The 67,278-nt window shown below is 46.4% G+C and overlaps 1 protein-coding gene across 1 annotated transcript; it reads right to left on the bottom strand.

The window, feature by feature from the left end:
• Nucleotides 1-6,665: 6,665 nt before the first annotated feature.
• Nucleotides 6,666-33,810, bottom strand: Bnc1 (basonuclin zinc finger protein 1). The gene is made up of 5 exons (XM_050154135.1): nucleotides 33,373-33,810; nucleotides 18,719-18,818; nucleotides 17,260-17,495; nucleotides 13,307-15,156; nucleotides 6,666-8,902 (listed from the first exon to the last, which is right to left on the bottom strand). The coding sequence occupies exons 1-5, from the start codon at nucleotides 33,466-33,468 to the stop codon at nucleotides 8,218-8,220; spliced, it is 2,967 nt and encodes a 988-aa protein (XP_050010092.1). The 5' UTR covers nucleotides 33,469-33,810; the 3' UTR covers nucleotides 6,666-8,217.
• Between the last annotated feature and the right edge of the window lie 33,468 nt (nucleotides 33,811-67,278).

The raw sequence follows: 67,278 nt of genomic DNA, 5'->3' as shown, positions 1-67,278 counted from the left end.
TATTAAAAAAGCACCTAAAAGAGCCAATGTTGGAGAATATAATGCAGATACCTCTAAGTCCAGCCCTTGGAGGTGGAGGCAAGGGATCAAGAGTTGAAGGACAACCTGAGCTACAAGAAAAACTGTCTCAACAACAATAACCACAAAGGAAAACCAAAACCCCAACAACAACAAAAACCTCAATCACCCCAACCCACCTAAGGAGAAAATACCCCCCCCCAGTAAAGTCCCACTAAGATGGAAACAGAGTGACCTCTATCTGAAGGAAGCAGAGTGAACTCTTAGGTGGCAGCTACCTTTTACATCCTCTTGTCCTTCAATAATGCCGCTTCTGAGGTTCCCCCCGAACACCCCAACATGTAATCTGGAGCCACCGTGTCACAGATGGGGAAATGGGGACTCCAGAGTTGATGTTTAAGGGTCAGGGAACAAGAGGTTCCTGCCAAGCATATTTCTCCTCGTTGTGGAGTCTACTTTCGTTCCCAAAAGGCAAACACCAAACACTGGTGGCTAGAGCCCTGGGTTAAAGTTTTATTTAAGGTGTTTAACTCCTGGAAGAGGGAGCAAGATCATGCAGGGGACACGTCCGCCTCTGAGCGGCCCTCAGACTTGGAGGGCATGGATGGCAGCCCCCGGGGGAACTTTCCAGTCTCATTCAGGAATCTGGAGGACTCCAGTGTAGTTCATTGAGTGCGTAGTGCCCATTGTAATAGCCTGTAAATTCCAGCAGAGGGCACTCCTCCCTCATAATCTAAACCGCTAACTGTGTTGCTTGGAAAGCCACGCTATTTCTTTGCAAAACATTTTTTCTTGACCTCCCTTATTCCTGACCCTCTGTAGAGACAAAGTGCCATCATTATGACTAACGAAAACTCATGACTTAGACTCAGGAAGGTAGATTTTGAATGTTTTCTCTCATTTGTGGATCCTAGATTTTATATACACTCCCCCCATACATACTTCACATAAATAAACATGAAAGTAGATATTAGATACATCACATGATGTTATACATACATATAAGAAAACAGAGGTGAGATGGGGAAGGAAAGGCCCTAGTGAGGAGGGAGGGAGTGTGCAGAGGGAAACTACTGTCCAAGTATATGATATACATTTAAACATGTCTTTACGAAATGTACCACCGTGTAGAATGACTATATACCAATACAGAACCAAAACAAAACTTGTCAAAGACACAGATATTTTTGGTAAAAGTGTCAGGTGACCAGTAGGAGTCCTTTCTCTGAAGTTCCCCTGAAGCTTGCCCCTTGGCAAAACTGGCTTAATTGATAGCTCTCAGAAGAAGTCGTGGGTGAGAGGTGGAAGATGTAGGGATCCAAGCGACCTCTCAGGACGACACAGGTGGTGTCCAGAAACTCAGAGACACGCTTTTCTCCCGCCGTCACCAATGCCAGGCATCTGGACCCAGGGCTCATCTCCCTTCATGGAGAGATCCGTGTCCACACGGTTGCTCCCACAGGTCTCCAACTCCTCTGTGGATGTCTCATGATCTGTGTGGTGCGAGGACAGGCAAAGGGAGGCAGCCTGAGTCAGGCACCCGTCAGGCAGTCCTTCTGAAGGAGATGAATGACTTAAGCACCCCCTTTTCACACCGACCTTGCCTGATGCCCCTCCGCATATCCCAGGATGCCTGTATGAATGATGCCCAATGTATTTACTGATGATGACATCATGCCATGATCGGTATCTGGGAGACCGATAGCTCTCAGCTGGGAGCTGCTCCGTCACTGCCCCCATCAGGGAATATTTGTCAACATATGGGGCCATTTTAGCAGTCACAGTGTTGTAGGGAGCTACTGGCCTCTAGCGGGTTGAGGTCAGGGAAGCAGCTGGACACCACAGTGCACAGAACAGGTAACAAAATGACATGATCTGAAATGTCAGTAGTGCTGAGTTTGTGAAATGTGGTCTAGACTTCAGACTAGATTCTTTTTTTTTTTAATTTAAAAGTTTTTTTTTTTCATTTTATATACCAACTACGGTTCTTCCTCCCTTCCCTCCTCCTGCTCCCCCAAATTTCCCCCCATCCAAGCCCCCATCCACTCCTCCGAAAGGATAAGGCCTCCTATGGGGAGTCAACAAAGTCTGGCATATCAAGTTGAGACAGGACCAAGGCCCTCTCCCTGTATCAAGGCTGAGCAAGGTGTCCTTCTATAGGGAATGGCTCCAAAAGGCCAGTTCATGCTGTGGGATAAATCCTGTTTGAACACTTGGCCGAGATGGGGAGTTTGACTGGAGTGTCTATGATCAGATCTGTGATGAAGAGCCAAGGTGCAAGTTTTGTCTGGGAGCTAAAATTTTGTTGCTTTGAGAGTCTGTCTTCAGAATGAGGTTTGTGCTTTTCTGGTATTCAGAAGTTAACGGAGCGAGTCGTGGCTGAGACAACTTTCCCTCAAGTGTCGGGTGGAGTCTCAGTTATTTAATGTGAATAGAAGTGGAAGGTTGTCCTCAGAAGACTGGAGGCTCGGGGCGCCACAGGGGACTGGCACTTAAGTTACATGTATGTAGGAACGGGCATGGGTTTCTGTGTTTGGGTATGTGCATGTGAGCGCGCGTGCCCTTGGGAGTCACAAGAGGGCATCAGATCCACCAGGGCTGCAGTTACACAAGCTTGTGAGCTGCCAGACATGCGTGCTGGAAACCAAACTCGGGTCCTCTGCACGAGCAGTGTCTCAGTTACTTTCTTATTGCTGTGACAAAACACCACGACCACAGTAACATTAAAAAAAAAAAAAACATTTAATTAAGTCACGAATGGACCATAAAAGTGTTAGTCTAACTATCAAATGAATAAACTAATTTTAAAAATCAAAAAAAGGCATTTAATTTGGCTTATGGTTTTAGAGGGCTAGAGTCCGTGATGGCGTGCAAAGGCAGGAGCACAGGAACAGTGGAGAGCACGTGTCTTGATCCATAAGCAGGAAGGAGAGAGAGCCAACTTGAAATGTTGTGAGTCTTTTGCAACCTCAAAGTCAGTGACATTCCTTTCCTAACCAGGCCACGCCTCCTAATCCTTCCCAAACTTCCCACCTTCTGGGGACCAAGTATTCAAATACGGGAGCCTATGGAGGCCATTCTCATTCAAACCAACACAAGGAGTAAGAGCCCTTAATCTCTTTTTAAAGAAAAGTCGTGTGTGTGTGTGTGTGTGTGTGTGTGTGTGTGTGGGGTGGGGGGGTCGTCATAACCCTCACCCTTAGTTATCTGCAGACGGATATCCTGAGAAATTATAGCAAATAAAATACAAAATATAATTGTCTTCTAACAATTCAGCTTATTTGATGGACTTTAAACTTTATAAGGATAGGGACCATGCCTAGCAAACTTACCACTATGTATCCCTTAGCAGTTCTTGGGTTCTTGATCTTTCTCTGTTCATGGACGCCAACCTGAAGGCCACAGTCAAGCTTGGCCACAATCAAGGTGAGCGACTACCGACCAAAGGACGGCCACCCAGGTGGTGGACACAGGGTAAGGGGAATCTGTGCACCAAGCCTGAGGCCATGGTGCTGCAGGTGTAGAAGATAGGAACGGAGGAATCCAGAGGCTTCCTACAAATGATTGCTGGGCTGCATCTCCAGGAAGACTATGGATCGCTGGGCCAGAGCTGGAAAGGCAATTCCTGCAGAGAAGGTGTCGCATGCAAGGCCACGAGAGGCTGAGCACAGACAGAGCCACCTGCAGAGGTCAAGCCGCTGAGCGTGGCTACGGTCTGAGATGACAGGCTTGGCCTCGCTGGAGTCTGCTTGAGGATGGGGGGTGAGGGGTACGGCTAAAGGTGGGGACGCAGTCAGATGCGCGTGACTGTGGAGCTCCCTGCAAGTGCTCTGTAGAGGCCGGATTTGAGCAAAGAGGAGTAGACTGTACTGAGATGGTCTTAGAGGGAAAGGAGGAAAGGGCGGTCGTGATGAACAAGATTCATTAAGGGTGTGAAGAGGAGATCTGAGCGTGTGGGGAAGGTAGCTGTATTAGGATCTGGTGGTTGTGGGCTACAGGGAGCGAGGTGAAAACAAAGTGCCAGTGTGTGACACCACAGGTCACATTTATTGGATGCTTATGTGCCGGGCACTGACTTGTGCTACATACCCACTGCCATTAGAGTCTTATCATGACTCCTGAAGTGGAGAACGTTTTTTATGCTCGTGGTATCGACGAGGAAACTATGACTCGCCGAAGTAGTTCCTTCATCAAAGTTACCTGGTTAGAATGTAGAGTAGCCAAGGCTTGACCCTGGACAGGGACTTGAAGAGCCACATCCCTGACTGGAGATGCTGTTCCCCCCAGGTGGTCAGTTTCCATTGATGATGTTAGATACATCTTCTCCAAGGTGAGGAAGTATTCAGAGGATAACGGCTGAGTCGAGGAGGAGGGAAGTGCTCTTGAGCTGAGTTCAGGGTAAGCTGAGCTGGAAAGGCTGTGGATTATTCGGTGACATCCCATGGGCATGTAATGTACTGCCTGGGAGGGCATTTCTGGAGGGGAGGACTTAGAAGGTACTAGCTACGGACAGGAGTCAGTTGTGGAGATGCTACAACCTAGGGGAAGAGGAGACAAAGTTCAACTGAGAACTGAGAGACACCAAAGAACCAATCATGTCCTTTGAATGCAGCCACCAGGAAGTCCCTGGGAACCCTGGTGTGAGTTGGGTCTTGACTAGGCTGAAGGGAGAAGCGTGACTGACAAGGAGAAGTGCAACAATCCGAGTTCCCTGGATGCAGGAGAGAATACCAAGAGGAAGGACGAGAGTGCAGAGGGCTTGGTTTTCTTTCCTGCACAGATGGGAGAGATCTGCAAGTGTTCGAAGGGAACAGATGCAAGCGAGCCGGGCATGGCGGTGGGCTGGCATCCGCAAGGCTGGGGCAGGAGGATCTCTAGCTCAAGACAGCAGGGATGTGTGGGGAGAACTTGTCTTTTCAAACAGAGGAATTAGCAGAAAGAGTAAATTTGACACTGAATGGGGCAGAGAGAAGCAAACAGGATTCCATCCTCGAAGGTGGGAGGAATGGGGTAGAAGCCTGGAGGGTGAGTTGAGAGTCGCATCCTGCAGAGAGGAGGAACACTTCTGTGGAGTCTAGAGAAAAGTGTAGGTTTAACTCACTTTAAACAGGACACAGGGCCATCAGAAAGGAGACAATTGGCTGAGGGCTCCAACCACTGTGTTCTGAAGCTCACAGCTGCATTTACACCCAAGCACCCATGGCTGCCTAGACTGTGTAGTGGGTACTTTCACGTGATCTCCCCCCCCCTTCAGAACGTACACCATGGTAGAACTGCACCATGTATGTTGTCCGTCCTGCTTTCCCTCACCCCTTTTCTGTCTCAAAGAAGTTCCTCGTGAGATAAAGTCCCCCTGTCCCTTAACTCCGTTTCATGGAGGATTCAGACCTACAGAGTCCTGTAAGTGGGAAAACCAATGAGACCCAGACGGGTGGAACTGGGGAAATCTGGATCCTTCCGTCATCGGTGATTTTAGAGTGACTGAGGTGGCAATGAGTTGTGGCAGGAAAACGGGTGGTGAAGGGTCCTTCTCAGGGATTTGCAGGTCAGCCTGGTGGCGCACCAAACGCAAGCTGCACTTCTGCGGGTCTAGGCAGATGTGACCCTTCAAGAGGGATGTGACTATGGGCATGGAGACAAGGCTGGACAAATGGGAGTCCTGTTTAGTTATCTGAAGAAAGAAGTCAAGTCAGCTGGAATTCGATCCTGTGGATGATGTTTTAGAAGAGCTACTGCAGGGGAGAGAGAGAGGGAGAAGGAGGGAGAGATAGAGCACGCGCAAAAGTGGATGGAGACGTTGACAGAGGTAGAAAAACCCTGCAGGTCTTTGTGAGCCTTGGGATGCTGCTGGGTTTCCTATTATCTGATAGGGGAAGCCACTGGAGGTGGGGTTGAGTTTGGGCACTGCATGATCTAATTTACAACTGGTCAAGATCATTGTAGCCGCTGTAGGGTGTAAGACTAGAAACAAAGGAACAGTTAGGATGTCATTGTTGCCATCCAGGAAAAATGAAATGGCTTAGCATGGAACTAGTAGATAGTTCCCCTCCAATGACATCTTTTACTCAGTAAAATATGAAGGGCATCGAAGATGGGAGGGAGGCTGGATGGACAGTACTTTATGGGCTGTCACTCGCTGCTTTTCAGAAGTTAGCATTTACCAGGAAACTCAACAGTCTGCAAACTGGGATTATGTCTATGTCGTTCTCAACTCGACCGAATGGCCGTGTAGCTTCCTGCACTGACAGAGTTGCCAGATACTTTAATTATAACAGTTTAACTGGGAAACTGGATTCATGAGGGTGGGCAAAAAGTGAAGAAATTAAGTTACATTACAGAAAAGGCTTAACCATTCCATGATGTTCTATTTTTGGTATCAGCTAGGCATATCTCGGACAGCACTGGATTTATGAAACACCACAGTCTGTATTTTTTTTTAAAGATCAACACTCAGCTCACCCTCTCAATGAATGACCTACTCCATCTCCGTGACCTCTGCACTGCAATCTGTTTTCGTGTAATAATGTCTTGTCATCTGTAGACTTTCAGCTCACTCAGAACGACAGTGTCTCTGTTTGCATGTATGAGAAAATCTACTCGTAAAAAGACAAACATAGAAACAAAACCAGTTATAAATATTTGCCCTTTAAACAAAAGGTATGCCATATATTTTTATTAAATCATAGAAAACGTTGCATACAAATTTTTCCATTTTGGAGAAACTAGAATGTCAAACATCTCAGTAACAAAGAAGCTCAAAGGATGCAATCTCTCCTTAAGCAGAGACAACTTTTAAGTAATCTTTTTTTTTTTAGTTGAAATAATTACTAACAGGCTGTTGGCCTTTTCTGTCTTTAAGCCAGGGGAATAATACCTCTATAACCATCAGTTTCCTTTAAGGATTTTTTAAATTAAGTCAACATGAGTCAGACAGTTAACTTGAACTCTGAATACAAAATCCACTTCTTTAAAAGCTGCATAGCCCTTTAGAATATTGCAAATGCTGAATTCCAAGAGATGGTCTCATTTCACAGGGCTGCTCACACATCCTTTCAATAGTGGCAAACACGTTTAACAGTGTGGAACAGACCTCGGAATAAGTTAAATATTAAAGACACAGAACATGGCGGTAAGGTCCCTACTTTTCTTTCTACCAAATAAATTTCAAAGTTCATCCTAACCATATACATTTACCAACGGGTGAAGAGCGAGGGATCCAGTGATACTGAGAAGACCCGACAGCTATCAGAACCATGTTCTCTAAATAGCTTGGTGGATATATACAAACGTGTCAGTCCGAATCTCACTGGCGCTCACTCCACGGGGGCCAACAGACTGCAGTTCGCCGCCCGAAGCCAGGCTGCGGTTCTGAAGTGTAAGCTGTCACTTGTTCTAGTTCTGAACAGATTCAGAGGTGACACGGACATGTCTGGACTCACACCAAATAGTTACATAATATAAACACAAGTTAAATATTATCAAAATAACTTTAAATTAAACTGAAGACCACTATTCTTAAGTGCACAAAATATTTTCCCTCTAGCTTCTTAAAGGCGTGTTACAGATCAAGAATGGACAAAGGGCATATTAGGGGCCAGCCAGCTTCCTTGGAGAACTCCCTGGAATCACATCCGAGACTGTGAGGGTAGCAATTACTGACTCCCAATGGAGGGATGGTTTCTGAATGTCATTTCCCTAAACTCAAGTCTGGGTTTTGGATTCATCAAAAAAAAAAAAAAAAAAAAGGGAGGGGGGAGAAACCTGAAAATGACATTTTTAGGGCTGGTTGTCATGCCCATGATGACAGTGTTGTATTCAAGGAAACTTCTTCCCTGACACCCTTAATACTGCAGGCCTCACGTGAAGCTGTGCCCAGTTCCTGATCCCTACTCCCTCCAGTTGGTCTGTAGACCTACAGGTCTCCTAGGGAACATGTAAACAAATCTGGGGGAATCTGCCTTTCCGTGTTTTCCTGGTGTCGGCAGAAAGCCTCATGGGCTAAGAAAAATATTAACAGGCAGGGCTACCCCAGTGTCAACTTCTCACAGGCTTGCCTTGTGCTTTTCCTGCTGCAGAAGACCGTAGGGTCAAGTCACTTTGCCTGGCTTCTGAGAAATGGTACTGAACAGTCCAGCTACCTTATTCTTTGGATGCTTTTCTTCCTGAAATCAGAGCAGACCCCTGCCAGTCTTTGGCTTGTTACTGGAGGTGGCTGGGCGAGGCGGCCAGGCTCTTGTGCAGGTTGGGGTTCTGACTGTGTCTGTTTCGGCTGCGGACCGATGAGAACATGGTGTTGCAGCCAGGCACTTTGCACTTATGGAGCTGGCGGAGGTGCACGGTTTTGTAATGGGCTCGAAAGGTCCCTTTGTTACTGTATATCTTCTGGCAGAGATGGCAGGTGATGGGCAGCCCGGAGGGCAGACTAGCAAGGCTCTGATCAGCCTTCTCCATCAGGACGCAGATGGGGTACTCGTCTTCCCCGGGCACAAGGCTCTGCCCTTCACAGTTCCCATCGCTGTCCTCCAGAAGGGCAGCACCTTCCTCGCTCACCCCGTCGGAGTCCCAGGAAGAATGACTGCTGCTCTCTGACTTCATGCTTGAGGTAGTGCTCAAATCCAGGATGGTGCCCTCGCTTGGGGGGCCGGAGTTGTAACTCTCCAGACGGGCACTGTGCACTTGGGATATCGGGTAAACCAGACCGCCCATGCCACTTGATCCCTTGAAGATGACAGATGTCTGTGAGGCTTGCGGTGTGAAAGCCACATCCTGGTAGGCCTCCTTGGCCACGTCTTGCAGAAGGTAGGCAGCACGGATATGGTCCTCACTACTCTCCAGTGCTTCCTCACTCAATACTTTCTGGTGGAGGCTCAGGTTCGAGCTGTGTCTACAAGAGGGACAGGACAGAGGTGAGCTGGATTGCTGTCTCGGAGCCATTACTCTGAGTACAAAGACTCAGCAGACACTAGGAGAAACTTGTGGAGTGGTGGGGGGTGATAGTCAGGGTTAGCATCCTGTGAGCTGTGCTGTGTGGTCAGCAGAGACTAGACCACTGCTGTGGCTACTCGTCAGAAGCCAGCGTTCCCCAGGAAAGCCAACAGTCTGGAGCTTCAATTTCCACCACCTGATTAACATGTAACACCCTTCATCTCATCCACAGAGGAGGTGGAGACAACGTCAGTGAGGACAATTTAATGGGAATACTAGCTTCAGGGGAGCCCGAGAAAAGCATCAGTCACAGATGAAATGATGAAAGATTACCATCTCCAAAGCACCCCATCTAATACAGTATCCAACGCCCGACACACTGCCACTGTCATATATAGAAAAGATAGCATCTGGGGTATATTGAATTAAACATGCAATTAAAACTTACATTCCCTGGTTCCTTTTGTCCTCTGGATATGGTTAGTCAAACACTAAAGATTCCTAATGTGGGGGCTGGAGAAATGGCTCAGAGGTTAAGAGCATTGCCCCCTCTTCCAAAGGTCCTGAGTTCAATTCCCAGCAACCACATGGTGGCTCACAGCCATCTATAATGAGACCTGGCGCCCCCTTCTGGCTTGCGGGCACACATGGAAGGAATGCTGTACACATAATAAATAAATATTAAAAAAAAAAGATTCCTGGGTGGTCCTTGGACTTCCCACAGGGCAGAGAAACTTGACTGCTCTTTGGGCTAACAAGGGAGGGGGACTTGATTGGGGGAGGGGGAGGGAAATGAGAGGCGGTGGCGGGGAAGAGTCAGAAATCTTTAATAAATAAACAAAAATTTAAAAAAAAAGATTCCCAATGTGGCTTCCCCTCATCTTTCTATTGGATAGGGCTGGTCTTGAGCAAGAGTTCATGTTTCCCTCCGGAAGTCCTACAGGTACAGTTGGCAACCTCACCAGCTGGAAATCGTGCTGTGTGTGTGTGTGTGTGTGTGTGTGTGCGCGCGCGCGCACGCGCGCGCGTGCGTCTAGTGCAGGTCGTAGCTGCAGTGTCTCATGATGAACCAGACAGGAGTTTTGCAAATGCAGCAGTGTGAACACACCGCCAATCTTGCACCCAATGATTTTCTCCTAGCAGGCAGACAGTGAGCATCCATTATGACATATGCTGTTTATCCCCACGTTATCATGGATGAAACTGGTAAGATCAATGCTGCTCTTACTTAGGGATCCCTTGGTAACTTCTGACAAGACAAAAAAATTCCCTTATACCAAAGAGTAGGCTCTTACAGGTGACAGGAGAATGATCCCAAGTAAGAAAAATGTCTCTACCAATTATAGATCAGAATTATGCCACAGTCAAGAAAGCACCCTCTCTAAATAAACGAATTAAATTTCCTATTTTAAATCTCTCAAGGTATGTGTACGAGGGAGTCTTAATTGTATTTAATGAAATGTATGTATTTTACTATGTAGTTTCCTTTACCCCGGATGTTCGTGTTGTGGACACGATGAGAATTATAGTCAGAGATCACCCACTTTGCAAGCCGCCCTTCTCAGCTACCGCTCTGCCCTGTGATTATGCCAATGTTCCGCACTGAAAGGGCTGGCATGTGCCGGCAGAAAACCAGACAGCAGATGGACGTATTAATTCCGGTACACGCAAGCAGCTGAGAAAGTCAGACATGTACTGGAACCTGGAGCATGAGGGCTCTACTACAGTGTGAATCTCTGGGTCTCCCGTCCAGCTCCTGACTGTCCAGTGGACACTAACAGCTGTCTCTTCCCTCCTCAGGCCTCAGATGGTTAGCCCCTGCTAAGGTGTGGTCCCCTATGACCAGGAGATAGTAGGAATACACAGACTCTCTGGACCAGGAGCCAATCTGTGCCCCCTGCCTTATCTTCCCTTGGCTTCCAGTTCCCACTTCCAGCTCTTCCCTCTCACTCCAACTTAGTGGAGACCAGTGGCTCTCAGGTGAACCAGTCTAGTCCCCAGCGTCATTCCAGCAGCTCCCAAAGCTAGTTCATAACCAACGTTATCAATTCAGGGGGGTTTCCAGAATGGATATAATGTGATATTGCAATAGGCTTAGTGCAGAAGCAGATGTGAGAACCCAGCTGTTTTCTACTAAACCAAGTATTAGAGATTTGCAAAAATATAAAATAAAGCCATTTATTTCACTATATTTACTTTGGAAAAGTAAAAGCCATTTCCCATTAACGTGTTATATTAACATAAAATGTGTGTATTCTTCTCTTGAAGAGGTATATTTTTCCAGTTTTACTTCCTAATACAGTAGACAATGATTTCTACAACTTAAAATAGAGAAAAATACTTTCAGGTCCTTAGCTGAGATTTAAAAAGATGTTATGGGCCTAATACATTTAATATTTGCTGGCTTGGACAGACCCCTTCATCCAGGGACCTTCGTTACCATAGCAAGGAGCCTAGGATAGTGCCGTAGTGTGTGTCATTCTGCTCTGCAACCCACTGCAGCAACCTTTACAGTCACCCACAATCCCTTTTACTGTCTTCTCCACCAGACTGGTGACTTGTGTGTGCAAGGATTGTGTACCCCAGCACCTATCACAGAAGAGTTGCTGATTAAATAAACATTTAAGATGTACTCTCCTCTCTTTCCCCACCCCCCTCTCTCTCTGATCCTAGGAACTGCTGCTGGCAGGAACTGTGGCTCAAAGAGGGGACGTTAGCTGCTTTACCAAACAAAATAAAGCAGCTTTCAACTGTGACTTAGCTGAAGCGGTGGACAAGTCCAGGTCCTGCTCAAAGTGGTGTTTTTAAAGATATAGATAAATGGATCTGGGGACTATTGGAATAAAATGTGAAATAAAGTGTTAAAACATTTAGAATACAAGATGGTATCCTGTTATAGATGAGACTTCTATATACGTACAGGTCAGAACATAAGGAAACATTGACTGTATGGAAATTAAGCATCATTTGAAAAGAACTGTCAATCTACAATCTAGTATGTGTTATAATTTAGTAGGTCCTGTAGGCTGCTCCGGTCTCATAAACAGCAAAGATAATCTATCTGATATGACTACCTCTTTTTATAACAACATCTTATTCATAAGCAAACCCTCCTCTTCTTGGAGGATGAAGGAGAAGGACTGGTTCATTAATTAGGGGTACCCTAGTGGTTTGGTTTAAACATCCTAGCAACAGAAGGCAGGAATTTTAACTAATATCTCCTGTGCTTTCTTCTCTTTATTAAAGACAATGAGCGTGTTCTTATGAGCCCTAGCGAGGAATGTGTGTGGGAGTCTTTACATTTTCACCCTCTTAACAAATGAGGCGTCACAGCTTGGACGAAGTTGTTGGTGGTGCTAACCTACTTCAACCCAAGCTTGTTGGAACAATTGCAGTTTTCACATCCTCCGAGCCATTTATCACTCTGCATTTCAGCAGACAGCTGACCCTTTCAGCAAACCTCTTAGATCACCTTTGCTGGGCTTGCTCTTCCTTTCAGAGGCCGGGAAGAGGGTGACCTCAAGCATCATCAGTGGCCCAGGTACACACACAAAGAAAAGCACAGTGCTGTGCTCCAGGGAGATAAGCCCTGTGAGTGTGCGCTCTGAGACAAGTCTGCGTGCTTTATGATAACCCAGCAACTTTCGAACGGATACAGTAGCCCCCCACCAAAGGGAGCTGCCAATCACTTTTATTCTTTAATAGGTTAGCACCTTGAAAGGTTTCTAATCAAGCAGTGATTCTTTCTGCAAATGTTGCTAGAGGACTAGAAGCGAGAGAACGGGTCTCACGCGAGAGACGTCTTCATTTTATGAAATGGAAATGAGGCTAGTTTTGAGAAATTATGCGACACTGAGGGCCCTTCCTCTGTTCTGGCTACACCGTCACCCTTTACACAGCCGCTAACGCCGGAACCAGCTCACCAGTCTTCATCCCACACACCTGGGCAAAGATACGTTTCTCAATTTGGGATCTCTCAGACTTCAGAAAGATAGGATGCTACATGTGCTGGAATATATCAGAATATCTACTAATAAATTAATATCAATACAGTCGCTAGTAATTGAATTTGACCAAAGCTGCATAGCCCCTTCAAAGAGGTAAGAGTGGAAATCTACCACAGAAAGCACCATGTCTTTCCAGGTCAAGTTTTGTGGCTAAATGCTTTTAGATTTTTGGAACTGAAAATGCATATAGTTCCCACACCCTCTGGGAATGTGCTAGAAATGCATACTCTCAGGCTTGACCCCTGTCCTACAACAGCGGATTCTAGAAGTGTTTTCCTGACCTGTCAGGTGACTCGGACACATGCTAAGTTTTAAACCACTGTCTGAAAAGAGAGAGCTGCTGACAGACACCTTACCTGTCTCTGCTCCTGCGGGATGGGAAGGCAGCGCCGCACCCCTCCACTGTGCACGCATGTGTCTCTTTGGCGTGTGTATTCTTATGGTGTGTCTTCATACTGCAAGCATTTTTAAAGGTCTTCTTGCAGATGTCACACTGAAAGCGATTTTCTTCCTTCTGCCTCACTAGTGCATGCTCACCCAGGTGTTCCAGCTCCTTAGATTCTTCCAGAAAAGGAAAAGTCAGCCCCCTGTTGGACAAAGCACTAAAGAGTCCTCCAGCCAGTAAGCGCTGCTGCAATTCCATGTAGTCAGGAAAGGGAATCTGTGGCCCTAGTCCAGGTGTGAAATGGCGCTCATGGCCACCATCCTCCACCTCTCTTGGCATGACTGAAGTCAATGCTAACTTCTGCTCCGCCTCTCTCTCTGGGTGTGTGGTCTGCTCAAGGGTTCTGCCGATAGTTCCGTGAGACTCAATCACAGATTCAAGATGGCAGGGTCTTTCTCCTTGTGCTAAAGTCTTCTCTGAGCTTAACTGTGTGTGCTGCTCCTCGGGTACTCGGTCTGACTGAGGACTGCTGGCCTCTGGCTCATCTTCGCTGACTACCTGCAGGGGCGTGTCATCATCTGAGCTGAGACTATGTCTCTTCTCAGCAATGTCCACAGCTTCTTTCTCGATTTTGATAGGCATGCTGGACTTCCTAGATTTCTTCTTAGGAAGTGCATCGAATGGCATGTCCGTGGAAACCAGCTGCTCTGGGATGGAGGAGGACAGCAGAGGGAGAGAGGGCAGCACACCGGGTGTGTTTGCCAGCTCGGCCGGAGTAGCTGGGCTGCGGTAGAAGGGAAGGACCGGCTGCACGGTCCGCAGGTTAGGGAAGAGCACACCATTCTGCCCAAGGCTCGAGAACGCTGGCTGGCCTTTGGAGTTCTCCACCGAACTGGGGTAGCCTGGGAGGGGCCCGCAGTCTGAGATCACCGTGAAACCCGGGCGCTTGTACGTCTCAGAGCTCGCCAGGTTCAGGCTGTTCCTGAGATCTTTGTCCCGGTTGTTTCTGTTCATGGGCATGTGCAGGCGAGGGTTGGGGTTGGCGCTGTGTCGGTTCCGGCTCCGCAGGGAGCTGAACACCATGTTACACCCTTCGATAGTGCACTTATGCTTGATCTTGAGGTGGACGGCGTTGTAGTGAATCTTCAGAGTGCCTTTGTCGTAGAAGGTCTTCTCGCAGGCGGTGCAGAACACCCGGCCCTTCTTAGCGCTAATGCTGTTCCTCTCGGGCTTTCCTTTGGCCTCGGGGGACAGCTGTGTCCTTTCAAGCTTAGTGGCAATGCTGTACGAGCTGGAGTCACTTAAGTGCGCACTGTCTTCTTTCGGGGTAGCAACATCTGGACACTTCAGACACTGTTCCTTTTCAACCTGAAATGGTGTGGACGTGAGGAAGCTGCTGTCTGAGAAGGGCCCGTGCAGCTCCTGTTTGGGGTCCTGGCTCTGGTCCTGCCCCTGCTCCAGCATGTACTGTTCGGGCAGTGACCCTATCAGAGCAGGAGGCAGAGGGTTGAAGAACTGGAAAGGCAGCATGAACGTCATGTTGCTGATAAGGTTCTCGAAAGGGTGCAGGCTGCTGGGGTTTCCTTTGTCCACTGGAGTGGGGAGGCCAGCGCTCCTGTGGGTGCAGCTCTCGATGAACGCCCTGATGTCTACGTTGGCGGTGGAGGGCGGTATGATGATGGACTGCTCTTCCTTCTCCTGGATGGCCATGAGCTCCACTATGGACTTGGTCTCTCCAAAGCGAAGGAACTGCTGCAAGGTGGCCACTTCCTCCTCACTGGTCATGATGCTCCAGTGATCCAGCACCTTCCCCGAGGCATCCTAGATACAAACCAGATTATAAAAGAGTGTCCACTTGGCTACTGCTCACTCTGCTCCCTGGGAAGCTGCCATCTGACGGAGCCTCCACCAGACTACAACAGGGGAACATTTCCTGTGGATCAACACGGGACTTGCTGCATTCAATCCCTGCCTATCTCACTCTCCTAGGCCTGAAATTGTGAATATCATAAACTATACCAATATAAACAGTGGTCCTACTGTTAGCCTAGAAGAATGAAGTAAAGCATTCAAACCCAAGTCAGGGAAATATGGAAATCATTTTTCATCTTATTTCAACCCAGCTGATGGTCATGTATGATTCTTGTCATACCTGAGGCATGATGACTTTCCTCACTAAAATAAAAAAATGCATCATTTGAATGACAGTAGTATCTCCATCTAAAGACTACAAACGGGGCGGTGAAGTCTGGATATAGCCCAAGTATTCATTTGCTGCAAACTTAATAATCTGCTAAACACCTACCATCAAAAACCAGATGAGCACGTATTGATCTACTGCGCGTATTCATAAAGCAGAGCTGTGATTATGCAGGAGTGTTGGAGATCTTTCAAACTCTAGCAAGGCCTAACTTTTCCCAAAACTACAATAAATATTTTATCACAGAACATGTATTTGATGGCCTACTGAGATTTTTCACAGCGCATGTGAGAGTTTTGAAGATGAGGAGGAATGTAACATCATAAATATTTCATGCACCAGAGGTTCAAGGTAATTGATTCCATATTTTTAATCCTAACACTGGAAAGCAAGATTATCAGGATCATTAAATATTGATCTATGTCGTAATGTAAGACCATAATGCTACTCTATGTATAGTTGTTTCTAGTTAGCCGAGGCCCCCACACGAGAGGTGTGCACACAGGATTTCAAGGAAAGATGACAAGCTTTAGAACTGGGAAGAAATGTACTCATTTCTGATCTGCTATATATTGGTGAAATAATTTTCAGTGAGAGCATGAAGCACTCAGAGTCTTCTGGATGTTCAATTAGAAAACAAGGGTAAATGGCTGTGGTACTGCATACTTTTAATCCCAGTACTCAAGTGGCAGAGGCAGGTGGATCTCTGGGAGTTTGTGGCCAGCCTGATCTACATAGGGAATTCTAGACCAGCTAGGGCTACGTAGTAAGACCCTATCTGAAAAAAGAAAGGAAAAAGGAAAACAGGGGTATGCCTATGTCATCATAAAAGTACTAGAAGAGCATGTCCATTAATAAATGGGTATTATCAGTATTTATTTTTAATGATATAGTCTACCTAAGACTTGAAAATACATGTGTCTCCCATTTTACTGAAAAAATTTTAAACGAAGTCTGCTCATATTCCTAGTGTAGTGGCAAGAAACAATGCTCTGTAATTTCAGAAAACATGCTATTTTCTCATAAAACACTTCAATTGCCTCTGAAGATGAAACACCCTTCACCTTACACCCAAGGCACGACCTGGGAAAAGAAGCTAAGCTACTCTGAAAACAGGCAAGGGCTCGAAGGATGGAACACTGAAGAAGAGAAGAGACTGTGAGGAAGCTAAAAAGAGCTCTGGTGGGGGTGAGAAGAGGGGCAAGTGGGGGGGGAGAGGGGTTGATCAACAGAGAGAGAGGAAGAGGGACAGAGACAGAGAGAACAGGTGAGGATATGAACACACCGTATCACACATGGGGCTGAGCGGAAGAGTCCTTCCAGGACAGCGAAGGAGATCAGCGTGTGCGCTATTGGCTGTGTAGTTCTGGCCTGGAAGAGCCCTTTCTCACCTCCAGGTCTCAGAAAAGCCTGACACAGAGGTCATCTCAGGTCAGTGGGCAGTTTGGGCACAATGTATGTAGCACAGGCAGGACCCAAATGAAACAAGTGGCTTTCTGTGGGAGTTAGCTTAGTGAATACGCTCAAGAGAAGGTGGAATGCTTGCATGGCCTGGAGTCTCAGAGATCTTGAAGGAAAAGGACAGGATTTCTCCCAGAATATGAGTCAGGGGCTTAAGTCATCAGGAAAAGTTCCAAGGGGATGACAGCCACCAATGACTGACAGGCACTGGGTTGCACCAGTTACATGGGCACTTTAGGGGAACAGAGCCAAGGTCACTGTACCTGGAGCACATAACCACGGATATAATCCTGAAGGGTCCAGTCCAAGGCATGGAGGATCTGCAGAACCTCATCTTGTTTCAGCACACTGAAGAGCCGGTCCAGTAGGATTTTCAGGCGAACAGGGATGGCCTGGGTCCCATAGAGCATGAGGCTGCTAATGTCGAACACCACATTGGACTGGACAATTTCCACTTGGCTTGTTGGATACACGGGGGGGATCCTCAGCTTACTTAGAGCTAGAAATCAAGTGCAAGACATTTGGAAAAGCTCTAATTTTAGGAGAAACATTGCATAGCAAGTCGGCTGGGGATATTCTTAGTTGTCTGTTTCAACAAGAAAAAAAAAACCAAGAATCTATAAAGGACTAATATCCTTAATAGCTATTGGGATTCATGGTCTTCACAGAAACTTCCAAAATAAAAGATTTTTCTCCCCTTCTTGTGATATTCCTGAGGAGGGACATCTTCACAAACAGGGAAAGGGCAAAGAAAAGGAGGGCACAAAAGCAGAATTCAAAGAATGACCACTGGGGAATCGGAGTCTGAAGGTGAGGATGGCCTGGGGCGCAAGCATCTGGGTTCAGGCCCTGATCTGCTGCGTAGGAGGCGGTTTTAGAAATTAAGCCACCTAATCCAGTCTGCTCAACACAGGAGTTACGAACTGGCTATTGGGGGCTATTTACATGAAATCAATCAAAGTTTAAAGAAAATGGGTAATGCCAACTGTAGCGCGCGGAGATGTAGCGCGCACCATGGCGCTGTCATGTCAGGGGCACGGGGCCTGGGCACCATTTGCTGTTCCACGTCAAACTTGACAGCTTGTGAGCAATTTGTGCGCATGCGCGCCCACAGCGCATGCGCCCGCGAGCCCCCCCCAACGCGGGGAGTATTTCGATCTGGCCAATCATAATTTAAGCACGATCACTCCATTCTGGCCTGAGCCATTGGGTTGATGACACGTCAGGGCTTTGTCTGGCACCGTATATATTCTTCTGCGTCACGGGGACGGGGTCTTTTGCCTCTTTACAACCTCAAGTGTAAGTGCTCCAATAAAGTGTGTTCTGAGAAGAATCCTGTTGCAGTCGTCTCTTCTGCTGGCGGGAGCGGTGTGCTGCAGCCAACCTTCCTGGCCACGCCACATTTTCAGCATTCAGAAGTTACACAAGACTCATGATTGTCAGATGCAGTAAAAATATGAGCAGGATGTCTACATATAAATTTTATCTAAATCATGAATAAGTGACGTACTTACATCAGAACATATTTCAGCCAAAAAATATTAGGGGCAAATTATTACCACGGGACATATCTATAACTTCTGTAGGTGGTATATTTACAATAGAGTTAGTAAAACAGTGTATAAATTAAAATGTGAGGAGATACTTGGTATGAAATCAGTTCCTTCATAAACTTAAGTGATTAAGGAAGGCCGAGAGGATGCGAGGGAGAAATGAAGTTACCGTGAGCCACCCATCCGTGCCTGCACTGCTCACACTGCCGGTGGTTGATCTTCCCAGGTTTGAAACTCTGACAGCTGCAGTTCAGAGTACAGCCGATAGCCTACGAGAGAGAACACATGGAGCATGCATTCAACGTAAGAGCTGCGTGCCGGATACTGTTGCATTTATCAAACAAAATTCCCCCATTCATAAGATTCACTCAGAAGACCAAGGGTGCACGTCATACCTTAGGAAAGAGGAGCCTCAAGCCCAACTCTCAGGAGACCATGAATGCAATATACAGAATTTGCATATTAAAAAGAGAGAGAACCTAAAGGGACTTCTGATAAAGGCTTATGGTTGGAAGCCTTGTTGTTATGAATGTTATAAAAAAAAAAACAACACCCCAAAGTTGTGTTTTCACCAAAGTTGTACGCTGATCAGAACAGTCATTCTGAAGGATGTATAAAGATCAGTTTAGAACAAGTAAAGGGATTATCTGAAGCAAGAGTGATCCATGAATGGAATCTGTTATCCTCAGACCCTGAAGATAACAGTACAGGCTGAAAATATCAAATACATTTGAGAACAATTCCTACAGACTGGCTGAGCAGTGAGCTCTACAGAAGTCTTCTGTCTCCATCCCCATGCCACCCTGTCCCACTCCTGGGGTGACAGCGTGTGCTGCCCTGCAGGGTCTTTACAGGGCGCTGCAGCTCTGAACTCAGTCCTCATGTTTGTGGGGCAAGCACTTTACCAACCCATCTTGTCAGAGTTACTCAAGACAGAGGCCTGAAGGATATAATCTATTATTATAACAAACCGACTAAGAAATAAAACCCCTTAAAGGAGCTCAGACAGTGAGGTTCCAACTCTGATGGTTTATTTTGTTTTGTTTATTTTCTGCAATAATGTATGCTTCTGGGTGAAATTTGCATGGTTCAAGAAAGCTCTGGAACTGGGGAGAATGTATGTTCAGAGAAGAAGCCTGTGAATTTGGGGCTTGAACCTCTAGTCTGCCAGACAAGGGACTGTGAAGCACAGCATGGAAGACAAGGAAGGGAGAATCTGTAACCAGTCTCCCCCAAAGCAAAACAAACCCACCAACCAGCCAGACAAACAGAAAAAAAAAAAACAACTCAGTTGCTTGGGGCACTGTAAAAGGCACAACCGCTTTGGAACACCCTGGCAGCTTCTTTAAAAGTCAGACATAGAATGACTGCATGACCCAGCAATCCTACTCCTAGGTACACAGCCACGAGAGTGAAAAACACACGTCCATCCCAAAGCCATCTGATGTGGGACTCCTCTCTGTATGCTGTGAATATCATTGGTTAATAAAGGAGCTGCTTAGCCGGGCGATGGTGGCGCACACCTTTTTTTTTTTTTTTTTTGGTTTTTCGAGACAGGGTTTCTCTGTAGCTTTGGTGCCTGTCCTGGCACTAGCTCTTGTAGACCAGGCTGGCCTCGAACTCCCAGAGATCTGCCTGCCTCTGCCTCCCGAGTGCTGGGATTAAAGGCGTGCGCTCTGTGAGTTCGAGACCAGCCTGGTCTACAAGAGCTAGTGCCAGGACAGGCCCCAAAGCCACAGAGAAACCCTGTCTCGAAAACCCCCCCCAAAAAAAATAATAATAAAGGAGCTGTTTTGGGCCTATAGCAGAGCTATAGGGGAATAGAGCTAGGCAGGAAAAACTAAATGGAATGCTGGGAGGAAGGAGGTGGAGTCAGAGAGAAGCCATGTAGCCCCACTGGAGCCAGATGGAACTTTAGCAGGTAAGCCACAGCCACATGGCGATACACAGATTAACAGAAATGGGTTAAATTAATATGTAAGAGTTAGCCAATAAGAAGCTGGAGCTAATGGGCCAAGCAGTGATTTAATTAATACAGTTTCTGTGTGATTATTTCGGGGCTAAGCAGCCGGGAACCCGCAAGTGGCCCCCTCCATATGACAGCCATCCACATGACTGTTCATATCATTATCCACAACAGTGAAAGTGGAAACAGTCCCAATACCCACCAACAGAAGGACATGTAAGATGTGGCCTACCTATCCAATGGAGTGACTGTGTTCTCACAGAGGGACGGGGAATGGGTATCTGCTACCAAGGGTGAAGAATCAGGCACAAACAGTCACATAGTCACATGGTTCTATTTGCAAGAAACATCAGGAGGCCAGTTCCTAGAGGCAGAAAGTGGCTTAGATGGGGAAAGGGAAGGGCTGAGAAGAGAGCATGCCCGGGAGGTGATGGAGTGTTCTCTAGGTTACAGAAAGGAACCCTACTTCGTTGTGTGCTCATTTACTGAACTTGCAAACCCTGCACCTCTGTGACAATCTCATGCTGTCTATTAGCAGCATTTCCCAACAGCTCAGAGTTACCTGTATTTTTACAGCAATAAACCATGTTTCAGCTGAGGTATGCGCACTTTAAAAATAACTGCCACTCCACATTTAACAGACTGCATTATAGTATAAACTTTTATATGTACAAGGAAACTAAAAACAGTATGACTTGCTTTGTTTTGTAGAATTAGGCACAATCTTGTCAAGCTGTGTAGTAACTCTGCTTAGCTTCCTGAGGAACTGTCAGGTAGGTTTTGGAAACAGTTGAGTTGTTCTATGTTCCCCATACAACACACGAGGGATCACCGATACTTGCTATTGTTTTATCTTGTTATTGTTTCAGGACAGGACCTTATGCAGCTCAGATTGGTCTCAAATTTACTACACAGCCAAGAATGACCTTGAATTTCTGACCCTCCTCTCCTGCCTCCATTTGCTAAATACTGGGATTACAGGCCCAAGTCCCCTTGCCTGGGTGACATCTCATTGTGGTTTGACTCATGTTTCCCTGACGACTGATGGTTTAGCATCTTTTCTGTGTTTACTGGCTATCTGTGTATCTTTGAACACACATATGTGAGATCCTCTTTTTTAAAATTGGATTTTTTAAAATTTATTTTTTAACTGGGTTGTCTTTTTGGTGTTGTGCTTCATGAGTTCTTTTATTTCCAGTTTCAAATCTGTTACCAGATATGTTATCTCAAGTGTGTCCTCCCTTCCTTGCTCTTTCTTAGTGGCATCTTTTGAGTGCAGAAGTTTCAGATTTTGAGCATGTTTTTTTTTTTAAGGTGATAAAATGTCCTAAAATTAGAAAGAAGGTAGTGATGTCCACACAGTTCTGTGCATGAATATACCAAAAGCCAGCCAACTTATACCCTGTAAGGATTTGAGGCATGTGAAGCACACCACAACCAAATGTTATCTAAATATTGTTTGAGTTGGTGACCCTACTTAAATACGGATGAGATTTTCATGGTTTGGCTGCCTTTGACTGTTTGTTCAGTTAGGATGGACCTGAGCAGAGCTGCAACCAGGAGTTTTCAAGTAGAAGAGCGGCAACTCACAGCAGGGTGTGCTGAAGATAGCACCAGAATATCTGATCTGCTCCAGAGGCTAGCCCCAAATGGGAAACATTCTAATGCTATAAATTATTTTACCTTTTAAGAGTTTCTGGTTGCATGTGCACATGCAAATACATGAAACACATTGACATATGCATATACACAGCAGCTTTATCTTACTCAAGATTAGTTGCCTTGAAAGAAAATTTAAGGATATAAGTTAATGATGATTTAATTTACATTGCAGACCCCCAAAACAAGAATTTACAAATTCGCCATTAGCTAGGTTTGGTTTGGGGGCACATCTGCTACGCTGTCCAGCCTCTCACACTTGCCTACAACCCTATGAACAGCCACTTACAAACAAACTAATCATCTGTTTATGACCAAATGCTAACAGAACACTAAGTTACATAAAGCTAAAGTGACTCACAATCTGGATCTAATAAACACTGCTTAAAAAGAAAATACTTTAAAAGGAAGATTTTTTTTTTTATTACCTACACTCATTGAGGAATCATTTACCTTTTGGGGAAAGGTATGGCTAGGCGTGGTGAGACACACCTTTAATCCCAGAACTCAGTGGGAAGAGGCAGGCAGTTCTCTATGAGTTTGAGGCCAGGCTGGAGTACATTAGTGAGTTTGGACTAGCTAACGTTACACAGAGAGCACCTGTCTCCAAAAAAGTGGTATGGAAATCTACAAGTCAACTTACATTTGATTTATTTTGAAAACTAACCCTGTTGTAAGAGAAAGGGATGTCCTTGAGTATATGCTTGCTCTAATCCCTAAAGACTTTGCTCACAAGATCGAGGCTCATGAAAAGACCCCTGGAAACACTATGTGAATCTGTCTCACAGTGGAATGAAACAAGGAGCAAATCCAGGCAGCTTCCTAGCCCCAGCCTGGAGCTTGTTTCCCCCATCTCTCTTTACGTCACTCACATGTCACAGTTTGGGACTGCTGACATTCCAGGTTCTAGATCTCTGTGGCTATACTAGTATCAGTCAGCGACGGCAGCCCTGGCCTCTGCTCTCCTGCTGCATGTCAGCTAAAGTCTTCTAGGCATTTCCTAACGCCCCTAAGACCTATCTCATGTGTAGCTGTGACCACTGACCCAATCTGGCCATTCATATCTAACAGCTTCTATTGGGGGGGGGAACATAACTTTAAACAGTTATATCCATAATTCGATTATATAAGTATTGATTATAAGAAACATCAGTGTGATTGCACATGAAGCATTTGAATAAGGCTTACAAGGGGAAGGGAAAATAAATGGCTGAGGAATTATTTATAAACTAGAAGAACCTAACTAGAATATTGAAGAAAACTTCTAATGGAAAGACCATTGGATTGTCCCACACAACTCAGAATTCCACAATGTCAAATTATAACACCCTTCACTAAAAGTAAGTTAAAAATTCTAAAATGAAATCAAACCCCCAAAATTCTAATTACAAGATGAAAGTCCTCATGTAAATGGAGAACTTGAAGTCTACATACTTTCCCCTGGGTCTGTAATACTTGCTCCATTCTCCAGAAACACAAATCAGATGTTTCCAGCAATGCAAACTAACACGGCATGAGCATTGCTTCTTAGGCTCTCGTCTTAACCAAACGATTTCCAGAACTGTTATCAGTCACTTGATGTGCTACAAATCAGTATTCAAAATTCTGGCTTGCTGGCTTATAGCCATCACTTGCTCACTCATGACTGGTGTCTGACACACTTGGTCAATTGCTTTTGTCTTGGGGTGGAAATGTATGGCCTGGATTTTAGGTGGCTTGGTGGGACCATTTAATCTCTCAGAAAGCCCTGTTTGACCTTAGCTTGGGGAGATGCCTCCACAGGCCTTTTGCTGAGGGGTTGAGTCCCAGGCACACAGTGGGGTGGATGTAGATGCCCAGCACTGGACAATAGAGGCCTGTGATGGGATTTGAATTGACCCCAATAATATAAACCATCCAAAGATATTGTCATCTCTAGAATACACACACACACACACACACACACACACACACACACACACACATATATATATATATATATTCATACCATATTTCTCACAGCCTTAAGGAGGGCAAGTATGAACTCTTTGGGTCCCCTCATTTGTCACATTGAGTCACTGGAGGGACAGAGGCACAGAAGTTGCACTACATCTAGCTGGGCAACTTGATTGGCTCAAGGCATTTAGTCTACACTGTCTAGTATATTAGCTGCATGCGGCTATTACAATCTAGTTAAACAGACAACATTTGAATTCAGCTCCTTGGTCACACCAACCACACTCTAGTGCTCAGGAATCCACCTGTGGCTAGTAGCTATGACAATGGATGACGGTGACAGAAAGTATCTCCATCATTACAGGAAGTCCCATGGGTCAGTGCTAAGCCCAGTGCTGAGATCAGCCATTGCTTTTGACATGGCGAGGCTCCTGTTTAATAGGTAATTTCATTTAACCCTTACTATCTTTCTGCAAGGAGAGAATTATTTTAGAACGCCTCAATTTATGGAAGGTTCCTAACATCCTCAAGGTCACACAGCTCATTAGCTTTATCATGTCTGTTTGATGTGGGACAACGCACCAAACAGCACCCATGCGTTAGCTGTATTTTCTCCTCACCACCACCAAAAGGAGGGTGCTGCACCATCCCTATGTTATGTCCCAAGAAGCTGAAGAATTTACAGGCTACCCAGGTAGTCTAAAACCTGAATATCCAGGGACTAGTCTGCCTTAAAACATCAGGATTTGGTGTTGGCTGCAGAAGCTCTCAGTCTCCACAGCCTTTGGAGTGGGGCATTACCACGCTGCCCTCCAGACCAAGAGGCTGAAGTTCCACAAGCCTTTCTGAAACGTGAGCGAGACCATCACTCTAGAATCTAGCCTGCCAATGCTATCATGTAGAACGAGACTGCGGAGACCCGTGTCTTCAAGGAGCTGCAAGTCTATCTCAGAGGCAGAAAGTGAGACGGTACGTGAGACTTTCAAATAAGGTTGAGTGTCAAGAGAGGGCTGAGCAGAGGTTGGCGCTAATCATTCGGCTGCTGGCCTGCAGAGTATGCACAGGAGGAAGTACCTTCGGGCAGGGCCATCATTGAGAGCCTTGGAGGGGGACAGACAAGCTAAGTTCCGAGGGCTGGGAAGGATGGAGGGGGTGTTTCAGAAGGCTCAGCAACTGCAAAGGCCGTGAGACGTAAAATGTCAGCTCAGGGACGAGGAAGGAGGCCAGTGGGGCAACAGAGTCAAGATAATGGTAGGAAGTAAGTCACAGAGGCGACAGAGACCATTCTGGATAGGGCCCTGTGGGACAGGGTAAGAGTTTGGAGCTTGTTCTAACAGAGCCTCCTGGGAACAACACAAAATGAACATGTTCTGCTCTTCTAAAGAGACCCCTGGCTATGGCTGCACTCCCTTCCTCTCAGCCCGCTGAGCTCATATGCTGGCACCGGTGATTATAACATGGGTTGCTAAGCACCCTGCCACCCTCAGAGGTCCGCTAGCCGTATTAGCGGATACACAGATGAGAGCCGAAGAGATGAGTCAGATACACCGTCTGACCACCCCGCTTCTCGCCACCATGTCCACAAGGAGATTCTCAGGTCCTCTGGCTCTGGTGGTTCGACTCCGCGTAGACACAACTAGCAAACACTGATGAAAGACAATGTTCCTGAAAGAGTCTCCACAGTTCCTCACTTCAGAGGGAGACGAACAGCTGCAGCACCCACCCACTAGAGACAAGCCTCAGGTTTGGTAAATTCCCTACTGTACTGAGAGAAGTAGCGAACGACTGACTGGATCAATGGACGTTTACCTTGTGCAATGATTAGAGATAGCATCTAGCTACCTTCAAATTTTACTTATTTTATTGTGTGCAGGCCCACACGCCACGGCATACACATGGAGGTCAGAGAACCATGTGGGGGAGTTGGTTCTCTCCTTCTACCGCGTGGGCTGAAGTCAGGCACTTTGTGGCAAACAAACACCTTTACCCACGGAGCCATCTTGCTGGCTCATGGCATCTCCCTGCCCCCATATGCCTGGGTAAGAGAATTTTAGCTGGGCTTGATGGTGCAGGCCTGTTACACAGTTACACATGAGACTAAGGCAGGAGGGTTACAGGTTCAAGGCTTGCTTGTGCTTCAAAGCAAGCTGGAGGCCAGCCTGGATAGCTTCAAACTGAAAACTAAACAGAGGGCCGGGGTCATGGCTCAGTGGTGGAGTGCTTGACGAATATGTGGGGCTTTAGATTCAACTTCTAATACTAAAAATAGGAAAAAACGGATTTTTAATTTTCTGTCCTCACTGAACACTGGCTCTTGGCAGACAGCAGAACGGTGGAGCACTACAGGAAGCTCCTCATACATGGGAACTGGTTGAACTTCAGTTCTTTTGTCTTCCTCCATCTTGTAACAAAAACATGATGGCTAGAGTCCAGAGGGCACCCTGTGACCATTCGATAACCTGGAAGGCACGGCGCAAGGATGGCTGAGAATAAAGAATGGGAACTATTGTCTTGGTGCTTTTTACTAGTGGCCAAATGCACTTCCTAGTTTGCACACTTACACACTGATCTTCCCACCGACTGTTGAAAAGGGCCACCAAACCAAGATCAACAAAAACCCACCTAGAAAATGGCTCACTAGAAGAGATGGCTAAGATTAAGCTCGGCATGGCTAAGACTAAGCTCGGCGTCTGTGGTCCTATCTTAATGGTGGGATTCCAAGGCTCTGCCAGATCTCTAGGGGTGAAAATCATTAAGCTCTCAACTTGAAATCAAAGAGCCCAGGCTGCCAAACCACAGCTCACCGAAGCTTTAGGACAGAAAGGCTGCTGGCTTTTCTAGCTTTTATTTTTAAACGGTGACTAGAGATAACTGCTATTCATCTGAATTCTGGAAAATTTCAGTGTATGTAAAGACTGAGATCAGAAAGTATCTTAAATCTGCCAGGATTCCCTCAGCTGTGAGAGTAAGGCTACGCTTCTCTCCACCTGCACTGAGATTGTCATTCTCCTCCCTCTGGGGCTGCAGAGCTGGCTCTCCTGGTTCAGAAGACAAAACCACTCAAAGCAGGGAGACATCAGCTTCTTTGCCTCTTACTGGGCTTTGATTTCTTGTTTCGCCTCAGTTCACTAACTTCTTTAATTTTTTGATTAAATTAAATTATTTTTTATTAAATTAAATCTCCACTAATTTTCTCATACATGAAACTCCACACTGGGATTTTGAAAATCCTATCGTTATCTTCAGATGGGCAGTCAGGACAACTGGGGGAAGAGGGGAGGGAGGCTCCGAGGTTCTCTGTGTGAGGCAGATTACCTGGCTGGCAGCACTGAGCAGAAGCCCATCTGACAAGCACACAGACCAGATGTTCATCTCTCCAACACATGCCATCGCCTCACTCAAATAAGTTTAACAAAACGACAATAACTTATTTACAAGTTTTATGAGCTTCGGCCAAGTAATTGGAACCACAGAGAGGCTCCTGTGATGCAAATATAAGTTACTCCCAGGTTCTACTACGGGCAGGGGCACAAAGCTTTTCTGGGAAGTCACACAACTAAGGCAGACAAAAAACGTCAGTGATGGGACTGGAGAGATGGCTCAGTGACAAAGAGCACTCTTCTAGAGGACCTGGGTTCGATTCCCAGCACCTGCACGGCAGCTCACGGCTGTTTGAACCTCCAGTTTCAAGAGATCTGACACCCTCATAGAGCAAAGTACCATATGTACATAAAATGAAATTAAATAAGTTACTTAAAAAAAAAACAGCAGTGGATATGGTTATTCAAAAGTTTAGGTTGCTTCATTCACAGCTGAAAACCCAAGGCTTTGAAATACACTCAGAACAAATGCAAAAGTCACTGAGAATGCCAGGAAACCAACAGACTGTCCTGAAAACCAGTAAACAAAGAAAGAATGAAATCTTTCCTCTCCAACTTCTGTTCAGGGAAAAACCAAACCATTGATGAAGCAAGTTCTCTTAAAATGTCCCATTTCATTGTGCCTTTAAAAAAAAGACCATCAGGCCCATTGCCCTGAACAGAAAATACACCCAGAGCACACTGGATACTCTTGTCAGCACATCCAAACCTGTGGCTGATCAAGGTGCTTCACCAGCGCCCAGTGAGGAAGACGGGCAGCAGAAGGCTGTTTAAATGGCTTCACAAGGAACCGACTGTCAGAACTCAGACTAGTATTCTGAAGACTGGCATTTTCAACAGATAATGGCAAGGTTAAAAAACACAGAGACTATAAACCTAGAAATTAAAAGAGACAAATGATATATACATTTGGATTCTAATGTGAACAAACCGATGGTAATATAAAGTTTATAAGATAGTCTAGGAAATTTGAACATTGCCTGGAAACTTAACGACATTAAGGAGTTAGGATAATTATTTTTTTTTTTTTGGTGTTGAGGCTTGAACCTGAGGCTCTGTACAAGCTAAAAAAGCACATGCTCCACCACTGAGCCACACCCCCAAATTATTTTAAGGTGTTTTATGGTATATTGGTTTTGTTTTTAAAAGTGGTTTCTTTTATATTTTACAGCTACATATTAAAATATTTTTAATGAAACTGTATGTCAGCTAGCAGTTCCTCCAAAGTATCCTGGAGTTTTTAGTGATAGGGGATAGGGATTAACTATTAAAAGTCCCAAACGCTACCACCAAATTTCAATAATTCTGTTTATCTAAAATTTTCTATAATAAAAAGCACAAAAATAAGCTATGTCAAGACGCCTATTCCCTCCAAAATTTCAATTTGCAGGAGTCAACAGATGGAGAATAACACTGTGCAGAGAGGCCAGGCCACAGGAGTCCTCCTCCAGGGGAAAACAAACTTGCTGTCTGTGTGCAAGCAAACTCCTGGGTCTGTGTGCTGGGTTCAGAAGCCTGGATCACAACACACAGGTTTCTGTTTGGCCAGTGAAAGCCACTCCTGAGAAGCAGTTCAGGTGGGGCTGAGTGGTGGGATGACATGCAGGACAGTCAGGGTCTCTCTGCTGGGTTCACAGAACCATTAGGGTTCTGAACAGTGGGAGACACTGTTTACCAACATCAGCAAAGGGGATCATGATCGAGAGAGGGGACCTGGGGAGCTTCAGGAAGCAGACAGACACGGCAGGAGAACTGAGAGAATGTGGCGTCTCACTGCAAGTTACAAGGAAGAGAGAAGCCAGAGCCAGGAGGGCATGGTGATAGCCTGCACGGAGAAGTAAGGGAGCTGCGGCCCCTCCAGGGGATGGATGCTGGCCTAAGTCTACCTGTGAGCAAAAGCATGCACGACACACCTCTGTGATGTTCTCCTGGTGCTTAGTTCAAAGAGGATAATGGGGAAAATACTCGCTCTTTTGATGTTTATATATCAAAGCCTAAATCCTATGCCAAAACAATTTAACATCTGCACCCTTTTTTTTTCTTAAAATTATTAGTTCTGAAAAATGAAAATGTGAAAAAGACTAGAAATTATACAAACATCAAACTGAATATTTCCTTTTTAAAAAAGGCTTTAAAATACATAGAAATATATGGGCATATTTTCCCCCTTATAACCTGCATGGAGAGGAACTCAGAAGGAAATCCTCATAAACCTTTGATAATGAAAGCTAGAAGACATCAGCAATACGCGTAACAGAGAGTCAGCCTTGGAAAGTGGGGAGTAAAATGAAAAAAACACTTGCTAGCTAAGCATTTAATACGAATTTGTGACTAACCATGATGTCTAAATGTTCCAAATGTGAACATGTCTAAATAAAACTGTTCTAGGGATTCAAAGAGAACCAAAAACTACTTTTTGAAAAAGATAAACTCAATCTCAGTTATTTACGTTTTCTGAATCTCCACCTTAAAACTCAGCACAGCGTATCATGAATTGTTACAGTGGGCGGTATGGGAGCTTGGCAGTCACAGTAAGTCTAGAGGACTAGGGAACTAGGGCAACACTTCTAGAAGCTGGGAAATAGTTCCCCATGTTTCAGTACACGGAAGTATCACACAGTCTGCAGGAGGAGACAACCCAACTAATACAATGAATGGGAAGAAACGTTAAAAGCCCACATTAGAGTTCACCTGAGGCCACTGTATCCTTCTGTTCGAACCCAGCCTTCACGTTTTATTTTCCTAACCCCTCTCTTCCTTCACTTTAGTGGAGAGAAATGGTCACCCCGGCTCAGCTAGAGCCCTTTTATGATTGGTTAGGCTGACTTATAATAAACGGTCTGAGTGTGGACAGGAACCGATGCGGCTTTTTTTTCATCAGTAACTATGTATGTCTGAGGAGGCCTCCAATGTCCCTGGAGAAGCAGGGCTGCTTTCTGTTTGGGCTCGGCGTCTACGGCTAAAACAGGCACGTGCATCTTTGCAGAGATGGCAGGTGCCACGCTGCAATCTTGGAAACTCCAAAATGAGGGGAAAGGGACTTCAAAGGCTGATGAGATAAGCAAAGAGGTGTTCTGCGAGACACCAACTAAAAGGGGAGGAGGACCCCCAAGCTTCCTAGATCTTCCTTCTGTGCAGCACCTAGTTATCTTTGCCATCTCTCAGGAAAGTCACCAATGGTAAAGAAACACACGAACAATATGTCCACGATCCTCCCAGTCAGGGAAAGCACACGGGGAGTCATCAAGGCAGATGACCTGGCTCTGAGGACCTGGGTAGTTAACGGTATTTCCAGTTACTTTCTATCCAGACTGTTTCCGACCAAAGTAACTACCCCATCCTAATGACATCTGCAGAGGAAACTCACCCTGGGGTGAAGCACGCCTCTCCTGCAAGTAATTTACCTTGCAAACCTTCAGGGCAACTGCTCTTAATGGTCACCGCCAGGGTAACTTCCAAAGCCCCGTACAGAAGCTCAAAGACATTTTTGGCCCCTCATACTGTAGTTTAATTTTAATAACAAACCAAACTTTAAAAATGTTCCCTCATTTACGCTTACTTCTTGGCATTCAGAAGTGACCAGGGCATGCTTAAGGGACAATTATTTTTCTATGGGGGAAACCTAGATGGCTTTTCTCAACACAGGGCTGGGTCATCTTTCGAAGCTGATGATCTGAGGTATAAAATGTGGGTGTGGGGCCAGAATACAGGCCTAACTTCTGCAAGGGGAACAGCCATAAAAACCAAATCACCTTCTGTATAAACCTTGTATTTCTAAGGCAATGGCTTTATGAAGGTTAAGATTTCTTATGCGAATACAACCCAGGCACACAGATTATTGGTGCATATCCCAGGAGATACTCATGGGCAGATTATCCAAACTAGGAGCCGGTTTCTCTTGGCCCAACAGAGCTCCACAAAACCCTTACCAGATTGCATGGGTGGAGTGGATCAGGCAAACTAAATTATGCAGCTGTCTGAAGGCAATCTGAGTTCTTAAAGTACAATGAACTCATACGCCAAGTGAGAAGCTCTCATTGCAATGTCTGGCCATTCAGCTACCACAGAGCATGTTCAGTAATAGAGCGGACACAGTAAGTTTCTGTAAAATTAAAGTTTGTCAACTTACCAGACAATAAATGCAATAATAACTCCTATCATATTCTTTTTAAGCGTCTGAAATTATACTAAAAAGTTATCAAAATTCCTCACAGGAAGAGGGGCTGCTGTCTGTATTTATTTTAAAGCAAAAATAAAATCCAGCAAACTGTAACATTCGAAATAATGGTTTTTTTTACATGCTGTGCAAAATTTCACGTTGATGAATACAATTTCAATAAAAGTGTATAGTAATATGCATCAACGAATTTGGGAGGGGCAAATGGAAGAGCCGTACGCCGGCTTCACTACTCCACAAAAGTTTTAACACACAAACACCAATGTGGAAACTAAACCTCTTCGAAATCAGGAGAGACTCCATAAAATCTAAAAATCTAGTAGCATAGTGAAGACAGTAAGCAGGGAAGCAAAGGACACACACACACACAAACGATTTGCCAAAACGTCGTTTTTCGGTACACTTAAACTGTCTCACCAAAATGTTGTTCCTTTAATAAGAATCTACTTTAAAAAAAAAAGTGTCGATACATCTGTTCTGTGTTTCCATGTAACACGTACACACACACACACACACACACACACACACACACACACACACACTCTGACAGGGATTCCCAGGACACCAGTGGGGCCTCTTTCAAGCCCCTTAAGTGTTAACAGCAGAGGCCTGGCTGCGACCGGGCGTCTGGCCCGATTTAAATGCCCTCATCTTCAGAGGTCTGCGGGCGAGCCCAGCTATAAAACCAGGGGACATTACCGAACCCCGGAGTGTCTGATCTTTCCCCGCGCAACACACACAACTTCACTCGTACAATTAAGGCTGCTGGTTGGCATTCCATTTAACTGTCAAACTCGGGCCGGTGGCAGCCCCACAGCCACAAAAGAGATGCCTTTAAACGAGAAGAACATGTTTCTACACCGCATTTGAGAAAGTTTGGCTCCGAGCTATGCACTGATTGATATCAGATCTCTCTCACTCGCCTCTCCAATCTTGTCACATCTGGCTGACAAATCCCCAGGAGCTTACCCAAAGTCAGGCGGCCCGGGGGGCTAAGGGTTCCTGGGGGAAGCAGCGTTCTGGGACAGCGGCACCCCGCAGCGGGATTCTGGGGCACGCCTGGTTGGAACCCCGCTGCCACTGGAACAGTCCTTGTGCCTGGCAGGCTAAGAACCTCACTGCTGCCTGGCCAGGGTCCCCTTCCTGTCACCCGCGGGCAGACCATCCCCAAAGAGACTGAACCTTGGCTCTGGCTTCCCCATCCGCATCCCGATGGGCCCCTCCAAGTCCCTGCGCCTCTGGAGGACACGAACATCTCAGTGTCCCACGCGCGACAAGCCAGCGGGGACGCCCGCTAACCTCCTCACCCATCAGCAAGCGTCCACTTGAGACACGTCTAAGCTGACGGTTTGCAGCGCCTGGGTCTTGCTAGCTTCTTTCTTTCTCTCTCTCTTTTTTTTTTTAAAGCAAGCATTTGTCCCTTGGGGGACCGGCGTCCCCTCCACGTCCCTCGGGCGTCTCCTCGACTCTCCTCCAAAGGTCACGGCTTGAAATACCAGACCGACGACCATTCCAGTGGCCACAGCATTTGGACAGGGGTCCCGGGGTGCAAGAGGAACGGGGTGCCGCTCACAGGTCACCTCACTGGGACTCGGGCACAGGCGGTGGCGACCGCGGTTCGACCGCCCGCGGCGCGCCCGACCCCCGGCGAGCAGGTGGCCCTCGTCAGGCAGAGCCCCGCGCCTCTGGCCCGCGCCACCGCTTACCTCAGCCATCCTGCGGCCGCTGCCGAGCCGCCCTTCCCGGCGCGCGTCCCCTGCCCGGGCCGCTCCGCGTCCGCCCCGGCTCGGCGACCGGCGCATCCACGTTCCGGCCGTCCGGGGGGGCCCCCGCCCTTGCGCAGGAGAAGTGGGCGGCTCCCCGCGGCTGCCGGTGGCCGCGCCAGCCCTTGCGCCCCTCGTGCGCCCTCGCGTCGCCCCCGCGGGAGCCGCCCCCCACTCCGCTCGCCCCGCCCCGCCCCGCGCCCCTGCTCCCGGCCGCCCCGGGGGGCTGCGGGCGTCGCTCCCGGGCCAAGGCCGAGCTAAGTTGCTGCAGCTGAGGCCAGGCTGCGGGGGGGGGCGGGGGAGGCCCCACCGAGCACAGCGGAGACCTCGCCGGCCGGCCGCGGGCGCTGAGGTGTCTGCCCCCGCCGGGCTTGAAGGCACTTGTTGAGAAAGAGACAGACGTGTCGGTGTTTGCCTCTCTCCCCGGCAAGGGCGAAACGCTCTCTGAAGTTTCCCTGGCTTGGCTCTCTGGGGCTGGTGCAGCCTCCCTCGCCTCCCCCGGAGGCGCCTCGGGTCCCAGGGCGGACGAGGCAGAAGGCTGCACCGCCCCCGCCCCACCGGGAACTTTTTATTGCCACAGATGTGGGGACTTGGGTCGGGTCGCGGAGGCTTGATTGGGAACTCAAACACCCGGGTCCCTTGTGGAAGTCTGAGTTGAAGTCCCGGTGTTACCGCTTTCCTGGGACAGGTGACTTTGCTCCCAAGTGGGCTCACCTCGCTTCTTCCAGGGTTCTGAGGAGATCGGGGAGATGAAGGGCACTGGATGAACCAAGCTGCACCTTCGTCCCCGTGAGCAGATGGGGAGGGGCCCACCTGGAGAACCTGCTTTCCGGGGCTCGAGGACAAAGAATCCTTTAGCCTCGGGAGCAGGCAGAGATGGCCCACAGCTGGTGCGAAACAGAACCAGGCTTTCCTATAGCTCCGGGCCAGGGCAGACCCAGAACCTGAGGCCCCGTTTGGCTTTTGGAGTCCGTCCTTTTTAGAGTTCTTTAGAGCCCAGACTCGGAGTGACAGGCCCTGTTTCCTTTTCTCCCAATTCCTTGCACCTGCTTCGCTGCTGGTGGGCGACCTTGAAAAGCGAACCTAGTTCCACACACAATCTGAGACCCTGGGGACAATGACTGAGTTGCAAACGGACAGAGGGTGCGTGCTTCTCTGGAAGGCACGTGCTGACTGCAGGCTCCAGGTGGAAATAGGAGAAAACTGGACGCCCAACCAAAAAAAAAAGTGTGGGTATCTGGGCTTCAAGTGGGTCTGGAGACTGGACACCCATTACTGGTACTTTGGCCAGGTGACTCATCTGAGCTTACGAGGTGGTACCCTTCCTTGCAGGCATGAAGTTGCCTGGTCTCACGTGATGAGCATTGGCCTGTGGGGGCAAATTAATATTGCCACATGGCTAACTTCATTATGAAGATTTGTTTTATTAATGGCCAAGCTAACCTGGCTGGTTCCCTTCTAGTCCTCTGCTCCTCCCCAAATTACTATAATCCACCACACCACAACATTTAGGCCTTTCTTCTGGTCCTTCTTTTCTGGCTATTGTTTCATGGTTTCTTCAAAGAGGAATGTGACCCTGGCTCGGAAGCCTTTCCTGACACACCAAGCCCCCACTTCACAAATTTCTGCACCCTTCTCTTCCTCCTCCCTAAGCACTTGTTTCTGCTTCTTATGCTTTCTGCATTTTGAAGCCTCGTTGTGTTTTATTGTCATAACTCCCTGACCATTGCACATCTCAGTGGATTCTGGGCAATGAGTTGCTGTAGTGGACAGAACCCTTGCTTCGTGACCTGCACATATATAGCCTGTTCTCAGCAAGTGGAAACCCGTGGAGGAAGCCATCCAGTTTGGTCTCCCTTTTCTTATCTATAAAAGCAAATCTGAAACTTCATCTCAGTCCAGGCTGGCTAAATGAAACCATCTCTTCTCTCCTCTTTCTCTTTTCACTACACACAGAGCTAATTTTTGTTTGTTAACTACATTAACTAATTCTTAAAGAATTTTAGAACATTTATATCTGCTTCTTCGTAATGTACCGAAGTGTCTAAGTCCCAGGAAATGGTCCATTTAAATTGTCTTAGGGTTTCTTTTTCAGTTGAAAGTTTGTGTTCAGTGCAACTGTATTTGTATAGTGACAAATATTGGAGCCAACAGGCTAACGCTATTCCTGCTTACAAACATCAAGGAGGGTTTGGGCTTGGTTTGAACACTGGAAAACAGGCAACCTCTGCCAGATACTCAAACTGGGGACGAAGAAAATGCTCGTGGCGATAGGAAGGGATGTGGAGCAGGCTGGGTGAGGGAGGCACAGACCACGCTCATGCTCAGCTTCTCATCAGCGACGGGGTGTCTGGCACAGCTCTTCCCTGCTCTTGGCCTCCGCCCTCCTAATCTGGCACGAGAGGGCAACCCTAACACTTCACCCTGCTCTCTAAATCCTCGTCTTTTCCTTTTGACATCCAGCCTTGCTGTTTTCCTTTTGGGTCTCGTTTCTTCTAAGAGGAGTAAGAAAACACAATGCTTCCCCAACTTTACCAGGATCTTTTATTAAACCACATTTTATTAAAAAGGGCAAAAATTGAGAAGACACAAATCTTTGTGATCTTAAGGAAATAAGAGTTGGCTCTTTGGGGACAGAGGACCTGATTGGGTCCCTCTTGTCTCTGAGTGAGTCCTTTGTCAGAACGGATGTGCTCTGATTCCATCTCCTAAGAGGGCCAGGAGGGTTGGGTCAGGGGATGCAGGGAAAGTCAGAGCTGTAAGGGCAGAGGGCCGGTGCTGTCCCAAGTGGCCAGTTGTCATCAGCTGGGAATGTGGGCTCGGTTTTGCCAGCTTTTCTCAGTTTTCAAGAAAAGCCTGGAAGCATTTGATATTTAAAAGTTGGCAACTAATTCGAATTATTGGTAACTATAGTATGAGTCAAAATGCTTACAAGCTGAATCTGGCTAGTATTCCGGTCATTCGCAGTCTCTGCTGTGTGGTGATGTCTTCCTGAAGTCTGGGCTTGTAGTATATGACAGATAGGCAGGAGTGCTGTAAAGTAGGTATCATTCCTGCTAGGGAGCGGCTCAGAGCCACTTGAGTCTTAAGTGTGTCACAAAACCCATATTGAGTTTAGATCCAAACTTGTTGTGTTGGGTTCAGTTTACTAAAGGACTGGTAAAAGTTTCTAATATTTGCCTCCTGGAAGATCATTTCCAGTGTGCACAACTTCTATTAAATAGAAAATAGTCTCTTAGTAGCCTAATAATTTTATTTTACTATTATTTTTTTATTAGTAATATTTTGGTTCTTTGAGACAGGGTTTCTCTGTGTAGCTCTAGCTGTCTTTGAACTCACTCTGTAGACCAGGCTGGCCTTGAACTCACAGAGATCCACCTGCCTCTGCCTCCTGAGTGCTGGGATTAAAGTCATAAACCACCACCGCCTGGTCAAGGAAAGTAATTTTAAGAAGCATTTTCTCCTGGAGTAGGGAGCAGGATGAAAAATGAGCTTTAAAAAAATTAAATTAGAAAACATTTTAAATCACTTGAGTCACCATATTTAAAATCCTCTCATATTAACTAGGAGGGCTGGGAATTAAGGATGGGAATGTCCCATAACAGGCAACAGTGGGGTAAACTGGTAACTGCCTAAGGAGGCAGCCACCTCTCACCTGAGCCCATCAGTGGCTCGGAGGAGAAGGTGGAGCCTGCCCTGGGGCTGTTGGCAAGAGGACAGAGTGAGGGCCAAAAGGGTAGGGCAGGCAGAGGCTTTGACCCAGAGCGTGGGCAGAGAGCTGTAGCTCCGTGGTGGTGGCCTCTCCTGAGTCTACATTCCTCTGAGGACAGTGTCGGGAAACACTAGAAGGCAAGAGTCACCTCCCGGCGGCCCAGACACAGACACCTGGTGGTGGCAGGTCTGGGCACATCTGAAAGCTCTGCTCGGTGTTGGAGCCTGACTAAGCAGCACTTGGGCCAACTGGGCCCCCCCACGTGGCTGCCTGCTGCGGGGCAAGCTGGTCTGCCGCAAGCTTGACGCAGGTGTTGCAACCTTCCCCATCCCCCCTCCCCAACCTCCATAGCTGTTTGCTGTGGAGAAAGATGAGGCCATTCCTATCCCTCCACCTCTCGCGCAGGTCTAGGATTAAAAGCACTAACGTGCTCAGCAGGTCCTCCAACAACACAGACATGAGTGACTGTCCCTGCTCTGTGGCCTTTGGAGTCCAGCTATGTAGGAGACAGAGGGAGGGGGCCGTCAACGGAAGCAGGATAAAGGGAGTAGTAAATCCCGAAGAGAAAACAGACACGGGCCTAACTGACTCTCTGAATGCTTCTGCAGGCCTCTGGCCTGGGTGCACCAGCGGCCCTTTCTGCAATCAGGGGGGAAAATACCTCTTTCTAATGTGGACAAGCTGGAGAGTTAGGATTCTTCCAAGTGTATCACTTGGGGGGAAATTGCAGATGTACTGATCATAGTTTGGGAATGTCTGAAGTTAGGTTCTGTGTCTGTGGTCTTTGTATGTGAACACGTGTGGGGGTTAAAGGTTGAAAATCTTCCTCAGTCATTCCCCACCATCTTCTCCCCCACTTTTTTGTTTCTTTTTTTGTTTGTTTGTTTGTTTTTGTTTTTAGACAGGGGTCTCTCACAGAACTCACCCAGTCTGCTAGATCTGCTGGCCAGAGAGTCCCCCAGGAATCTGTCTGTCCCCTCTCAGCATAGGGGTTGCAGATGTAGGCTGCCACACCCAGCTCTCTGTGGGTGCTGGGGACTCAAACTCCAGCCCTCCCGCCTGTGTGGTGATGCTTCACTACCTGAGCCACGTCTCCAGCCCCCCTGTGCCCTTCAGAGAGCTACAACAGTTATAAGAAAGCTGTGGCTGCCTTTCAAGCACCTCATTCTTTTTTTTTTTTTTTTTTTTTTTTTTTTTTCCCCCGAGACAGTTTGTCTGCAGCTTCCAAGCCTGTCCTGGAACTAGCTCTTGTAGACCAGTCTGGCCTCAAACTCACAGAGATCCACCTGCCTCTACCTCTTGAGAGCTGGGATCAAAGGCGTGCGCCACCACCGCCCGGCCCAAGCTTTCTCATCTAGAAGGTCCTGGGAAGAAAGCACCTCTCTGGTCACTTTATTTGGTGCTACAGTGACATCTCTGAGCTCAAGGAGCCCCGTTGCTAATTCATGTGTGGAAGAAATATTCAGTTGCTGGAAATCTCTTGGATGGTTTACAGCTGAGCTGATGGATTTGGGGTGAGCTTGTGAGGACAAGACCAACTGCTCTGATATATTTAGGGAGGGGGAGGCTGGTGAACGGGCAGCGGAAAACTTTTAAGGTCTATTTTCTAAGAACCCTGAAGCATGACATCTTCTGAAAATGACATCTTTTACCACTCTGCCATTCAAGATGAGGGAGAAAATATTTGGGCTACCTTAAGTGAGAATTCGAAATACAGTCATACTGCTTTTGGAAATTGGGATGAAGGAGCTAGGAAAGATGAGCAAGAGGACAGATTTTTTAAGTCAGTCTCAATTACTCAAAATATTGAAATGTCTTTTGGGTATCATTGTATATTAATAGGAGAGAGAATTACTAACAAAGAAAATTCAACAAAACCCCAAAGCCAGGCTTGGTGGCAAATGCATATATTCCCAGCATTCAAGAGGCAGAGGCTAATGTGAAGGAGGCTAGCCTGAGCCACACAGTGAGTTACTGACAAGACTGGATCCACCACAGCGAGACTATCTCAAAAAAATCAAAATCACTTTGTCATATATTATTTTTTTAAGACATGAAACCACCTTCCAACGTCTAACTTAGCAAGTTTATCTCAAATAGATGCTTTTTACTAGCAGTTATCTCTGATACTAAATAAAAGTCAGTTAGCAATCTAGAGTCCACACTTGGAAAGGGTCAGCAACTGCATGATAGTCCCCTTGCCTCCATTTTATCCCTCTAGGTTATGGATGGGCAATGTCTTCTCAACTGTTACTTGAACTAAGTTGACCCTAGTCGATTGGCTCAGGAATCTACCTGTTAACCAATCAGCACTCAGAGATTTTTTTTTTTTAATTTTCTCACAACAAGAGTCGGTTCTAGTGACCCACACAATTTAAAATGCAGGACTTCGGTGAGTTTAAGAAGCCAAATTCTTCTTTCCCACGGGCGTGAAGAAGGAACTCCGTGACTCTTGCTGCCACTGTCATTCGTCTTGAAAACGGTGAAGGAGGAGCAGTCCGGCGATTCGGCTGACGGGTGAAGACAAAGACTGAGAGAATTATGGGAAATCAGGTGAAACTCGGATTAAAGAATCCCCGATGTCTGCAGCCCCTGGAGAAATGTAAAATTAAATTACTTCCTTCATTTGAACAGAGATGATTCCTTTCCTATTTTCAATAAACCAAAAAGTGAAAACTTGCACCCAGGTTGGCCGCAAGATTGCTCTGGGCAGAAGGATAAGCAAGACGCCAGCATCCCAGAAGCCATCCCTTGTTCAGGGTTTAACTAGCACTGTCCTTAGATGTCTAGGAGTCTTGGACACAGACCCATGGTCTGCAAACCCGAGGCCAGGTGAGGTTCTTCCAGGAACACATGCATCCTAAACCTATCCTTTCCTTGAGCTGAAATAAAAAAAAATATTTCCGAGAAATGCACTAACCAATCCTTTAACTTTTAGAAGGGGCTTTTCTTCATTAGATTTTTTTTTTTTTTTTTTTTTTTTTGGTTTTTCCAGACAGGGTTTCTCTGTGGCTTTGGAGCCTGTCCTGGAACTAGCTCTGTAGACCAGGCTGGTCTCGAACTCACAGAGATCCGCCTGCCTCTGCCTTCCGAGTGCTGGGATTAAAGGCGTGCGCCACCATCGCCCGGCTTCATTAGATTTTGAGATTATGATGGATAAGGACCTCTGACCTTTACTGTAACTAACACAGCACAGTGCCGGCTACAAAGTAGGTGCTTTGGGAACCGTGGGCTTTACCTATGCGTGTCCAAGTGAAGTGACTTAAACACACACTCCTGGCTTGTAGGCTCTTCAAAGTTCATTCTTAGTGGCATAATGGAAGACTTCCACAAACGCAATTGCTAACTGTGCTTGGAAATCCACCTTGTCAAACGGTGGCTTCTGACAGCTCGTCTCCCAGCACCAAATCAGTTCTGATACCTCCGTTTCCCAGAGGTGTGGCTTTTAATCCTCAAATTGCAACACAGGTTCCAACAGGCCCGTTCAGTCTGTCACCAGGCGTTCAGCAATTAACAAAATGCCACGGCACTAATGGTTTATCAAAAGGCTAGTAAGCAAGCAAGAGACATGATACAGGAAACAGATCTGGCATGTTCACTGAGTTCATTTAAGGAACATCCCGATCCTCCATTCTGCTTCATCCCGGGGGCCAGTCCGTGGAAGCTCAGGATTGGCCATAAATCCTGGGCAGGAACAAAGTCGAGTTGCAGGAATCACAGGCGTCAGGGTCATTTTCACAGCTGCAGCTCTTTTGCAACAGCCTTTGCTGCAAATGCCTGCCATTAAAGTTAGTGGTTTCCTTGGGAGTCCGAAACAGGGTGCATAATAGCCAGTGAGTAACCTGCGAGTCATGCCCGTGGTGACAACTTTGCTTTGTTCCCTGGGAGAGTAAGAAGCCGAGTCGGGACACGGGTTGCTCTCCACAAGTGTTGGGAAAGTGCACACACTCCCAGCAAGGGGTAGTTCTCTTTACCGGAGGGGGCTGCCATGAACGCTTAAACGCTCCAGCATGTAGGTGGACTTGCATAAGGAGAAGACCCAAATGTTTCACAGATAACTTGGGGGAAAACGGGACCAGAAGAGGAACCGAGCGAGTTGACGTGGATGGAAGTTTAGCCCCACAGAGGTCCCCTTCTTCAGAGCCCCATTGTCCGCAGATCCTGACAGAGGTCGGGCACACCAGGCTGGCGCTTCTCCAGGGCAGGCTCTCTGCCCGAACCTCTTCTCACTTTCTCTCATCAGGACATCACTAATGGCTTGCAGATGTCCCGTTTGGTTAGAAGCACGTTCCAGATACATCTGCCCTTCTTGCTTTTATGGAAAAAACACCTGCAAATCTTTATCTTTGGTTAGATTTACCACACATTTGAAGCTTTGAAATTTGGGTCCAGTGGGAAAGAAGAACATGTCACCACCCTCCTCCTTAAGTTGAATTCCGTAGCTGACAATAGTTTTGGGGGAAGAGGTTTTCTTTTTTTTTTTCTTTAAGGATATTAACCAGTAAGACTTTAACAGCCTCAGACCTATGTAGTGGAAAGTTAATTTCTTTAATTCTAGAGCTTGTGAAAAAAGTCCGTTGTGACTATGGCAGGCAGGGTGGGTGTGTTTGTGTGTGTGTGTGTGTATGTTGGTGTGTCTTCCTGATATTTGGAGTCTTAAAGAAACTGAGACCACAGTACCAGGCAAGGAAGGAGAGAACAATGAGATTCTGACAATCTGGCTAGGGTATGGTTACAGGACTGGCTTCCAGGCAGTACATTGAAAAGACATGCAGAGTATCTCTAATACATGAGTAAGTCCTTGTGGGCCTCCAGAAAGATTCTAACCACGCCCTTTATTCAACTTTAGGGCATCTCATCCCAGCATCCCCAGAATGACAAATGTCATTTAACGTAGTTGTGGTATAATAAAATAATGAGCTGCCTCTGGGAACACTGAGGAGATCCCACTGGGTGTGGCTGTGGAGGAAGGTAGGAAGTTCTGGCTCACTGTGCAGTAGGCCGTGACTTTCAATAAGCACACTTCACCTTTTGGAACCTTGTAGACTTGTCTGGAGGATGAAGGAGACAGATGGAAGTCTTTTTTTTTTCTTCTAAATTTCACAAATATATACACCGTGCAGGCTGAAGCAGACCTAGCTCCTGTATTCATGAGTAGCACTTCTCAGCAATTCTGCCATTTCCTGGACACTGTATGTCACATCAGCATGAAAGCTGGCTTAGAACCTAACACCCTGCCTTAGTCTTCACTAATTTCCAGTAACTTACACAACCATTCTTTTACTTCCTGGCTTTCCAATATTTTATCTTCCTTCCTCCCTCCCTCCCTCTTTCCCTCCCTCCCTCTTTCCCTCCCTCCCTCTCTTCCTACCATCCTCCCCAATCTTTATCCACATTCCAGCATGTGGTGAACCTGCAGAGGGACCTTTTCTCAGCTGGTTCTGTTTCTTCTGTCGTTCTTCTCCTCGGCTCTTTTGTCTATGCACATGGAGCCAGGACCTCGATTCTGTTTTGTTTGTTTGTCTCACTATGTCATACAGGCTGGCCTCGAACTTGTGATCCTCCTGCCTCAGTTTCCTGACTGATGGGATTCCCACAAGCTCTAGTTATCTTTCCACGCTTCTAGGACCACTGCTCGGATTTCCTTAGCGATTCCATAAAAATACACAAGTACTCGTTGAATTTTTTGTTAATTTATTTAGTGTCTGTCATGGCATAAGTGCGGAGGTCAGAGGAGAACATACAGGAGTCAGTTCTTGTGGTGTGAAATTTCCTCAGTTTCCAACCTAAGAGGTGTTCTTCAGAACGGGCCCACTCCTCTTGTGCGCACCTCACGGAACACTCTTTGCCCAGTGTCTGGGCTCCTAAGCTCCGGGTTCTCCTCCTTCTCCTCTCTCCCCACACAGTCTTCTGTTTCCTAACGGCCTCCTCTTCCTCCGCCCACCCCTTTCGGATCCTCGGGCTTTATTTTCGGCCAGCTGCTTTTCTTTTCTTTTTTTCTTTTTCACACCTCACACTCTGCCTGGATGATCTCTCGCTGTACGATCCCAACTATAACCATATGCGGCTGCCGATCCCGATATCCAGGTGCTAGATGTTAGTTTAGACGATCTGAAAAACAGGCGTTTGTCTAAGCCTGCCAACCAAGGAGTGTGCGCTAGTTTTCCGTATGCACCAGGCCATTTCCTGTCTCCCGTGGCTCCAGTCTCAACTGCCCTGCCCGGAGAACCTCACCTGCAACACGTTGCTTCCACGCCCTCCTTTCCAAACACACTCACCTTTAGATGTCTTTGCTGAGAGCCTCGATTTCTCTTCCCACGTGGGGCCAGGCATCCCCATCTCATGGCTGTGTTCTGATCATAGATGGTCTTAGTGTGTATTACATTTTAATTATTCTCAATGCATCCTCCCCTATTCAGTTCTGAGCTTGCTGTGTGCAAAGGCGGTGTTATTAATTAGCATCTCTGGGCGCCTAAGCACAGGGCTCAGTGTCTCCTGTGCCCCGGTCATAGGTGCTCAACAGGTGATTGTCGAAGGACTGACTTATGGACTCTCCTCTCAAGGGTCTTTGGAGTTCTACTAGCCTGGTTGATACATTTTCATGTCTGTGTTTTTGAAAGGGAAACTGGCCTATAATTGAATGTATGTGAATCAAGGAAGATTAGAATCTACTAACGTATTTAATGTATAAACTGGAGGGGCTGGGGAGATGGCTCGGGGGTAAAGTGTTTGCTGAGTACACCCGAGAGCCTGTGGTCAAATCCTAAGAACCTCTATAGAAAAACAGATGTGGTGACACACATCTGTATTCTCAACCCTGCTGGGTGGTAGCAGTCAGACAAAGGCAGATCTGGGGCTTTCTGGTCAACCAGTCTCGGTTCAGCAAGAGATGCCGTGTCAGAAGTAAGGCATCCTGCAACAAGACAATAACAACACAGGCACAGGGTGGGGAGCACACCTGCACACACATGCGCGTGCACACGTTCACCATAGACACACCCCCTACCCACGAACAATCAGCTGATAGTTCCCACTTTCCCCAGTGTTACAGAAAACCTTTTCTCACATGGAAAGTACTAGTCCCTCTAAGATGCGATAGTATTTTCCCGCATTTCTGGAGATTACCTGCTGGTAGATGCTGTTTTTAAAAAATTATAATTTTAGAAATTTTTTCTTCAAGTTTTTGGTATCTAGTATTTCCATTTATTCGTTTAGTTTTTTAAACAAATAAATACTTGTCTAATTGCTATTTTTAATGTTAAGAACATAATTATGTATAGTTATAAAGTTGAAAATATAGTTATTAGTATTAGTGTATAATTCTCCTCACTTTTTTTTTTTTTTTTTTTTTTTTTTTTTTTTTTTTTTTTTTTTTTTTTTTTTTCTTTTTTTTTTTTGCTTCCTCTTTCAGTAAGAGCCGCTACAACGCCTGGGCATGGGGCACCTTTTTGCAACCAAAGCTTTGGAGGAGGTACGAGGATGGTTTATTTTTCTTTAAGTAAAGCAACATTTTTCATCCTCCCCGCGTAGGGTTCTGTTGTGTGCTACTCAGAGAAGCTCAGATGGAACACTGAGTTAACCCCCTGAGAATCACTTCATGCGGTCTGCTCTAAGAATGTCATTAGCCACATTCCCTTTGCTCGTTTATGGGCTGTCTCCATGCTTTTCTCAACGACGTCTTACTAGGTTATTAATACCTTCTCTAAACTAAATGTCATAGAAGGATGTCCGGTGTATTAATAACCTTTCCTCGTAAACCTTATGATTCTTCCTTTTTATTACACTCCGATCAGATTATACCAGTGTAATTTTTACTTGTTTGAGCTTACGAGAAATGAAGTGGTATTTGTGTTTAAGAAGTGTGTGTTAGCTGTGTGTTAAAGGGACAGTGGGAAGCGATATTTTTTGTCACAGCTTAGTAACAGCGAATAAAATGACCCCACTGTTGTCTCGGCACCGCCGCGGTCCCAACAGGCAAGGGCAGCTGAACCAGTAACTGTCCCTGGATTCTCTTTCATGAAGTGAACCTGGGAGCACCTGCTCTCCACAGAGGAACTTGGTCTGGTTATTGCACTTACTTGGACCCGAGGGGCATCATGGTCGCTTTCAAAGTCTTTCTTTTCTCTTGTCATATGACATTTGAAGTTTACTCTCCGACTTTTAGCGATTTGGGAGGCTGTCACCAGGCTGTTAAGCAAAGTAGCAATATTCACTAAGCAGCAGGCTTTTCTGTTTTTGTTCTAGAATAAAAATTGATGTCTTTTGACTCACTTTCATGGCAAAATGTTTATATAAAATAATCAGACGACAGGTTTATTAGTTATATATTGCTACCGATTACCCAAAAGTTGAGTGTTGTAAAACAGCAAAAGGTGGTTTTTGTGTTGTTGGTTGGTTGATTTTTCTTTTCTTTTTTTTTTTTTCTTTTTGGTTTCTTGAGACAGGGTTTCTCTGTGTATCAGTCCTGGCTGTCCTGGAACTTGTTCTGTAGTCCAGGTTGACATGGAACTCACAGAGATCCACCTGCCTCTGCCTTCCAAGTTCTGGGATTACAGGCGTGCGGCACCACCTGGTTTTCAAAACAGGGTTTCTCTGTGTAACAGTCCTGGCTGTTCTAGAACTCGATTTGTAGTCCAGGCTGGCCTTGAACTCACAGAGATCTACCCGCCTCTGCCAGGGCCTCCAAGTGCTGGGATTAAAGGTGTAAACTGTGATACAGCTTCCATTCCAAACAGCTGTTCTAACTGTACAGAAGTTCACTGAGATGCAGTGACTTTGAGTCTGGCTAAATTGGGTGTGTGATGTTTTTAATTTGCAAGGTTTCTTATAGTGAAGTTCATAAAATTATAAAAAAGTTTATTTTAAAAATTATTTTTTAATGTGCCAGGGTGTGGCTTAGCTATGTCCTGCGGCTAGGGATCATAGCTATTTTTCGCCATGGAGGTGTTAGTCGTAGCTCTCATCTTTTTAAGGTCCAACCATGCAAGGATTTGCTTCTAACTAAGCTCACGCATGTGACTGTTGGCAGGCATCGGGTCCCACTTGGATGCTTTAGATGCTGGTGGGGGAGATCGCAGTTGCCGCCTTCGAGGTCCTGTCTACAGAGAAACTGCAACAGTGCTCACAGTGAATGGAGGAGCAAAAGCAGGAGATGTACAGCCAGACCGTCACTGTTTTGTAACCTAATCTCAGAAGTGACATCCCATCACCTTTGCTTTATTTTATTTGTTAGAAGAGAGTAAAGATACAGCCCACCCTACTGGGGAAAACCCAAACATCAGGAGGAAGGGGGCCTCAGGAGCCACTAGCTTGGAAACTGCCTAGCTCAGCAGAAGACTTCCCCTTTGTTCTTTCAAAAGTGCATTTTCCCTTTTGTTCTAATGCATATGTGAGTGTGTGTATACACATATATTATATAGTATATATTATATAAACATAATATATAATAATATACTTAATGACTCTCCTTGCCTTTTACTTTAAAACACAATGCTTTATTTAATGTTAATGCTTCATTTAATGTTAATCGCTATTTCTTTTTCAATTATAAGCTGATTCTGACCACAATGACGTTATTCCCTTGACCTGCAAAAGCAATCCTGATGTGTGAACGGTTTTAGTCTCTGGAGATCTTACAATATTGCCTTTATCTATCAACCGCTCGCGGCTAACAGAATTCTGGGGTCACCTCTGTGCTCTGGCGATCTGAAGAGGCTTCTCTTCTCTCTCTCTCTCTCTCTCTCTCTCTCTCTCTCTCTCTCTCTCAACCTTCATAGTTTCAGAAGATATGCACAAAGCGTGCCTGCTTCTCTTTGAAAGGCAGAATTTACACAGGAAGCTCAGGATGGCTTCAGACTCACACTGTACCTTGCTTGCCGCCCCCCCGCCCCCCCCAAAAGTGTTGGCCCTATAGGCATGCTCCACCAAGCTGGGCTTACAATCCTGATTTTTAACCGAGTTGGCAATCTCCTTCCCCCTCAGCCTGTTATCAACTCACAGATTCATTCTTCCTCGGGGTGTAAGAATACACTAGGGTTTAAACTATCGTTTCTTGGATTAAGTCGGTCTGAAATATTAGGGATGACAGTAAGTAGGTCCTAACCCTTTGTGGCCAGGCATATTTTACTCAGTCTACCTGTCCAGCAAGTTTTGTTCTTCCCTATCATCTTTTGTCTTCATTTGTTTCCCTTCAGGTATTTTACCAACTTATTTTAATTTGATATGCCATTCTTGACACTATCATGTGTGTGGGTGAATGGAGTTTGGGTAACTTTCACATGCCTTCTAAAGGAGGTGGGCTATAATCTTGTCATATTCCCCTTCTATGCTGACTTTTCCACCGACTGATGATGCAGTGAATTCTCTTGTCTCTTTGGAAGCACAGAGCAGATTGGCCTTCATATTAATCTACTTTGGGAGAAGGTTTCCTTTGGGGAAATCTTACAAAATCTTTAATGCTATAATAGTTCCTCCACCACGTCCCTTCTCCTTTTGAGTCTGGCGTTTTTACTAAAAGTTTTTTTTTTTTACTATGTTTGTCTAGAATACCCGAGTGATTGGATTGAAAAAAAAAAAAAAAACAAAACCCCAACCACATCCCATGATTCATTGAACACGGAGAGCTCTCCCTGGGACTAGTGCCAAAGGTTCAATCAAAAACTGCCAACGGCTCCCTTAGGAAGTTCCTGGATTTGAAAATGAAGGGTAGACCAGGAATAGCTGCAGGTTAGCTAATCTAAATCTTACTTGGAATAATACTGGACCATAAATCAATCAATACATGCCGGTCACTCATCTCTCCTCTGGTCAGAAAGGATCTTGGGGAGACCAGCTCATTTTTATTAATGCTGGTGAACTATTTCTTTGTTTTGGCACATGTCTGGGCATTTCCTCTCTCTCTATACTTCTTCAGGTGGATGCTGGTCCGGATTTACAGCTCATATTTAATCTATCAATTCATTTCCCCTTATAGGGACTTTCTGCCTTTTTCCTTCCCTTTCTATTTTGTCCTCCCAGATTCGTTGTTCTTGCGGAAGCAAACCCTCTGGTCATCTTGTCAGCGAAGATCTGGAAGTAGCCAATACTCTTCGGTATCTTAAATGTGAAAAGGCTTTGTTTCTGTTCTCAACGCCAACAAAGTTTGCCCAAGTGAAGCATTGGTGCAGCCGCTCTCCCCCACCCCACCTTTAGCGCCTTGGAGATACTCTGTGAGTTCTCCAGCCAGGAGTGTTGAGGTGTGGTCTCAGCATCCTCATGTAGGTAATTTGTCCTAAAGTTTCTAAGACTGTATCTGAGAATGATTTCTTTTCTGTTACCTCAGATACATCCTTTCAATATGAGGGAAAATCCTCACTGTTATTTTTTGGGGGGCATGGTGGCATTTGTTTCAAGTCAGAGTTTCTTTGTATATCTCTGACTGTCCTGGAACTCACTCTGTAGACCAGGCTGACCTCAAACTCAGAGATCCACCTGCCTCTGCCTCCTGAGTGCTGGGATTAAAGGCATGTGCCACCACTGCCTGGCTCTCATTGTTTTTTCTAAAGTCTCTTTTGTTCTAGATTTGACTCTGGATAAATTCTTGGTAATTTTTCCCCTAGTTTGCTACTTTTCATATTTTTCATCAATGAATGATTTTTCATTTCTAAAGCTTACTAAATATTTTCTTTTATATCTTTATTTTCATTTTGTCTGAGTTTAGTTTGATAACTTTCTGTTCTTTTACTTATTTGAAGACCCTAAAATAGTCATTTTAACATTTTTGGAAAATCCTATTGTCATTTCATCTGGAATAAATTAATCTGTTAATGTTGATTTAGAAGACAGAGACCAGACATAAGATCACCGTGTAAAGTTGAGCTTACGTCAGGGATTCTCCTACCCACTAACGAACTCAGAAAAGAAAAAAACCCACTGACACCTGGATCTATTTTTTCCTTTAATTCCCATTTGTAGGCAGATTGGGGAAGTACCACCAGGCATGTAATCAGGGCCTAAGAAGAACGATGTCATTTCCGAGTATTGGACTCCATGCTGCTCAGTGACGGTGGCACTGAGTTCTCAGATACTCTGCTTAAATGTATGGTGCTTATTGTATTGTTGAGCATAAGTACATGTGAATGATGTTCAATTTTACATGTATCCATCACTGTCGTGTGTTCAGAGCTGGAGAGGGGCTCTGGGTATTAACTCAATTTTGTCTCTAAGTCCTGCTTCCAAATGTACAATCTACACTAGAGACTTAGTCTATGTTTCCTATCTTCAGCGTTTACATTTCAATAAGGTATTTTTATTTCCAACAGAAAGTAAAAATTCATTTCTAATATACACTAGACCAGATTCTTTAATATTGAAGTCTTATTTTATAGCTATATTTAAAATTAGCATAACTATTTTATACACTATCTTCTCACCCACTACTTCTATCTAAAGTTAAATGGGTTATCAGTCTGACTTTGGAGATATGTAAAGGAATAGGGCCACAATGTTAAACAATTTCCAGCAGATGATTATTATTAAATTTGTTCATACAAAGTTGGCTAAGTCTCTCAGGTAGAGCTATTTGTTCATGACTTAGGTCCTGGCCAAGGACAGCGCTGGAGCCTGGGGCCAACCATGCATAGTGACATAGTTCCACAGAGGCCCCTCTGCACCCAAAGAGGCTCTGGATCTATTCTTCTGTTCTGATGGCCACAGAATTTCCTCGGTGTAATTGAAAGAACACAATGGGGCAGAGGACCCCTGGTGGATGACCAGGCGGCGGATCTGAGGAAATGGTCACTCAGGTGTTTGCTCCTCCTTCTCCACAGCTACCAAGGTGCAGCTGCAGCCTCTCTTCTTGGCTTCTTTCACGCCAAGCTGTCTGTGTGCCTGTGAAGTGTGTGTACAGACGCGAAGGTGTGTGTCCTCTGTACTGAACTACTGGCAGTTGCAAGGTAAAATGTCTTCAGAGCAATGTCTGGTCTGCTCTAGGGGAAGGGCAGAGGAAATGCCCCTGGCCCACAGGAGCTCAGTAAGCTCCAGTGGACAGTGAAGCAGTGTAGAGCACGGCATTCTGTTGCCTGTCCGTCTGTCTGTCTGTCTGTCTGAGACAGGGTTTTACTACGTAGCCAAGACTGGCCTAAAAGTTTGCCCTTCTCCTCAGCCACCTAGCTAATGCGGCCAAAGCGATTAGTCGTGTCCAATCAGCCCGTGCATATTCTGAGACAACCGATGCAGGCGAATGGAGGGTACCGTGGAAAATGTGGCCAGAAGGAGCCGTACTTTTACAATTCTCCGCCATTTCCTATTTTGGTGTGTTAAGCTGAGATGAGCCAGGTATAGATTAATTAATTATTAATCAATGCCTACTGTGAGGCCTGCGGTGCATGCAGCACAGAGATGGGATTGGGTTCCCTAAATTCTGTTTCCTATTAACTGTGTGTGTGTGCGCGCGCGCGCGCGCGCGCGCGTGCGTGTGTGCATGTACACACACGCACACAAGAATATGTAGAGGCGAGGGGTGGACACCGGGTGCATTTCTTTATTGCTGTCCCCCAACTTCTTTCCCCCAACCTTCCTACATTTCCTTGTCTCTTTTAAAGAATATTATAAGAACATATTCTGCTCTCTTATTCGGTTCTAATGTCCTATTTCTATCAGAGGTTTTTAAAGTCTGCTGATAGCAACCAGGCCCAGTCATACAGGCAAGTAGTCAGGATTCCTTGGGAAGCTTAGGCGGGTGGATCTAACTCTAACACCTGTTGGGGCTGAGGAATGAGTTCAAGCCCAACCTGGCCAACCCAGTGTGACCCTGTCCCAACAGAAAAAGCACAGAGAGGACTCGGGATATTTCCCAGTGGCAGAACAGTTGCTTAATACGACAGTGCCTGGCGTTCAACCCATGCCCAGCATAGCAAAGTTAAAAAAGTCTTGGAATATCAACCCTCAGATGGAGACAAACATCAGATACAGTGGAGTGTTGGCTTTAAAAGGGAATCACATGGTAAACATGCATCCACCTTGAGGATGTTTCACCAGGTGAAAAAGCCACTTAACAAAAAGACAAATACTCTATAAATCCCGATAGCAGCTGAAGTCACTCACAAGGGAGAGTACAGATGGTCACAGGAAGTTGCCCAGTAGGTATAGATGAAGGTTTCCTGGAGATGGGCTGTTCAGCAGAGTGATGACACCAACCTCCATTGAACTGGACACTTAAAAAATGATCAAGGTATTAAACCTTAAAACATTTTTATCAGAATTAAGAAAAAAAAACTAAGACAACACAATAGCATATTACGACAAAGCCAGTGGGCTTCTGTGAGGAAAACTGCCTGATCCAGGCCCCGGCAGGGCGAGCACCCCTGAGGACGAGCCTGGTAGGGCAAGACCTAGGCAGGGCATGGAATCAACCAGAAGGTGCAGAAGGGAAGGGAGAGGCGTCTCTAGACAGCAAGGCTGTGGGCTGTGACTAACTTACACAGCCGCTGCTCAGCGCTTATCAGATCCTGTTCGAGTTTACGGCAGTCGAACAGTTTCCGTCTCTTTCTGTCTGCGCACTGATGCCAGGTTGATTTTTTTTTTTTTCTCACAACGCCACCTGGATCGTGTCGCCCTCCCACCTTCCTGGCTAAGCCTTCCAGAGCCCTTTTCACCTGGCCCCACCCTGGCTCCCTTCCGTTACTCCCCCGTGTGAACTCCTGCACCGGTTCTATCCCTCTATCGCTGTTCCTCAAACACTGGCTGTTAGTTCCTGCCTCAACACCTTTGCTTATGTAACGTCTCCCTGCAAGGCTCCACTCTCTCTTCTCCTCAGGCCCCGGTCCTGCTGCTTCCTTCAGGTTGCACCTTCCAGTCCTCCGGGACCATTTTCTTTCTGACTTCTGTAGCTCGTCATTTTGTGGGAACTGTCTTATCCCTTAACTTCACCCTCCCCTCCCCCACACTTACACACGTTGCTTGAGAACTTCATCTTACTCATGCCTGAGTCCCTGCTGCCCTAGTGGCACGTTCAATGGGGCCAATAACCCTTAACACATACCAGGCGCCCACTAGTAATTATTCCCCATGACCAGCAGCTTGGACCGGGCCCTGGGGAGCTGGAAGTCTCTGAGGCTGATGGCCGCTGGAGAAGCAGCCTGTTCACCCTCAGCGCTGCCCCCATCCAGCTCCAGCAACCCTTCTATCTACTCCTGACATTCGTGAGCTGAACGTCTCCCGACCAGGCCCTCCAGATTCTTAACAGTCTTATCTGCTTAACAGCGCAGGCTTCCCAGGCCAGCGGCTCCATTGAGGGAGATGCAGACGCTAGAAAAGGCAAAGAGGCAGGCACATTTTTTCTAAAGTTCAAAGCTCCGAGGCCCATCAGGGATACTCCTCGGGGTGGCAAGGGAATCATCAGGTGAACCTCCTGCGCTGATTAGAAGCAAAGCCAGTGGTTTAACTCAGGAGAGCAGCTGCTTCCATAGCCTGGAGTTGGGCGGAACCGTTCCCCTGGCAAACTTGGTGTCCTGGGCTGCAGAGGCGTGGGGGCAGGAGGAGGAGGAGGAGGAGGAGGAGGCTGCGTGGGGATGGGGGGTGGAGAAACCCACCTGGATGCCATCAGTCTTGTCAGAGTAAACAGAGCTGACAGGAGTGCTTGCCGGCAGCCTGGTACAGGTTAGGGGGGGTCACCGAAGCAGCCCGGTGACCTGCTCGCCTTAAGGTAGGGCTGCTCTGGAGTCTGTCACAGAGGACAGAGCTGAAAGCTCCGTCCTCCCAGAATGAACCCGTTTCCTGGCATTCCACACAGTTGGGAGTGCAGACGCTTTAAAAATGTTCCCAGTGTAAATCTGAGCTGGGATCAAATGCGCACATTTAAAGCAAAACAAACACGAAAAGCTCCCCCTCCGTCCCCCTCAAAGTAGGACCTCGACCATAGATGTCACTAGCCATAAAATAATTTTTAAAAGGATCCCCCCATTTTCTTAAAGCTTGAGGGTTTAGAGTCTGTTTTAAAAGGAGAATCACAACACTTAATTATCTAGAATTTCCCCCAGCACAACAGCCGGTTCTAACTTAAGCAAAGTTTCCTTACTGAAATCTTACAATAATATGGAGAAAAAAATCCTATAATATTATAGAAAACTTTTTTTTTCATAAAAACATAGGGCTAGAGAGGTGGCGCAGCTCTTAAGACTGTTTGCTACTCTTCCAGGAGACAGTTCCAAACATTGTTATGGGGTGGCCCCCAACAGATTATAATTTCACCTGCAACTACCTTCTAGTCTCTGTGGGTGCTTGAATTTGCACGCATGTGTGTGTGTGCGCGCACACACACACAATCTTAAAGATCAAAATCCACAAATACTTGATTCTTCTTTAGAAAGACACACACAAAAGTTAGCAAGTTAAGCTGGCCGGTGGTGGCGCACGCCTTTAATCCCAGCACTCAGGAGGCAGAGGCAAGCAGATCTCTGTGAGTTCGAGGCCAGCTTGGTCTACAAGAGTTAGTTCCAGGACAGGAACCAAAAGCTACGGAGAAACCCTGTCTCAAAAAAAAAAAAAAAAAAAAAAAAAAAAAAGTTATCAAGTTAGCTGTGTCAGTCAGCACACCTCACAAATGTCTTTCCCCAAGTGGACGAGAAACTTGGAGTAGGAGTCTGGATAACCGAGGCTTTGAACTGGAAACCCTAGCGAGCTTCCCCTGTCCCACCCCCACCCCCCAAGCAAGCACTGAGGCCGGTGATGTGCACTGAATGCTTCCAGAATAATATCCAAAGGTCAACAAACACCGAAAGTCATGGCTATAGTTTCCTGGCCTCCCCAACCACAGAAATGGCATCTTCCAAGATGGAAGAAAACCTGTCTGTGGTCTCCAAGATGTCCCGCTGATTGGTTATGTGACCCTGGGCAAGTCACTTCACCAGCCCCTGTCTTGTTTCTTCACCTATAAAACAAAGATAGTAAAACCCTGGTGCCTCGCGGGTATTCCTGGCACTAATGAAGGCTCATAAAGCGCTTTGAGATCCTCGGGATGAAAGTCTCTGGGGAATTGTAAAGCTTGATTATTATGCTACAAACATGACATTCCCAGGAAAACCTTGGTCAGACTCTTACCCCACCTCTCAGGGAAGATTTAAGAGTGTGGAGAACTGTCATAAGTTTTAAGAGACGGAGACCTCCATTACGGCTACAAAATACGCTGCGGCAAACTAGTATATTAAGGGCTATTATCATGAATAATTAAGGCCGAGTTCCCCTCGCAGATGAATGAGCCATGTGTACGAGGTGGTGCAGTGGGCTTTCACTGTGGCTTCCTCCCCCAGCCAGCCTCTGTCACGGAATTCATTTACTCTCCGAGGAGCCTCCAGTTTGCATAGATTAGCAGGTTTGCTCCGCCTAATAGGTTGGCAAAAAGAACACTTCTGAGGGCTACTTATATATCTGCTCGAAGAAACAAACCCAATTAGAGGCCTCTTCCTTCTTCGCACAGAAGACAAGGTTCATTAATGATAATGAGGGTCTGAGCTACACCAGGCCCTAGGTTTGTAATTAATCTTGTACAGGCCTTCCCCCTTACAAATATTGAAGAATATCAAAGTCGTGAACCCCGCCCCGGGCTAAAACCCAAGCGCGTGGAAAAAAAAAGAAGGGCAGGCTTGTGCACAGATGTTTTGGCTGATCTTGGACAGTGTTACGCCCGATGATGCCCTCACCTTGGAGGGTGTAACCACAATTAGATCAAATGAGAGCCTTTAGATAACTCACCAAGATTGAATACTAAAAATCCGTGCTTTGCATAGTCAATGGCATTTAGAAAGATATTCACAATTAGTGACAACATTACGGGATTCAAAGACATGGCTGAGGCTTGCTGTCTGGCTAGGCTCTAGATTCGCTGGGAGGTGAGGAGGAACTGAGCTGACATTGATCTCTGGTCTCCATGTGCACCTTACACGCTTATGCACAGACATGAACTTGTACACACACACACACATACACACACACACATACACACACACACACACACGGTAAAGAGGAACTGAAGATCAAAGATACTGGTGTGTCCGTATCAATGATTTAGGCTATGCAATATTTCCAAACAACTTCAAACAAATATCCAAAGTATCAGTGACATTCTGTGTACCCCTTCTCTGTGGTTTCTACTCTTCCTGTGATTGTTTTTCTACAATAACATTGCCTTTGGAATCAGTCAGTGTAAAGTAATTTACAGTGCCAGTGTGACTTGTGACTGCATTTAATGCATTGGTGTGTGTGTGTGTGTGTGTGTGTGTGTGTCGGGGGTGCTTTCTTCTAGAGATAAGTAAGGGTCACACTCAGATCTCTGGAATGTTCTTTGAGAGGCAAGAGGTGCTGGGTGATAGAGAAGGGGTCTTGCCGCCGTAGCGAACACTGTCTTTGTAGCTAGGAAACTAATCTCCAACTGATGTGAGGGTCCAAGTATGAGGAAAACATAAGACCATTCATAATCCTTAGGTTTATAGGTAGCAGGCTAAACTAAACTTCAAGGGGAAACTGCAGGACTCCTCTTACTCAACCCTGAGTTTTCCAGTGTTTGCTGTGCAGTGGTCACACTCACACCCTTACTCAGCCAGAGCTGGCCGATCCCCAAGCCTCCTTCCCTGCCTGACGACTCCTGCTCACCTTTTTGCTTACAATGCTAACACTTTCTGCTCTGTGCAGCCTTCCTCAGTGGTGCCGAGGATGCTTCTCCAATGCAGTCACAAAACTGCGGCAGGGTGGTGGTGGTGGTGGAGGCAGTGTGTGTGTGTGTGTGTGTGTGTGTGTGCTTGTGTGTGTGTTCCGTCTTCTGTCACCCTGGATCATGTCTTACCACAAATATTTCTGTGTCTGTTTATTTCCTCTTCAGGGCTTGAGCTATAGATGAATGTATATCTGTTTCTGGTGCCTTATGTAAACCCATTGACTAAGAATCCAAGTAGTCACCCCCCAATGTGGCAAAGTAAGGACCAAACCAGAACAGACTCGGGCTACTGGCCATCCTCAGGGCTGTGCTAGAACATAGCCCTCCACAGGCTGCTTACTGGGTGTGAATTCTTACTGTAATCAACTTATTGGGTGTCTGAGTGACTGAGTACACCCTGGGGCTTAGATGACCGCAGGACCAGTGCCACCATTTCCCTGTCTTTAAAACAGGGAGGGAGATGTGATGTTATCTGTCTGTAAAGACTTAGACGAAGTGCCTGAGCTAATCCAAGTTGAGCAGCTGGACCGGGAACCAAACTGAACTCTTCATTTCTGTGGAGATTCTATTATCAACCTATCAGTCATGATTCGGGGAGGGTATGCCTGTGCCCATCAGAGAATATTGAATGCAAGGGTCTTGATGAGGTAGGTGGTTGCTTCCTTGTTCAGGTGGCCCAGCAGCAGATAAAGAGAAGTCAATTGGAAGCCAGCCAGTGGCGGGTGCAATGCACCCTGGCCCCGCAGTCTTTAGCTACTTTGTTCTCTCTGAGGACGCTGCATCTCCTGTCTTCCTATGCCATAGGATCATGGTAGATGTTTTTAGCTCCTCCTTGCTGGGCATCTCGAGGCAGATTTAATTGGAATATCTGGGATTGAACTCAAGCGTGGGTGTCTTCTGAAGCCTCTTTGAATGATCCCAATGAGCAATCAAGTTGGAGGCCAGAGCAGCCAAAAGCCCACTGAGGCTTCGCCGCTCCTGTGAAGGAGTCGGTGCTGTGAAAAGACAACGCGGACCAGTGAGGACCGCCGTAAACTGGAAGGCACGCATCCTGCTTAAGGATTTCCAACTTTTAGAAAATGAATTCGCTGTTGGAGCCAAGTGAAACACAGCTGGCAACTGGATTTAGCCCATGGGCCATTGATTTGCAAACCCTGCATGTGCTAATATTGCCTGTGAGGCCAGGGAGAGGTCTCGGCCTAGGTCAAAGGCTGGGCTCAGACAGTGCTGCCAAAGCTAGCAACCCTGAGCTTCCCGAGGAGTTCCCCTCCGTTCCATTCTCTTTCCCCAAGCGACAGCTCCCTAGAAACTATTGTCTGTTGGCTCTTACTTGTTAATTTTACACACTTTTACATTTCGGATGCCTTGAAAATGCCTTACAGTGCCACCGGAGCACAGGCTCTCAGAGGTGGAATTTCAGCTTGGCAGCGTTCTTCACAGTGATTACTGCTGACATGGGGCTTGCTTAAGCCAGCATACGGGTCCTGCCCGCTCGCACTCGGGAGGAAGCAGAACAGGCCTGGGGCGCATTCCCGAAGCAACCCCCAGGTGTTCTTGGGAACCTTTGCTTTTCCGGACCAGCCCTGCCCCATGGGTCACTTTCCTGGCTCAGAGGTTCTCAGGACAGGCAGATGTCTTTCTTTAAGCCCGCCTCCTGCCTACCTGCCACTTGTCCCCAGAGCACAGGCTTTACTGTGTTCCTTTACTGTTCTGAGGGTTCCGAAGTCGTTGACTAAACTGGGTGTGGCCTGGGCAAGGCTGAACGCGTCCTGTCACACTTTCCTTCCAGCTCATCCCCGCCCGTTATTAGTAAGTCATTCCCTTACTTCACCCAAACCTCAGCAAAGTCCTTATCACAGGACCGCAGCCATTGTCATCAGGTTCTGTCCCCAGTGACGATGACCCAGGCTTCATTTCCTCTTCCACTCCCACGGTCACAGAGAGGTGACTTAATGCCACGTTCCGCTTGGTATGGAATTGCTGCTTCTCTCTCCGCTTTTCAGTTTACCTAATAGAATCGCTTAGGCTAATAACAGTGATGGACAGTGTGTCCTAATGACAGTTACATAATAGACAAGGACACCTGGAATGAATGAATGAATGAGTGAGTGATGTCTCAAAGTAGCTTTTTTTTTTTTTTTTTTTTTTTTGAGAGTCTGTTCTCAGTGTCACTCAGATGTCAGGACCAGGACAAAGATGAGCAGGTAAGCTTCTGCCCTCAGGAGAGCGGGGTGCTCCAAGAAAGACTCAGCCGCCAGGGCTCTGACAAAGAGGTGTGTGTCACAGTGTGATGTGGGAGCACAAGAAGGAAGTGACTAACTCTGCCTTGGGGCACTGGGAAAGTCTCAGAGAAGCTGGGACATCAGGGCTGGGCTTCCAAGGCACTCCCTTTCCCAGCATGAGCCTGACTCTGCGTTTGGGGACAGCATCTTTCCCAGGTCTGTCCTCCCCTCGGACATTTTCCTGAGGACAAAAGGGGTCTTAGGTCTTAGGTGTTCAAGATCATTCCTTTTCCCTCTCTTGAAATGCTCTTGCCTTCAGACATCATACTGGGGACAGAGGATCCCAGTGGGAGGGTCCTGGGTGCCGATGGCCACACTTACAATAAAATGATAGAACACAGAGACACTCAGAGCCAGGGTGAGGGTGGTGCTGTGCCCAGGTCTGAGACGACCAGGGGGAGTGGACCATCCCTCCAGGCTGGAGTAGTTCTTATCACTGCCATTGCTTGGAGCTGTTTGTGTTAGCGATGGTCAAAAGCAGGTATACTTTTAGTTCTTTCATCGTTCTGAAATTCTCTATGGACAGCGAACCCTCTCACTTCCTTGGCTAGACCCCTCCCCTGTCCCTTGTCCCACTGTCACTGGACATACTAACCTGTAAGTTCAGACAAACACGAATGTTGCAGTCTTGCGTGGAACTTCTATTAAGTTCTGGTTTGCAACCTGCATGGTCTTTGGCAACTGGGGGGAGATACAGGGGCCTTGATCTGCATAGCTTGACCCCTCCCCAGAGAAATAGTACCGTGGAGGGTCATTATACCAAAAGCCAACAGTTGGCCAATGCTGTCTTGCCCTCCAGATGTAAACCACTGGCAATGAATCGGGAACTGAAAAGGAGACCAGCAATTCAGGGAGTCTCACAGTTCCAGAATCAGGAGCAGATCAAGTGGAATGATGTAGGGCCACTGTAACCCTCTGCAAGAGTAATCCTGGCTTTTGAGGAAGACAGACAGTTTTCCCTAGTGGGCAGGCTGTGGTGTTTGAACCTAGAATAGAGAGTTGGTTCTAAAGACTGCCTCAAGCCAGGGCTTCCAACGCTCTCTTCTGGCTTCCAAGGAACAGACACGTAGAACTATACATACATAAAGACCAACACTTGTGTCCACAAGACAAAAATAATCTTTGTGAAAAAACTGCCTGTTTCATGCTGTTACCTGCAACTTTGTTCATTATCTAGGGTCTCTAAATTCTATTTAAGATATGAGGGAAACAAAAATATTTCTGTAAGTATCTTTATGAAATGGACACACTTTCTGGGGAGCAGAGCATATTTGGTTGACAGAATCGTGCATTACTGCAGCAGGAAAGCAACACTAAACATTTCTGGAGTCTTACAACAGGGACTGGGGTTCCCGTGGCCAGCCCTGCTTTGTTCTGTGGTTTATAGCATTGTCCTTGGCTTCCATTCTCTGTACTTGAGTGTCGTCTCAGATAAAGAAATGTTTGCGTATTTTATGTTATATTCCCCTTTAAAGGGAGAGGTGATTATTTCTGCATTACAAAGGCCCTATGTAGTACTTGAGGGAAAAAGTTTAATAGTTCACCATCTTCTGGATCTATCTCACACTGTGTGAGTATTGTATGTTGGGTCACATTTTCTTTGCTTTCGTTTTCTTCGTGTGTGTGTGTGTGTGTGTGTGTGTGTGTGTGTGAGAGAGAGAGAGAGAGAGAGAGAGAGAGAGAGAGAGAGAGAGAGAGAGAGAGGTGTATTTGAGAGAGAGGTGTGTGTGTAAGAGAGAAAGAGAGAAAGGTGTTGTAAGAGAGAGTTGAGAGAGAGACAGAGAGACAGAGAGAGACAGAGGAGAGAGAGAAAGAGAGAGAGGAAGAGAGGGGCGGAGGGAACACATGCCACAAGATGGGTGGAGTTGAAGGACAACCTTGGGGTATCAGTCCACGCTGATCCACTTAATTTCAGACAAGGTCTCAGTACTGCTGTGTGAGCCAGACTAGCTGGGTCCTAAACTTCCAGGTCTCTCATCTCTCCCCCCAGTTCCTGTAGTTTTGGTGGGATTAGACATAAGTTGGTTCTGGAGACCCACGTTCAAGTCACCAGCTTGTACAGTGAGCACTCCTACCCACTGAGCCATTTCCTCGTTCTTCAAAGGCTATTTTCTAACTTGTATTTTTTTACTTAACTATATCATGAGCATTTTTCTATGGCAATAAATCTGTAACATCATCTTTAGTGACTAGATAGTATTTTACTTGGTAAACAGATCTATCTATCTATCTATCATCTATCTATCATCTATCTATCTATCTATCTATCTATCTATCTATCTATCTATCTATCCATCTACCTATTTATTGGATTTTGGTTTTGTTTTGTTTCTTTTGAGACAGAGTTTCTCCTAGCTGTCCTGGAACTTGCTCTGTAGATCAGGCTGTCTCAAACTCAGACATCTGCCTGCGTTTTTCTGCCTCTCAAGTACCAGGATTAGAGGTGTACACTATATATATATTTTTACACATGTGGTTCCTTTCCAATTTGCAGAACCTTCGCGTCTGCTATGTGGAAGATAAACTGTTGGTAGCATCCATTCCTAACTACAGTCTTGCGTGTAGAGAATGACTGTTGGAAGCGTCTATCCCTAACTATTTCCTTAGTCAAAGACTATGTTTACATATTTTTTTGGTATTTATATTACCTGATTGTCCCCCTGGTCCTGCGGATCATTGAAATTATCAACTAGAAAAAAATGTGGAAAAATTTATTTCCTATGTGCTCAACAGGTAGGAGTGCTTTGCTACACATGCATGAGGACCCATGTTCAAACCCCCAGGACCCATGGAAAAAGCCGGGTATGGTTGTGTGCTTTAGCCTCAGTGCTGGGGCTGGGCTGAAAACAGGGGGGGCTGCTGAAGCTTGCTGGCCACCATCTATCTCCAGGTTCAGTGAGAGGCCTTGACTCAAAGAATAGGCAGAGAAATGGTAGCGTGAGACACCCAGTGCCCCTCTCTGATATATCAATGTAATTTCTTTTAATTGTTTCCTTGTATGGAGATACTACATTTCATCTGTCCACTCCTCAGTTATTATAACTTTGTAATACATTTCCTAGTGGAGAACAGAAGGCTTCGGTGATTCTTAAAGTGTAGTCCATGGACCATCAGCATCACTGAGGAGCAGGTTAGCCATACACATTCTTTGGGCTCGCCCAAGGTCTTCTGAATTACCACCGTTCCTGGGGAGCAGCCTGGACGGGCATTTTATGGAGCCTTCTGCCAACCCTGATCCACAGTTGTCAAACTATTGGAATATTTTCTCATGCATTATTTTGTTCATTCTAGACTCGTTAGTTACTATAGCTGAAGCCTAGTGTATTGGAGTGCAAATCTAATATACTAATTTTGTATGGTTAAAGTCTCAGAAGGAACCAGGCATGGTGGCACAGGCCTTTAATCCCAGCACTCGGGAGGCAGATCTCTGTGAGTTCGAGGCCAGCAGTCTGGTCTACAAAGTGAGTTCCAGGACAGCCAGGGAGGGCTACAGAGAAACCCTGTCTCAAAAAACAAAAAGAAAACAAACAAAACAGTCTTAGATAGGTGTAGTCCTAGCCCTTAGGAGGCTGAGGCATTTGGGACCAGCTGGGCTATCCAGTGAGTTCCAGGCCAGCTAAGGCCACAAAACATGGTCATAACAAACAATCTAAAGAACAAGTAAAAAAAAAATGCCTCTGATCATTTCTTCTATCCACATCTTTTCTTCATACTAGCGTCAACAACTGAGGTATTAAAATTTTTCCTCTGTCTTTGTACACTCTTAGTTATGGCTTCAATATGGAGTTTGAGAATCCTAATCGTTGTTGCTATTATTACTAAGCAGTATTGGGGCTTAGAGGTATGGCCCTTTGCCTACTGGGCAAGTGTTCTACCCATGAGCTGTATCTGTCACCATTTTGAATAAAAGCAATTATTATTATTGTGTGTATAACATGTGTGTATATGTGTGTGTCTATGTGAGTTATATGTGCCACAGCAGGCATGTTTGTTTGAAGTCAGAGAATAACTCTGCAGAGTGGAGTGTTTCCTTCTGCCATTACTTGATGACTTAGTGTTCTATTGCTGTCAGAAGATACCTCAGAAAACTTGAGTGGAAATGGCTTTATTTTGGCTCACAGTTTCTGAGGCTGTACAGTCAGTTCATCAGGCCAGGGAAGTTGAGAAGGCCAGGCCATGAGGCTGGCCCATACACTGCAGTTAGCAGTCCTGAAGCAGAGAGAAAACAGGAAGTGGGGGGCAGGCTATACAACCTTGAAGTTCACCCCCAGTGCCAAGAGCAAGGTTACCCCTCTAATGGGCCAATGACCTCCCTCAACATTGCCACCAGCTAGGGACCAAGTGTTTAAAGACATGAGCTCACGGAGGACGTTCCTCCCTTCGAACCACAACACGTAGGTTCCAGGGACTGAACTCTGAGCAAGTGCCACTGCCTCCTGAGCCAGCACACTGCCCCCTTCTAGCACTTCTTATGGTTAGTTTGAAGAGGTAGACTCTCTCCAAGAAAAGTAAATTTGCTGGCCTATGGTGGGGCACGTCTTTAACCCCAGGAGGCAGAGGCAGGCGGGTCTCTGTGAGTTTGAGGCCAGCTTGGTCTACAGAGCAAGTTCCAGGACAGACAGGGCTATGGTTACACAGAGAAACCCTGTCTCAAAAAGATAAAAAGACAAAAAAAAAAAAAAAAGTACATTCACATTTACATTATATCATTTTACTCACAATTGCTTCTATCTTAGCTGGTTTTAGAGATCAGTATAATTTCCCTTTTCTCAGGCTCTTACTTTTTTTTTTTTAAAGTTCTGAATTACTACAAAGCATAAAACTGCAATTCCCAGGTTGCACTGCTGCAGCTTCTAGGGTGCCCACTGCCTCACCTGTGTAGATCACAGCTTAGGATGTACAGCATGTGCCATCATGTCAGCCACTTACTGCCAGGGTGGTCTTTCTCTCGATGGGTACAGAGATGGTTCTCCTGGGTGCGTGGGTGGAGGCAGGGCAAGGTACTTGTTTTCCTGGCGATGACGGGGAAGGTGCTAATATCTTCCTTCCCGTTTTTGTTGGTCTTGGTTTGTTCCACGTAGTTGAAAATTAAAGTTAAGGAATTTTTTTTTTCTGTCTGCCTTAAGTCTAGCACCTACTCTTTCAAGATTGCATATATTTTAAACTCTTTGTTTCCAGTATGAAATGAATCAAGAAGGCATGCCTCACGGTTTCCTTTGAGAGGGTAATCCTGGGAATGACGGTGGCTTCCACAGAGAAGGGAATGAGCGAGGGAGCCTTTGTCCTGGGTCCGGGAGGCGTGGTATCGCCTCCACGATACTTTGGTTTAGAGATCACACTTGGACTGAACGAAGCAGATACAGTATAAAACGAAGATAACTTTTGAACTTCCAGAATGTTATTGTGGGGGAAGCGAGTGAGATAGCAAGATGGCTGCCTTCACAGACAAAGGAGAAATGCCAGAAGTCAGAGCCGAGAGGTATGAAAATCCCTTCGGAGCAAAATAGGACTCGATCTTAGTCAGGGTGCCTCGGGTCTTTTCCCAGTTTGCTTTCCAAATGCTGGAGGCTAGCAACTCTCTAGGAACAAGGCTCAAGAGTCCTAACCACTAACTTCTGGCCTCCTTCATGAGCAGAAAAACATCCAAAGTACTTTTCCTGACAGTCCCCACCAGCATTAGCTGTGGATGGAAGCATTTACAGCGGACATTTAAGCATCTCCCATGTTCTGAGTGAGGGGAACTGTACCAAGGTAGCTTCCCTTAAGCTGAGGATGCCCATGCTCTCTCTCTCTCTCTCTCTCTCTCTCTCTCTCTCTCTCTCTCTCTCTCTCTCTCACACACACACACACACACACACACACACACACACACACCAGCATCTGGCCTTGATGTTGATGAGAGGATTCTGAGCTTCAAGTAGGTGCTCCGCTTGGGGGCCTTGGAAGATCCTTCCTTAGTAAGGCGGGAAAGGGTAAATAATTTGAAGTCAGAGAGCAAACTTCCATGGTTTCGAAAAGACATCCACAAATTCTTTGTTACTCTCTTCAAGGGGCGCATTTGGATCCCCTCCTACTCAAGTGTTCCCAGGATGAATGGTAGGGAAGGACGGCATGCGACTTCTGAGACTAAGTCATGAACATATATTCTAGCTTCTTCCACACCCTCCTTTTCACTCTTTCCGGGGGGAGCTGGATGCTTTGTTGTCAAGCAGCCCTATGGGGAAATGCATATGGGACCCACTAGCCTCTTGTCCACAGCCATGGAAATGAATTAGAAGGACCCTGTAAAGTCTTCAGAAGATCACGGCAGCCCCTGTCGACACATCGGCTGCCTCTTCCTAAGAGAATCTGAGCTAGAACTACTCGGTTCAGCTGCTCCAGGTTCCTGATCAGCAAAGGCAATCACATAATGAATGCCTGGTGTTTTAGCCCCCGTGTTCTGGGATACTCTGTGATACAGCGCTAGGCAATTAGTGCGTGCACACCGTCATTCCAACATTCAACCTCTGGTTTCAGACCTGGCTCTGGAGAGAAAGGTCCTGAACAAGGTCTCTTCGGAGACAGCAGAATTCTCAGAGAGGTCTTTGCTCCAAAAGTGCAGCAGAATACCTCTTTATAAACCAAATATTGGTGTTGCCAGGACCCAAATGAAAAACCCAGCCCCACAACCAGGCATCACTCCACGGGAAGCCACTATCTTGACGACGAACAGCAAAGATTAGTTATGCTTGGTGTTGTGCTTTTCATAAACACAGAATCATCGCTGTTGCGCCTGGCTCCTAATACCCAGCATTGTGTTAATGAGATTTATCGAAATCATTTCATGTAGCTGTAGACTGCTCACTGCAATTACTCTGCCTTATCCTATTGTGCGGAATCCCACAATTTATTTATTATCCATCAACTAGTGATGGGCATTTGGACAATTTCCAGTTTGGGGCTATTACAAATAGTCTAACTATGAACATGTAAAGATTAGTTTTATGATAACAATGTCTAAGGATTACAAATGACTGTGTTAGCCTGCCTTCCCCGGTTTACCTTTCAGGCATGGCAACGAAGAGACTTTGTTGTAAAAAGAAGGGAAATGAACGTTCCCTTCAGCCAATTTGAATCGCTTCTAGGAGGCAACACATAGAGACAACCTATTCCACCTAGGCGCTGCCTGCGTACTGGATGCTGGGCTTGGGTTGGGGGAGGGGGGTGCTACCCTATCCTTCAGGTGCATCTCAGGGCAAGGGAAGGACAGGTCGAGGGCCCCATGCTGAGACGTAGGACAGTCCTCAACAAAAGTCAAGATGAAGCCTTAATCAAGAAAGATAAGGAGGGCTTCCAGGAGAGTGGAACCTGGGTAATAGACATAGCCAACTCTCAGATTGGGGATAATATAGGAGCATGGTGGGGGGAACTCACAGAGGTGGTCATGGCCTGTGGTTAACTCATCTTAAAAATGACCTGAAGACTCTCAAAGTGTGGGGGGAAAAAACCCAGTCTATTCCAAGTTCTCCTTACCAATTGTTAAAGAAGGTGGGAATTCTCATGTGGGCCTTTTATTTCCCACCAAAGCTTGTTTTCTTAAAGATTAACATGTCTGAAATAGAGTACCCATTCGTCCACTGAATGTCTGTTCCATGCCGAAGTCACTGGCCTCCACCACTGGGGGCAGAAGTGAATGAACGATAGCCCCAGACAAAGCCAGTCAGGGATGGTGAAGTCCTGTAGCCTGCATAGAGTGGTTGGGAATGGGTAAGCTGAGAATCCCTGGGAACACTCGCCTGGTAAAGCTGATGTAGTCTTCATGGTGGGGGAGATACTTTCACGTTGTTCTCAGCCTGGAGATTGTTCTCCTTATCCCGAAACGCCAGATATTGTAAAACTTCTCTTGCAACTGCAGTGGTGATCAGAGACTGGAGGATCCCAGGGGCCTATCGGCCAGCCAGTCTGTCAATCGCTGACTCTAGATTCACTAAGAGACCACTTCCTATAATACAGCGAAGGGCCTGGGAACATACGTCAGTGGGTAAGATCACCTGCATTGTGCGCATCGGTATTCCAGGGCTCCTGTAGGTGAGATGGGAGGTGGAGACAAAAGATCCCTCAGGAGCAGCCTTGGGTACCCCCAGCGGAACAAGAAGACCCTGTCTCACACAAAGTGGCAGGTGAAAACCAGCGCCCGGAGCTGCCTTTTTGTCCTCCACGTACACACTGCAGCGTGTGCCTGTACGCGTAAGCCAACTCACAAACACACATACCTACACTCCCAGACACACGCATCATGTACATACAAAAGGTTTTTTTTTTAAGTTGTAATACAATCAGGGAGCTAGGCATTGTCAACCTCTGGCTTCCACATGTGCACACAGAGGTAAATGTGTGTAAATGTGCGTAAACCCCCACCCCACATACACTCATGCACGCAAACCCAAATATATCACGTGCAAAGGAGCGGGGAGGTGTTAGGGAAAAAGGAAGAAAGAAAGGGAAAGAGGAAAAAAGAGAAATAAGCAGAAGTGCACCCCTTCATATATATGGAAAAGCCTCCCCCTGCTCCCAGTTCTTTGCAGAGTCCTGTCTTGCCCAAGTCCTCTTGGAAGTGCTGAACACCCCCTGCCCCCCAAGTGGTAGATAAACCAGCTGGAGTCTAGTCTTTTCATACAATAGCCCAGTGTCACAGAGGGACCGGGAAATAGAAGTGATGACCTGTCCAATGGCCCTTGGAGGGTCTGTGTCACCCCTAGGCAGCCACGGCTCCTGTCCCCTCCAAGTTTTCCCTGTTAACACTGCTTCCATCCCGTGGCAAAGGCCTCTTACCCTGTCTCTCCAAATTCAACCAAAAATCTTTTCTCGTAGTTACTTTCAATTCTAGAAATAAAACAGAGCAGCAAAGAGTTTAAGTCCCCAAAAAGGTTTGTCCATGATGTTGAGGTTAGTGTGCCCTCGGGAAAAGCCCATGGTCAGTCTAATCACAACGGGGGGGGCCAGACACAACACGGGGCATTGGAAGACTTGGGGGGTTAGTCTTGTCTTCCACAGCCTCTTTTCTTGGCATCTCCTAAGGACAGAGTAGGGCCTGCAGCAACTAGCTTTGAGTCTGACTAAGCATTTTTTTTTTTCCTGGTGCAGAGCAAGCTGCAACGAGGGCCTCATTCCTGGATGTGTGTAAAACCGGG

This window comes from Alexandromys fortis, unplaced genomic scaffold (genome assembly GCF_014885135.2).
Source record: "Alexandromys fortis isolate MF-2015 unplaced genomic scaffold, M_Fortis_MF-2015_v1.1 scaffold_86, whole genome shotgun sequence".
Classification (NCBI taxonomy): Eukaryota; Metazoa; Chordata; class Mammalia; order Rodentia; family Cricetidae; genus Alexandromys; species Alexandromys fortis.
Note: the sequence above shows the minus strand (reverse complement) of the source record. Positions and strands in the feature narration are given on the sequence as shown.

Bases quoted from the DNA above. Each gene is read 5' to 3' on its own strand.
- Bnc1 (XM_050154135.1), bottom strand. From the start codon at position 33,468: ATGCGCCGGTCGCCGAGCCGGGGCGGACGCGGAGCGGCCCGGGCAGGG. The intron at 17,496-18,718 runs GTAACTTCATTT...CTTGATTTCTAG, and splicing joins GCACGGATGGGTGGCTCACG to CTCTAAGTAAGCTGAGGATC. The intron at 15,157-17,259 runs GTACAGTGACCT...GTTTGTATCTAG, and splicing joins TCCGTGGTTATGTGCTCCAG to GATGCCTCGGGGAAGGTGCT.